The 72,089-nt window shown below is 47.3% G+C and overlaps 1 protein-coding gene across 1 annotated transcript; it reads left to right on the forward strand.

The window, feature by feature from the left end:
- The first annotated feature begins 611 nt into the window (after positions 1–611).
- LOC146180201 (uncharacterized) lies at positions 612–46,704 on the forward strand. Its single transcript, XM_084579942.1, has 4 exons — positions 612–674; positions 33,251–33,501; positions 39,144–39,186; positions 44,890–46,704. Exons 1-4 carry the CDS (start codon positions 612–614, stop codon positions 46,567–46,569), a joined length of 2,037 nt encoding a protein of 678 aa, XP_084436068.1. The 3' UTR covers positions 46,570–46,704.
- Positions 46,705–72,089: the final 25,385 nt, after the last annotated feature.

Below are 72,089 nucleotides of genomic sequence, written 5' to 3' on the forward strand. Positions count from 1 at the left end.
GTTCAGTAGTTAGGGCGCGCGACTATTGATCCCAAGGACGCGGAATGAAATCTCAGCTGCGGCGGTCACTTTTCGAAGAAGGCGAAAAGCTCCCGAGTGCTGTACGATGTCAGTTAGCGTTAGAGAACTCCAGGTGGTCGAAACGTGCGAAACCCTCCACTATGGCGTCCCTTCTATTCAAAATCTCTTTGGGACGTTGAAACCAATCATCCATAAATCAAACCGATATCTCTGTCACAGATGTATGGCGGGTAGACCATTCCACGCGACAATCGTTCTTGATAGAAAAAGCAAAAAAGAAAAATATGCGCGCCGCTATTCTGTTTGCTTTATTAATATCGAATCCGAATCTCCGTGAAGAAAAGTGTTGGTCGGCGCCGTCTGGTGGCGGCGGCGGCGTCCACCACCGGCCGGCGGCGCAGCATAGCGCGCGCGGCTCGTCGTCTGCGACGGGCCGCAATCGATCGGTGGCAGGCGGGCGCCAGCCAGAATGGCGACGTCTAGGCCCCGCCGCGTAGACTGCCGGCAAGCGACGCGGCGCAGGTAAAAAGTAGCGCCACGCCGGACCAGTGCGGCGCCCGGTCACGGACCCACCCCGGAACGGCCGGACCATGGCGGCCACGCCGACCACCACCAGCTGCTGGGGATGCTTCCGATGGCGCCAGATGCAGCAGGTAAGGAGGCACGCACGCCTGCCTTTTCCCACCTTCCCGAGAAACTGCGCTATCCGTCCCGCGACGGGATGTCTCCCGTCCAACGTGCAACGTCCTCTCTACGACGCGCTCTGCTTTCCTTTCAGGCACCATCCCTCGCGTTCTTCACGGCTTAGCATCTCGCGTGTCTCGTAGTTTCCGTGAATATTGCACCAGCCAATTAAGGTGGCCGCATTCTCAGACAGTAAACTTAGGCTGCTCACCTGAATCCACTTTCGAACAATGTTTGGCGCTCTCTAGCTCGAACTACAGTTTTCAGGTTTAGCATTTGGTTTAGCGCAATGTTCCCTCCCTTCCTGCGAACCAAAATTTTCACTTTTGAATCCGGACAGGGACTGTGTATGTAGGTCACACCAAGGCTAACGAGACGACTCGGCCCTAATGATGTTGTCTTGCTTTCCCGCTGCTCAAACAATAAATTGCAACTGACGTCCCTGAATGTTTTACAACGTGCTCTGTTATTTATTTGTTATTTGGTCGACCGGCTGGCCTGTCCTCCTAATTTATTAATAGCTAATCAGCAGAAACTAATAGCTCTGCCAGTGTGCACGATGTTGGAGCTTTGAACCCCCCCCCCCCCCCCCCTTTTTACACAAATTCGAGCATTTGTTTTTCTTTTGAAGTTGCGTCACGTCAGCCGTGTAGGACCAGTAAAATAATATAGGCAGCACCTTGTTCCTATATTAACCGACGACATCGACAAGGACCTAGCAAGGAAGTGTGCCAGTTGCTTGGTCGTTAACGACCTCGTTTCGACCGGTGCTGTGCGACGATTCGGGGAGAGACCGTAAAACGGGATGACTGGTCGACGAACAGGATTTACTGCGCCGGCCTGCACTGCGTTTGCGGTAGATCGGTGAGGTGAATGCGCCTTTTACTGATCGCGATCCAGCGATACCCCCTAGCATGCGCTTAGTGGTAAGAAGTGTTCGCAGAATAACGCCGGCAAAAGGAGGTAAAACAATACCCAGATACCAGCTACATTTCAGATTAAATAAATAACAGTATACAGCTGTCTTTCTTTGCAGTGAGAAACGCATATACCTACATACACGTAAAACATCACTGCTACGAAGCGTACATGGTGGCAGCTCTCGGCCTGATAGTGTCTTCAGTTCTAAGATTACGCAAACGAAAATAATGAAGGAGTTTATCGTACTCGATTATGTTTTTTCTCGAAAAGGACAGTAAGAGCGAACTTGTTATGCCAACTCTTGATGCCGGTTGCTGTAATTGCTACTACACCAGAACAGTGTCTGGATACTGTCAGGGTGTTGGCCTATGCAGATGTGCATGGCATTTTAGAACAAATACGTTTTTGATATATAAACTTCAAAAACTTAAAAAAAAAAACAACAAACGTAGTATAACTGGCAAGAGTGCAATATTACGTGATGACGAATCGGGAATGGTTTTTCTCCGATACTTTTGGTGAACCGGGAGTGAGGTTTCAGTTGCGTTCATTGCGAAATTTGTGGTACATAGATTTTATGACTGGTGAAGTCATGGCCTTCTGTCCCGGCCCATACGGCTAGAAATCAAGCCAAAAGTTTACGTTAGACCGGCGTTCGAATGCGTACTGTGAAGACTAGAAAAATTTAGTTGTAATGGATAAATGTTTGTTTTTGAAATCGTCTCTCGGTAGGTCGGTATCAAAGGTTGAAGGACGAGTACCTTTAGCACAAATCGCTTGTAAGTTTTTCCGCATGACACCCCCCCCCTCCCCGCTAGCGCGCGCGCGCGCGCGCGCACACACACACACACACACACACACACACACACACACACACACAAACACACACACACACACACACACACACACACACACACACACACACACACACACACACACACACACACACACACACACACACACACACACACACACACACACACACACACACACACACACACACACACACACACACACACACACACACACACACACACACACACACACACACACACACACACACACACACACACACACACAACACACACACACACACACACACACACACACACACACACACACACACACACACACACACACACACACACACACACACACACACACACACACACACACACACACACACACACACACACACACACACACACACGCACGCACACGCACACACACACACGCACACACGGATGTTTTGTTTCCTGGAGCAAGTGCCCCCTGGTTAAGGTCATTTATCCTTAGCTATTTTTCGACCGCCTTCTACCACCGCTATATTGGAGGTTGTGATTAAAGAGTAATCTATGAAAATAAGGATAATAACAAAAAGCAATGAGATAACAATGGATAGGTGTGCTCTTCGATGACTATTGAATGAGCGAGTGACGTGTACTTCATTTTTACCTCTGAACTTTGGATATAGAGCTGTGTAAGCATGACAAACATGACACCCTGCTTTTTCGATACTTGCCGCTTCTGTCGGACGATGTTATAAAATTCGAGGGATGTATGCGCATGGTTGAAACGAATAAGATCATTATTATCATATTGGCCGGAAGTCGCCAATAAACGATATTCGGGACCTTGATAGGATTGAGTTTCATTCTGTAATTTACTCTACATGAGCGCGCTGAGCTACAAATGTTAGTAGATAGGGACGTTTCCGAGCGATAGAAAAAAGAGCTATAAAAAATGTGTCCTGGTCCAGAGAGCTCGGGCAGCGGCGGCGGCCAATGGCGTCCCGGAATAGGGTCTGCCACTCAGCTCCACAACAAAACGCTCTTCCCTTCCCAAATCATATCCTCGTAAATAAATGTTTTCTCCTCCTCCTCCTCCATCACGCACAGCCGACGTCAGAGATGCTATATAAGTAACACCGTGGCATCTAATGCCGAGCTCGCGTGGAGCATTAACGATTCCTCGCAAAGGTCAAGTACGGAAATGTGCGACCTTTCGGTATGCGTGGCGAAGAGACCTGCTAAGTGGCTAGTCGTTCTTTGGCGCTTTTTCAGTTATACTGTGACACTGAATCGGAGACAGTGACGAAGATTTGTAGCTGAGGGACAAAAGTTGTCGCTAGCCGCTTTGTACTTTGTTTCCCCATATAGCGTGAAGGCTGACTCGCCAACCTAGCTGAAAAGCTATGAAATTCTTATGACAAGAACTGGGTCACGGGTTCGATTTTACCCTATTGACGACGGAGGCGAAATGTGAAAGGACGGCCATGTGCCGAATACTGCTGCTCGGCGGAAACACCAGGTGCTCAAAACCAGTCCGGAGTCTTTTCCCCTACACAGGGTTTTCCCCAGCAGATAGTACTGCTTCAGCCCCGCCGAGGTGATGCAGTGGTAAGACGCCCGACTACTGTGCCGGAGTACCCGGGTTCGAACCCGACTTCGGCGGTTGCGTTTCGATGGAGGCGAAACGAAGAGGCGTCCGTGTGCTGTGCGATGTCAGCGCACGTTAAAGATCCCCGGGTGGTCGAAATTACTCCGTAGCCCTCCACTGCCGACTCCTCGTTCTCTCTTTCCACTTTCACTCCCACCTTCCTCTCTTCCATTACGGCGTGGTCAGGTGTCCACAGAGAAAGTGTGACAGATGCTGCGTCTTTCCCTTCCTGTGAGCCAATTATTATTATTATTATTAAGTACAGTATAAGTACATCTATAAGTACATGAACTGTGACTAGCTTTGGAATTGATCGGAATAACGTAATGCCTGCTGTTCGAACTGTACCGAAACTGGAGAGAAGGTAAAAGCAACTTGAAATGCTGAAAATTTGAGGCATCCCTCATGTACGACCTTTATAGGAACATGAACATCACATGTTTTACTGACGTGTTACAATGTCTGAGAACGCTTGAATACATTTGATGATCACCTTAACGTAATGCGCTCGTCATGAAACAGCGCAACAAAAACTAGGCCAAATTTTCGCATGATTTCGCTGACACTTGTAGTTATTGCTGGAAACTAGCGAAGAGAGGCGATACTTGTGCGGGTAAACGAAATGCCGACAAAATGTAGGACGATTTAAAATTCCTAATATGGCGGTCGATGGTGTTTTGTTTCTGTTGATTTGAGCCGTGGCAACAGTCGTGAATGTGATTGATATCATCGTCAATCACCATCATCGCTACCACCAGCATCAGGTCAACCATGCCCGTAGGTGGACAAAGGGCCCTCTCGTGTCTATTCAATCAACCCTCTCCTGTATCAGCGGAGGTTACTTTCAATGCGATCAACGCAAGGACGAACCATGTATGCACACTGTACGTTGTCAGATAGAGGACAAACCGGAAAAATAAAAAAAAGGGGCTTAGCATGGGTGACTAAGTGGCCATAACAGACGTGTAAATGCATAAAAAAACACGTGACAGAAGGGGATCATCACAGCCGGGAACTGACACTCGGGTTGCGTAAGAAACGAAGGAAAGCCTAACTGCAAAATGAGATTTCTCAGCCTGCCTCCACTGTAATGTCTTCTGAGAACATCTTGCTTGGAAAACGTTCCGCAGAAGCGGGCGACCAGCATTTCGCGCACATGGGGCTAACCACGCTTGCGCGAAGCACTGTCACTGACGCTTCATAGGAATCCTAGTTGGAGAGTACGCATGCGCAATTTTATAAAAGAAGATGCTTTTGCGTGAATTTCACGTTCAGTTTTACTTTATCTACTCTATGTTGTCTGTGCTGAAACTATATACGTATGCCTCAAGAAACAACTGCATTTCTTTCGACATCATGCCTTAAATTAGTCTTAATGCTGCCTGACCGAGCAGGTCAAATTTCGAGAATTCCAATGCGGAGAGGACTGAAACTTTGTTTTAAATACACGGAATTCAACTTTTTTCAATTTACGTGGAGTTTGAATTACGGGTGGCAATTATGGGTTTCTCCCAATGGCCGAGTTTCTGATTTGAAAGTTTGAACTAAGTGAACTAAGCGAGTTACAGTAAAGAGTATGCTGCTGCGTAGGAAGCTTCGTGGGTTGCCTAACTTGTGCTGAGCATCTTTACAGCAGTCTGCGTCGGTGCGTGAAAAAAAATCTCATTATGATGGCACAGGCCACAGCTTAACAGTAGCAAGCGATGCTGCTACTTCACCACGATGAAGGCTTAGTTTGGAACGTCTCAGTAGACTCTGTGAGCTTTGTTCGTTCATTTTTACATGAAACACATGAGGCGCATCTTTGTTCACGTTGCAGACAGGCTACTGTGTGCTCATTGATATTGTGACCAAAGAGAAACACTGCCTGCTCAAGGTGGTCAGAGAAGCGCTCTTGAAGCTCCGGCTTCATGAGCAAACTAAAATTGCAATTATTCCTATGGGTGAAAGAAGGTGGAAGTTGAAAAGAAAGAATCTAGAAAGAAAGTACGATAGGATTGAAATATAATAGAAGTTAGAAAGACGGTATAAGACAGACAAAATAAAAATAAAACATAAAAATAACACGCCAAACGGCGAGGCGAATAACCGCGCATGAGCCCCCGTTGACTACATGTTTGGTAAGATTCACCTGGCGACAGAACACTAGCTTTTCGCATCTGTCCTCACGCCGCGTCTCTTGAACATGTGCCAGGTTCAATGCCGGCAAGACCGGGCTGAAGGCCTACCCAAGAAGCCGCCTGCTTGAGTTGCAGTCAGGTGCAAGCGTGGCATATGGAGCTTGTGTTTCTCAACAGTCTGTTCTTTCGCATCGTTGCCGCGAGGAACAGATTGAGCTCTCGGTCTGTGGTTAAGAGCGATCCCCCCGAGCGTTTTATTTCTCGTCTTTCCTTTTAGAAAGGCTGGCATGGGATGACGAAACTCTCGCCGAAACAAAATGGACGAGTGGTCTCATTGCGATTCTTGTGGCTGCCAACGGGAATTCGCTAGACGTCGTCAGATGGGACGCGCCTGCTGACTTTTCTCGGCTGCGCAACAGCGGGGCACAGAGATCGCAGAAAATTGTGGTTTAGAAAGAACACGACAGGTCGTGGAAGTGGTAAGCTCTCCTTCCTGGCGTGTTCGGAGGCATTGCATCAGCACTGCTCCCTGTTTCCCTTCGGGTCATGATTCCTCATCAACTTGCGAAACGCAGCCAGTTGCTTTTAGCTTCGCTTCGTGCTGCAATCTTTGCGTGAATTCGTTCTTCCTCTCCTCCTTTCATACTCTCGCGTGATGCGTTCGAACTTCTCTTGTCACGTCGCGGAGGTTTCATGGCTTGGTCTACGCATACGCGGGGTTCCGTTCGCGCTGTTTACTAGCAGCAAGGCACGCGGAGAGCGCCGCCTGTTGCTCAAGTAAATAGCATGAAGCCACTCGAATTTCGTGCCCTTAAAGTTAAACAAAACTTGTATGCTTATTTTTATACACTGAGGTATTATCAGATTGAGAAATAGTTTGGCGAGGAAAGGCAAGTGTCAATCAATCAATCAATCAATCAATCAATCAATCAATCAATCAATCAATCAATCAATCAATCAATCAATCAATCAATCAATCAATCAATCAATCATCACTAACAACGTATAATCAATGCTGCACTCAATCGGGGGAAAGCACTAAGTCAGTGAATAAACGAATGAATAAATCAAGAGCCACTCAATGTGTGAATGGATTGAAAAATGATTGAATTAAACAATGCAAACTAGAAATTGTAACTTCGTAATGGAGGCTTTGCCGTCGCACACTCTCCTCAATGGCAAAGCACGCTTTGCAGGCTTCGCTTCTTTTTCTTCTTCCGCCCTTTGCCAGACCGGGACCGAATGGACGGGAACGAAGAGAACCCGGTTACGGAATGGAAAGGAGCAAAAAGGAAACAAACAAGCACGCATAAAGCGAGCGACACAGCGCCGGAAATAGCAGGGATCAATAGGGCGTGTAGGGAAAGAGGGACGACAGCGTGCGCCTGGCTGCCCAAACGTATTTATGTACCGCGACGAAATATGATCGTCGATTTCGAGAGGAACACGACGGCACGAGGCGAGATGAGGGGAGCATAGTGGGGAAAAGCAGCTTCCAAGAAAGAACAGAATGCGGGGATTCAGGGAAGCGAGGAGTAGTGGGAGTCTCTTCGCGAAAAATTTGACGTTGGAAGCAACTTGTCGTTTCTTTCATCTTGTGAGCACAACGGCGTTTGCAGACTAAGTGACAGATTACACACTTTTATTGTTCCGTCACTTCTCAGCACTGCGGAGGTAAAAAAAAAAACAAATCCATTTTCTTTCCTCATTTTGCACGGCGCAGACACGTAGTGCATTTCGTAAATTCATGTGATGCAGTAAAGTCCTTAAATTAGCAAAAAGTAAAAATAATAACCGAATATTACTAGCGAGGTTAACCAAGGATGCATTGCTGACGACGTGTTCCTACAACTGATGTCAATGAGATCACTTGTGTTATTAATGGTGAATGGCATATTAAACCATATTGTTTCCACTCAAAAGGAACAGGACTTGTTAAGTCCTTTAAAGTGGAAACACGGGGAGACAAGTGTTGCCACTTTTCTCTATGAGTTCTTTTAGTGTGTAGCGCTAAATGCGCCACTTGAAAAAAAAGCCGTTATGTCCGGGTGATGCCTCGGAGTCGCAGGTGCGGTGTAGTGGGTGAGGAGGGTGGGGGACAACGTCTGTACACTAGCTGCAGCCAATGGGAGAAAAGTGGGTCACGTCAGCTGCAACCAATGGGAGCGCGAAGCGCACAGCCAGTTGCAGCCGGTGTAGAGAGGATGTATGGCATAAGCTGCAACGGGTACATGTTTATCCGAGCTGTGGCTGGCTTGAAACCAATACAAACAAAGCCAAACAAGAGCAACGTTCGTAAGCTCAAGTCTCATTTAGTTTAGCCAGCAAAATCAGGAGCAACTGTTTTCATTTCGTGCCTTTCTAGCTTTTCTAGGCTGCATGCATTTCTTGAATCATCTTTATTTGGAAGTGCATGCAGTGTATGAACGAACGAACGAATAACAAACAAATAAATAAACAAACAAAGAAAACGTAATGCCAATAAGAAAATAAATTTATGCTGAAACATAAAATGGTGCAGGTTAAGAATACCGAAGGGCACTTTATTGCCCGTTAATGGAAGTGGAGGCCAGAAATGCTACCGAGACTGGGCTTTTTGAAGGTCGCCGACAACTATACGCACTTTCGCATTTTGTTTTCCTCGCATAGCGTGCTGCCGGGAATGGAAATCCAATCTGTTACGGACATCCCTTTCAGGCGGTGCTAATCACCAGTGCGGAGTGATTAGGGGTTCTCCGAAGTCACGGTGTTTCATTTTGGTAGTTCGACCAGCTAGCGAGCTGCTGTCGATATCAGCTACGACATGCGTAACGGAATCAATTTTTCCACATAATGAACGGATCAAGGAATCGCTTAATCGGTCAACAATACATCAATATGCAATTTATTGATCATCCAGTAAATGAAAGAACCGGGTAAGACCAAGCATTTGTAAAATCATCTCAGGTCGCCCGTAGGTCAGGTAACTGAGTTACGGAATGCGGAGATAGATAAAACAGAAGTACGAAGACAAGCAGGTACGTTTCGTGCTGGCCAGGATAAGTTCTCTCTAAATATAAAACACTCGTGAGATGGCCGAGTGTGTCATCAAAGGAGGGCAGGGAAGTCCGAGCGGGGCAGGCTATTAATGAGATCTTTTTGGATATTCGTTATGAGCCTCCGCCCCTCACCAGCGGTCCGAGTTGCTTCCGCGTGGAGGCATACAATCTCCCCGAGCTGAGCGCCGTTTGTTTTGATGACCTCGCATTAGAGATGCTTTAGGCGTGGTCGGGCTTCAATGTTCGGGGGCTGCCTTCGATGAAGCTTCACTTATGTGTGCGTAGCGTATGACCAGTCGTCTGTTTTCAAGTGCCTTAAGGCTTTTCCAGGACCATCTTTGTTTGCACTCGGGTTTTTATGTTTGATTGGACGGCGCAACGCCCATCGTCCTCAGAGTAATTCTGCGTATATGTGCTCGGGTTTCGCGGGCTTTATAGAATTGGAATCCTAAATTAGAAAGCGTGGCACGGGCGCTCAAAAACAGAAGCGGTGAGGAGTTCTTCATTCCGCGAGTTCTGCGGCGTTCTGTATTGAAAGTGCATATTAAAAGTGGTGGCCAATAGGGATAATGTGCGTGCGATCGGTGCGAGATGCCCTGTGATCAAAGCGCGAATCCATAGGTGCGTTTTAGTGCTTAATTTAAAAACTGACAGTGCTAAGCATGAACTTCAAGCACCCTTTTTGATAAATTCAAGTCGGGACGTGGTTCTGGAAATAGGGAATTCGCACGGGAGTCAGTCTGGAGAAAGTTTCAGCAGCCTTGATGTCAATGCATTGCTAGTTATTTTCTACTTTCTAAGAGCTCCACTGATAACTAATGGACTTGTGTATGGTAAAATTAAACGAATGCGAACGCTTCATGTCACGTTTTCTACTACACCATTATTTTACTTTTATCTGATGTGCCAAATCGAATGCCAGTAGGTTTAAATAGAGAAATTAAAGAGACCGTAGTAGAATATGTGCATTTTTGGCTATTTGGTACTTATAATATAAAATAATTTACCCCAGAGGACAGCAGTGAGACACATGGACATAGGGACACTTACGAGAGATCAGCTCAGTGACTTTGTATTAAAAATGGCAGGTGGTGTTATTTATTTTCTGCTTGCCTACATATCTTGCATTGAAGCAACCAAGTCTAGTTCGAGTCCATTGTTTTAAGTCATGTCTAGATTTAAGGGACATAGAGTTCGAGGAATGCAGTTGGTAAGCCTTGTTTTGCTGGCATTTCATTGTATACCGTACCGAGTTTATGACTGTATGGCGTAATGTTCCGGCAAAATGCGTTGCGAATCGTGTTTTTGAAGGCCCATGCATGAACAGAGATTTGAGCATTAGCTACGTGGGCTTCTTATCAACAATTTAGTAACACTAGCACCTCGGCGCAACAGTAGGCAACGCGGCCGTTTTTATCACAGTAATTAATGGGTGCATTTTAGACAACTAAAGTGTAATTAGGCGAAAACCTTGGCATTCGAGGAAACACCAAATGAAATGGGCAGCACGGACGCCTTGATCAAACGCACGGTGGGATCAGCTTCAAATATGCATGAATGGTGAAGTCATCGGTCATGACCGGATGTGACGTCCTGATGGCATCACACCCGGTCATGACGTTATGTCCAGTCATGAGTGCTGACACCACTATCGCTATCATCATCAATTGATGACGAACGTCATCAGGAACTATCACTGTGATCATCACTATGGTCATCATCATCACTGCCACTATCACTGACTACTAGTAATAATCATTATCGGTCACTATCTACTACTAACTAAATTTCTCCACTGACAGTTTTAAAGGTAAACAGAACCCAAGGAATATCGCGAAGTGTGACACTTCTAGCGGATGCACGCGCTCATGAGCGTATAAACGTCTTAACAAAACACACACACTGCTGTGCGGGATGAGCTTCAGGTCCCTCTTTAGAACAATCTTCTACAACAGGCCTTTAATTTCATGCTACTTTATTGATATGAGGTGAAACACAGCTTGCTATTATTTTACCGTCTAGTGTGAACAAGGTACGAGACAAAGAATGGTTGGGAACGTTGACCGGTAGCAATATCCTAACCGTGCCACGAACAGATTCGTTGAGCTGACTCGCCAAACCATACCAGGTTCCATCAGACTCGTTTCTAGGCAATCTAAATTACCGGGCGAAACGAAAATCGCTGCCTGCGTCAGTTTCATACCGAGCCATGTCGAAATGGAGTGCTCGACTGGTGCGCTTTGCCGTAAATCCAAGCTGCGTCGGGGATATATTGGAAGTAGAAAGCGTTAGAAGTTTTGCAAGCGTCTTTGCTCGAAACGTTCATCCAGCATTTCCACAGAGAAAGTAAATCCTGACAACGGTCAGAAGGGCTTAGCGAGAGAGAGGTCAAGGCCCTCAGACAATGAGAGTTTGCCTAACATAACCGAATTGTTCGTTTGCGAAATAAATGCCGACTTACAGTCACCGGAATTCAAACTGCCAGGGGGTGCCTTGCAATATGGGCTGACGAAATCACCAGCAGCTGCCGAGAAAGAGGACTCATAACTTACATTTAGTCTCGTAGAAACGCTTTTTGAAGTTGCGAGTGTTGCTAAGTTTTTACACAGTGAATTGGAGGGCTTCTGTCGTTGACGTACATATGCTGAAAGAACCACAAGGAACAAAAGAAAAAAGAGTAAATAAGCCTGCCATCCCGCCCCATCCCTCTCTTCCGTTTTCAGTCTTCCTAAGGTGGAAATATGGCAGTTTTTTAAAGCTCGGAGGAGGAGTTCGAATACGAATCTACAAGAGTTTGATTTCCTCCAAAGAACCGAGGATATCACGTCCAGCACCACTACTGCCATCGCTATCACCTTGATCACCAGCAGCGTATGACTGAAATGAAGTTAAAGTCGTACCATTCTTGCACGACTACAAACTTGCATCTAATGACAAATGCGAAATCCTCTGCACTCGCACTGAGTGCAACAGTTTGAAATTCTTTTGTGCTAGTTGCTCGATGTCTATCGTCAACGAAGACATTTAGCGTAGCGGACATGTACGAGACGTGCAATCGCACTCAATACGAATTGCGACGACCAGCAGCGTGGTCACAGTGCTTTTCGGAAGCATGGTGATGCCAACAGGCGGAGCACTTTAAAATGAAAGAGAAAAGGCTTTCTGCTGCAGCAGTCAGCATTTTCTCCATTACGTGTTCTTGGCAGTGCGAAAGCGCACCACGAAGGCCAAACTTCATCGCATTGCAGGCGCCTGCGTGACGATATGCCTGTGTGAAAATGCGCGATGCATGACGCTGCTGATCTTGTTTACTCCCATGGGCGGCATAGAAGCGTGTGTTACATGCGGCGTGGTTTGGAAGGCAAAGAAGCGCCCCACGCTTTACGCTTTCAGGGCGTGAGCAGACGACGCGGGACGCGCAGCAGACAGCAGCAGTAGGCGCGGGCGGCCACCGCAAGTACCGCGCACCATTAGGAAGTGTTTTGAAAGTGAGAAGTGAAGCAACTCGATGGGATATTGTGCAAAGAAGCTTTGCGGCAGCACCGGCTACTAAGGATTGTGTGAGTTCTACAGTTCCTGTCTACCAGATGAAGTTTTCGCACTTCATCTAAAACGTTAGCTGCGTTAGCGAAACCGTTACAACCGATAGCGACACTGTTAGCTATCTTAGGCCGGCGACAGTTGCTACTTCAAGCCGTTACGACAGAACATTCAGGAATGTCTTATTGTGCTGTCGTTAGGCGAGGGTTTTTTGTACGATTCTTTAATGAATTTGTTAACACGGTTGCAGTGAAAATGCGGTCGTGCTGCCAGTTTCGTCAGGTCAGGCTTCTTGTCCATGCACATAAGTTTAGCCACTGCCGCCATAATACTCACGCCCAAACGCGTCATTTTTGTACGTGCTATGTCGAGACTGATGTTTTATTTGAATAAAGTATGCACTTCATGTCGAGTATTTTGTGTTGCTGCCTGGCTAGCGCGCGGCCGCTTCCACAGCTGCGGCGCTGCTACATTTTACTAACTCGCCGAAGGGGCTACAAGAGAAGAACCAATACACACGAGATGTAGGTGCTCAACAAAATATGCGGAAGCGCTGGATGAGAGCAGCACGCGACAAAACGTATCAAAAAACGAGCAGCAGCTGTACAACTACGGTAGGCACTCCCAACGCGCCCGCTACGCCCGCTGTCATAACGGATTAGATTGGCTTGTTGCGGCAAGAGGGGCTTGCGCAATTTCGAAGGGAACAGTAATGCGTTCCAATTGCGGGTAAAATTTGAGATTCTTACCGGTCATAAACATCGGTAATACCTTTTTCAGTGCTAATAATGGCAAGATATAACAATCAAACACATTATATAACTTGTTCTACTCTTATGGACGCAATTTGTGTTTGCTACCGAAAAAACAGGAGCCGCTTGTGTCACCAGCGATTTTCCGCCCCATTGCTTCTATCGGAGTGTCACCCCACTGCAGCAGAGCATAGCCAGAGCAGCGGAATCCTTTCGTTTCTATTTCGTTTTTAGGCTAGCCACTTGTCGACACCACCGTGCTTCTGAAAAGCGCTGCATGCGGCTGCACGCTCGTCCTTTGTAAGTCGTAGCGAGTACGATGGCGCACCGGTGTTTACATGGCGGCTTCTGCTCAAGCGCATTGGGTGATGTGGTCACGGTGCGTGCGCAGGAGGCGCCCGGTAAACGTTTGCGCTAGTACGTCTCTGCCCCGCTAAATGACTCCAACGTGTGGCGTACAATGCAGAAGGACACGGAAGAACGGACGACCTGGAAATCGGGAGAAGGAACGAGCATGCGCAAGATAGCTTCTTGTTACATTTTCCTGTTCGGCTTCATGATAAGTGTTATCACACCCCCCTTCCCCATTTCGTGAAGCGTTATCACTGAGTTCTGGGGTCGTATTTCGAGTTTGCGTCGTTATCGAAAGTGTCGCTATCTCACGTGACCTCGAGTCATCTGATTGGTGGAAACGCCGGAACATAATGTTGCCACCTCATCCGGTTCCGGCGTTTCCACCAATCAGATGACTCGAGGTCACGTGAGATAGCGACACTTCGATAACGACGCAAAGTTATGGTTAAGTGACTAGTCCATTGTAACAAATATACTCCACCTTGGGGGATTCCCCTAAACACTAAACCAACACTGTTCCCCACTTCGCGTTTTTGGTCAACTAGCTCTCGCAGTACCCCCCCGATCTTCTATCGTTTATGGTTAGCTTACATGATAGAGCGCCTGCTCTGAACAGGCGGTAAACACCGAAAACGTTTTCCAGGATATTTTTCCCACGCGCAGTTGTGGACTGGAATAGCCTTCCGTACGAAGTCGCCGTCCTCACAAGGCCACCTTCATTACTTGAAGCCGTCAAAATTCATTTTCAAGGACAATGACCTGTGTTTGAATATTTTAATATATATATCTGTAAACCCACCCCTTATGTAATTTAGCAACCTTCAGAGATAGGTTGCTAAATAAATAAAGCAAAGTGAAGTAATCCAGGGTTCAAACCCTGGACCAGAATGAATGTTTTCCAACTAAGTTTCCGAGAGAGTCGGTTTCGCTATGTCGTCTTATCTTCGAACTCAGGTGGGCACTAAAGAATAACCATTCCCTTACAACTGAAATAATGCGCCGATACCAAGGCTTTCTCGTAAGTAACAATTGTTCAGCGATGTCTTGGGCATGCGTGGCTGTTTAATGAGATATGTGTTCTTTTCGTTATCAGTCAGCCGTATACTATATTCGGTTGTTAAAAGCAATTAGTCGTAGCGTCTCGCGTATCCAATGCATAACAGCCGATGATTGCAGGGATGGCTTCGCATTGATTAGAAATGCTTAGCTGGTGGTGGAACTTTCGGCAGCAGGAATAGTGGGTACGCCATTGCCCCAGAAATATTTGCCCCTCTTTGTGTCCAGCGCAGGAGCATCGCGTAGCTGACGCTCGTGCGGCATTATTAAAAATACTGAAGGTTGTAAACCAAAATGATTTATGCCGAAGGGCAGATTTGCGCAATAGAAAAAAAAAAAAAAAGATTCCGGCCCCGGTTACCAGCGCTCTTAGCGTCCATGATTATTGAATAGAGATCTTTTTAACGCCACAGCGTTAAAAAAGATCTCTACTAAATAATCATCGACGCTAAGACCGCCCCCGTTCTGGTATTCTGGCATCGGCATTGTGCGCAAAAAGCTATTACAGGAATGCTTTTAAAAACTGACATGACGAAGTCCACTTCACGGGGCCGTTTTCACTGACAGCATTTTCATTGTAATCCCTGCTATCATCATCATCACTACTATCATAATTATCAACCAAATGCGCCGTCATTGTCATCGCTATTAACATCCTCAAGCTAGACAAGGAGAATTATGTGTTACTCGCGAGCCCGGCATGGTGTAGTGGTTTGCGCTCGGCTGGCGTGCGGAGAGAAAGTGGTTCGGTTCACGGTGGGAACAGATTTTGAAGGCGAAAACCTTTATTGGCTCATAATGGGGTTAGGGTTTGTGCGTCCGCGGAGGATGTCACGCCGTCATTGTCTACAAATGATGTGATTGATGAGAAAAAGAATGGTTGTATGAGGTTCAGTTCAGTTCAGTTCAGTCGTGTCCGACTCTTCTTGACCCTATGGACCATATCACGCCACGCTTTCCGGTCTCTCACTATCTCCCTAACATCACATAACTTCATCTGCAACGCCTCGAGGATGCCATCTAACCATCGCGTTCGCTGCCTACCCCTGCTCCGGTGACCCTCAACCTTTCCCAACATCAAATATTTCTTCAGCGACTCCTCTCTTCTCATCAGATGACCAAAGTAGCTGAGCTTAATTAACTTTAGAATTTGACCCTCCAATGAGCAGTCAGGGTTTATGGTCGACAATATCGACTGATTTGATCTTCTGGCAGTCCAAGGAACTCTCAAGAGCCTCCGCAAGCACCACAATTCAAACGCGTCAATTCTTCGGCGGTCAGCCTTTTTCACAGTCCAACTATCGCATCCATACATCCGAACTGGAAAGACCATAGCACGTGTTGTACGGATCTTGGTTGGCGGTTTGATGTCTCTGCTCTTAACTAGGCGGTCAATGCTAGCCATGGCTCTCTTTCCCAAAAGCAGGCGTCTTCTAATTTCATGGCTGCAGTCACCTTCCGGGGTAATCTTGGAGCCCAAGAAGAGAAAATCTGTCACAGCTTCCACTTCTTGTCCCTTGATGCTTCAGTACTTGATAGGGCAAGACGCCATGATCTTTGTCTTTTTAATGTTCAGTTTAAGCCCAAACTTGTCACTCTCTTCATGTACAATGTATGAGGTAGAGGGCAAAAAAATGTGTCTTTGCGCAAATTTTGTTGCCGCGGAATAATTAGTTAATTCATAGGCAAGAAAAGTCAGTTCAGCGTCAAAATAGCCAGGGACCATCATATAGTGTGCAGACATCAAAACAGCTACGGGCGTCAAAATCGCTTAAAAAACGTACAAGAGCATTGCAAAACTTTAATGCCAGGTCTTATCATTGAGTAAAAAAGCAAAAAAGAAAAAAAAAAGAGAATAAGAGGTAGAAAGATAAAAGAAGCAAATGAGTGAAAAAGCTGCCAATGAGTGCAAATAGTCGCAGGAAAGGCTTTCGCCAATCGCACTAAACAGAGATCTGAGTGTCTTTAACGTTTTTTTTTTTTTTTTTAGTCGGGGTGGACATTTCCTGCGGGCATTTCCACAGCCCATGAGCTGTGGGACATATGTGATGGAAAAACAGCTCAAAAGACAAGCACCAAAGCAAGGAAACACAAGACGAGAGCTGATATATATTTTTTTTAAGGGGGTGAGGACAAATAATTGCTGTGGTGCTTGTTTTTTGCGCTGTTTTTCCATCAAATATGTTCCACCAACTCGTCCGTTTGGCTATAGTGTTGAATAGGGGCATGCCTCTGGTAGGTGGCAGTTGGCAGGTTAAATGGCCGAGCACTGATGGATCGTCAGGTTGTGTGACGTCACGTGACCCTACGACGTCGCCAGTTGGTAGAAGGTGGCAACACGACCAGCTCCTCTGAGGCTGGATTGTGGTACGAATAGTGGATAGGGATATGGATAGTGATCTGAATCGAACCTTCGGAGACTCTTGCATCACGAGTTAGGCGCACTACCTTTAGACGACGCAGGAACGTTCGCATGACTTGGGCGTTTATCTATGGCCTGGTTGTCTTGCACATAGTGTGGTAGCTTATGACTCTGTGATAATAAGTATGAGTGAGATAAAATAGGCCAGTTAAGTTTTATTGCCCTGAAGACCCCAGTGAGCAACACATGAGGGGTGGTATTTCATTTGAATAAAGAAACAACGATGATATAACCTTGAAGACAACTTGTAACATGTTTTTGAAAGCTGGGTAATGAAGCGATGTTGACGATGTCATTGGGAAGGCCGTTGCAGCCCACTGCTGCGCGAAAAAAGAAGGAAGCCGAAAGTAGTATAGTGTGCGATAGTGGCCGGGCAACTTCAAACAGATTCTGAGATTAGTGATTAAGTCAGTAGTACAGGACACATCGGTATATGGTGAATGCATGCGAGCACAGATCCTCAAAATGAACCACCAGCGAGATTCTATGAACGCTGTGACGTCATACCTTAAAGGCGGAGCTTAAGTGTTCTGCCTATTTCTGTGCCAAGACATCATCACGCCCGTAATTAACGATCGGACAACACTGGCATGGAGACAGCACTGAACGCAATTCGTTGAGCGCGCTTCGTGCGTCAACCGAAGTCGGTTAATCGCAGGTGGCTGTGCAGAGCCCTGGGGCCTCCACTGACATGAAAAGGGAGGGCTTTCGCCTGGTGCGGTGCCTCGCAGCTGAATATCTCCAGTTTTCCCTATCGCTGCTGATCGAATTTCTCTAGGCGGCCCGAGACGACGGCTTTCTCGGAGCGCGGGGCAGTGATTACTTTCCGTTCACCTTTAGGTTTAATTAGAGATCCGGCGGATCGACGATGCTCTTACTCGTGTACGTTTGCTTAGCTCCTGCGATCGCGATCGACCTGTTGCCCTCCCACTTCCTCAAATTACGATGAAACCTCTCTCACCTTCCCTGGTCGTACTTCGGTGAGCGGCCCAGGTGGAATCACAAGTAAGGCACTTAAACGTACCTAGGAATGCCCACGAAAGTCAGAACCGCTTTCTTGGCTACTTTGCTGCGCAAATGGAATGAGCGCCGAGCCTGGTAGGCCTCTAAAGGCAAATAAAGCAAAGCACCGATTCCTTTTAACTTTAGGCACGAGGCGCTGGCGGTGCACACTTAGAACGATCTGACTTGTGCCTTATATTATTGCTAAATATAGATTGGATACTTCAATCAATCAATCAATCAATCAATCAATCAATCAATCAATCAATCAATCAATCAATCAATCAATCAATCAATCAATCAATCAATCAATCAATCAATCAATCAATCAAACAATCAATCAATCAATCAATCAATCAATCAATCAATCAATTATTAAATAACTATTTATTCAATAATCAATAAATTAATAAAAATCGATGCGTAAATAGATCATCACCTTAACCTGCACGATTTCTGAAAACTGCCCCTTCATAACCTTGCCTATCAGACCAGGGTGAGCACGATCACGAAACGTGCGTATATTGGCTATACTACGCGGGTTTAGCACATTAGCGTTAAAGGCCGAGCTCTGAGAAACATCCGGCGCTTTCGGCGTTGTGAGCGAAAAAACACGAGGATGGCTCTGACAGGCGGTACTCGGCAGGTGGCATGGCCGGAACCTATAGGTCAGATGGATGTGTGACGTGACCAGATACCGTGACTAGGCAGGCACTTCTTGGCTTTCTTATTTCAGATGGCAAACAACGAGGATCAATTTAAATGGAGAGGGGAGCTATTTGGTATAGGATCCTTGGTGACTAATAAGGCGCGCTGCTCCTATAGGCCACGCAGGCACGTCCGTATACTGCTTGCTTAAAGCACAGATTTACAGTTAATAACGACTAATTGAAATCGTAGGAATACGCTGGACAGAGGTAGGCCCTGTGTGGTCGCCTGCTTCTATCCAGTCTCTCCTTGCGATTTCAATTCTTCATTAAGTCTCACTAAGTGAGTTGAAACTACGCACTCCTAAACTTTATAGGCGTCTATATCGGATGGTTTTTCAGGTAATTGGACAGCTGACGACTGTATCTGAACGAATATGTGCGAGATAACAGAGGCGAACAGCAAAGTGCGTGTATACGGATGATGAACCGCGAGAGGCGCTGAAGGCGAGGGCTATTAGACACATTTAGACTTTAACGCACAGTGTAATGTGTTTGCGTAACCGTTACCGATGTACCATGAGCCCTCCCGCCACCAATGCCGTACACGCTGATTGGTCCTGAAGCACGGTGAATCGCCGCGAAGGCGCAAGATGGCGGCAGGCGCCCGTCCACTCCGCACCCGCCCGTCATGTTGGCGCCAATCGGCGGTGGGAGGGTTAGCGGTACTCCGGTAACGGTTACGCAAACACGGTATACGGCACGCTAAAGGTGTCTATTAACGCTATCGCTTCCTACCATTAAACAGGGATTTCCCCTATTTGTTCTGATTTCCTTATAACCTAATTCTGCTGCCATGCACCGAGCTTCTGCCTTGCTCCATATTTGCTGTAATGAAGAAAAAAAAGAACAAGATGGTTACCGTTCTGTAATGCGAGATTAAGTGGAAAGTGTTTGTGACGATGAATGTAATGGTACATTCAGTGTTAGAGAGAAAGATCGATAACTATTTAGTGTAAAGCAGATAATTGCCGGCGTTTAGGATACCGGTAAACAGCGCTAGCAGACGAAGGACAAGAAAAAGGAGGATACATCACTGCGCTGTTGTGCTTCCTCCTTTTTCTTGTCCTTTGTCTGCTAGCGCTGTCTTCCGTTATGCTCTACCAACTCGCCCAGCAACATACATTGCTCAAGTTCGGGATATACTTTCATGTGTCCAGAGGGGCGTTGAAAATAAAAAAAAAAGATAGCAGTAGGATGTGACAGAATGTGACAAATTAATTCGTAATAAGGTGCATCGTCAAGTAGCGCTAAACAATGTAGTCCACAGTGTGGAAATATGCGTGGGACCTGCGAGGCACAAAGTTCATAGCGGGAAAAATGCGTGAGGGTGACATGCAACGTGAAACTATAGCTTGTCAGGAAGTCCAATGTCTATTAAATATACAAACAGGAAGTTCATTGCTTCTCTCTGTTGCCTAGGGCAGGCTATGAGACCTAAAATACTTTCCAATGTTAGAGGCTTGAGGAGAGCTTCTTCACGCAATGTTCATAATATAAGCACGCTCGTCAGTATATGCAGGACACTGAAGCGAGATATGCTCTATAGTTTCGATCGTGCCGCATTTGTCACACTGCCGACTGCTCGTCTGAATGAAACGGTATCGCAAGCAGCTTGTAAATGCAGAGTTCAAGCCAAGTCGGTGATATAGAGTTTCCAGATAGCGGGGAAATCTGGGAGAGGAAGTCTTGATCGTAGATATGGGCCTATTGAGTTAAGGAATTGGTAGTGATGTGTTGACAAGTTCCAGAGCCGATACGTTTCTTCAGAAGCAAATATTCTAGCCTGTTGGAATGCATCAAATTTCGTGAAGACGGTCCGAATATACCTCTGACGTTGATGACGTTTACGAGCAGCTTCATCTGTTTTTTAACTGGCTAGAAGGCCACTGTGTGCTGGCATCCACTGCAATGTTATGTAGTGGTCTGCGAAAACAACTAAATCACGTGGTTATCTCACGTCATGGGAAATAGGTTGATGATTAGGTTTCTTGAACAGGTTGGGGAGAATTTGCAACGATGCTTTAGAGTCGATAGAGATAACCCATCGGCCAGGGGCTCGACGTAGGATATAGGAAACAGCTTCTTTAATACTGGGAAGTTCGGCTGTTTTAAATGATGTCTTCCTCTGCAACCGGTAAGAAATGACATGACTTGTTGAGGGCACATAACAGCCGCACGAAGGAGTTACTTTAGCAGTTGAGTCGTCTGTAACTATGTGGATGTGCTGCATATATTTCTCGGACAAGTTTGCGACGGTAGCGTGCAGATGCACTGCCTGTGGCATGCGGCTCTTTGTATGTACACCTGGAATAAACCCCCTCACTTTTAGAGGCGATTGTGTCCACAGGAGGAATGTCAAAGACAATAGTTTGGTTGATTAATAGTAGAGAGGGACAGAAGCTGCACAGCGTCTGTCTCTCTGCTCAGAGATGAGCCAACTAGACACGACTTTAGAGGAGCTTCTTCTCTTAAAGGACATGTCAAAGACGCAAACAGTTTCCTGCGTGGCAGTAACATCCAGACGGAGACACCCTGCTCCTGTTAATGTTCCTTATGCAGAGGCACCTTTTAAGAGTCCATGGCACATCCGCAAACAGTTGTTCCGCACGGCCTCAAGAATCGTCTTGCTTGTTAGATGTCTTTGAAGAACCGTTAGATAGTAGCGCAGGGTTCCTTCAACATACGCTTTTTCAAGCAGAACCATTAATCGGCAGCTGCTTCCCTACCGTGTTTCCGCCCTAAATCTGAAAACTTGTGACGCTGCTGTGATGCTCCTATGGAGGGTTTTAATCTGAGGTGACCAAGAGAGATTAATATCAATCATAACCCCCAGGAATCGCTTACAACGTACATAAGTTAATGACCGTCGACCTATTAAGAGCTGATACCAAGCCATTGCTTTTCTCGTGAAAGCCGCGGGTACATTCTTTTCTGGTGAAAGACGAAGATTTCGTGGAGCCAGGTACATCCAGATGTCGGTAAGGCTCCCTGAATACGTTGCCGGGTAATATAGCGCAAACATCCCGCGCTTCAGATGCAGATATCATCTGCGTAAATCGTTATCACTTCAAGAGTACTTTTATGCATCCCGGCAGCCGTTTTGTTGACATCAAGGCTGCTTTTGACTGTGCTTTTCATCATTCAATTCTCGCAGCTTTGGCAAGTTAGCCTCGGGGGAATACTGCACAAGTGGATTCGACACTATCTAAACGAGCGGAAAATTTTTCTGAGCAACGGACCAACTATTTTTCATGTAGTGGAGAGGGGCGTACATCAGGGAGATGTGCTCAGCCCTCTTCTGTTCAAATATTTTCCTCATACGCATAACAAAAACCTTCCCCAAGGAGTTCATTCACTGTTAGTCGCCATCTTGTCACGGTAATGTGATCGTGCCCATAAAGGCACGGGGGGGGGGGGGGGGGATATTTCTAGCGCAACACATATGCCGTCAAGCACTTCAAGGAAATTCAGCTCTATCTTACAGAAGGTGACAAAGAAGGAGGATTTGTTAGCGCCTGTCTGGTCCCCCTTATGTGTAGCCCTAGAAATATTCCCCATTGAAATCATGAACCAACTAGCCCGGAAACAAACTTTGACATGCCATGCATTTGGTTTTGTGTATCTCCGTGGCCAACACCGACACCGGTGGTGCAAGAAACGTCGCCTTTGTACTGTAAGAACAATAGTCTTAAAAATGATATTAGGGAGGTCCTGCGCATTGTACGGTAAAAAAACAAACAACTATTCTTTCGTCAGAAAAAGTATGAACATCTTACAGCTGCCTTATCTTTCTTGCTAATCTCTAAATCGACCAGGCTACTGAAAATTAACATGCACTGCTGATAAGAAGAGTGAGACGAACAAGATGTGCTTTCATGCTTCTCGCCAAAACTGTGCCATTTGAGGCCACAACATTAAAAATAAGTGAAAATGCGAACTGTCCAAGGAGGATATTAGCGTTGTTCGGTTCAAAGTTAAGGGCCAAGCAAAATTCCCTGTGCCAAATGGCATGCATTCTGAAGGGGGCTTTAAAGGCTGGTTCACATGCAAGCGATCGATAGATAGATAGATGGATTTATTGAAAGGAAATGCAGAGAGGTCGGCCGGAATAATTCAAATCTGGCCTGCTACTCTGCACTGGGGAAGGGGAAGGGGAGAAGAAAGAAGATCATGATGAGTGACGATGTGGGAGAAGGCATATGGAATGTATATACAGGCACAGTAGCTTGCCTCATAAGTGCGAATCAAGCCCGCTGGCGCACAAAAAACGGCAAATAGCACGCGCTGCCTGGACACCCTTCCCCTTTTCCTGCCAAGCGCCCAGCAGTAGTTCCTCCGACAAAGGCCTCTTGTCCAAACGCCTCAAGGAAGCGGCTAGCACACTTCTTTCGCCCGCATACACTGGGAACACCAATAATATATGATCGACAGTCTCTAGGATGCCACAAGTTGAACATTCCGGCGAGTCCACCTGTCCAATCAAATGCAAGTACTTGCGCGTGAAAGCCACGTTTAAACGAAGTCTATGTAGCAAACATGCCTGATGACGCGGAATATCACGCTGCAAGCGATTGAGCGAAATGAGCTGCGAACGGCAGCGGCAAGAGAAAAATTTCCAACGAGTTGGAACTACGTCGTTCACGTCGCAAGAGCTCACAACAGGTTTTTGCGACTACGTCGTTCACGTCGCAACAGCTCACAACAGGTTTTTGCAACTACGTCGTTCACGTCGCAACAGCTCACAACAGGTTTTTGCGCCGCCGCGGCAGATATCGGTAGCGTTTTCGCTTGCATGTGAAACAGGCTTTAGGAGTAACACGCACAAAATTGCGCCATGTTCAACAAAACATAGGGCAGTCTGTGCAAGGTGTAACATCCAAATGGTCGAGTTCCTCGTGAGAAGAAAAAAGAAAAAAATAGCATCATGCGCAAGTTTCGGAGTGTCATGTTCCCGTCTGGGCCTTTCCGGCGACCATTGGCGTCTGATAGACTGACCAACACTGCCACAGAAATCCCATGAGGCAACGAGAGGCGTTCGGCTGGAGCAAAAGGAACAGCACCACAAGGCCAGATGACACTGGCCGAGCTTCCATTGCACCCTAACGCCTTCTCCCCACTTGCCTGCACCAGCAATCAAACAAAGGGAACAACCGGCTCGGTGAGCTCGTAGACGGGAAAACAATAGACGAACCGGAACTGAAGACGTCTTGGGTGAGACACTCAAGAGCAAAGACAAAAAGGGGGCCGAAGGAAACAAAAAGGAAAACAAAGGAAGCGTGGCGAGAGCTTTTGCATCGTGGTGCTTAAAAAAGCCATCCGGTGCGATGCGTAAGAAAAAAAGGGGAAGGCGCTTCCCGAAACGGGGTGGCAACGGTCATCGCTCAAAGGACCGGGAACGCACGACGGCGGTGATTAATTTCAGGACGCCGCAATTGGGCGCTCGCTCGCCCACTGAATGGGTTGCAGGGAAATAAAGACGCGGTAAGAAAACGAAAAGGGGCGGATTAATGGGGAATAGTGAAAGACAGAGAGAAAGCAGTGTGTAGGACTAATACTGTCAGGGAGGAAAACCGGGAAGAAGGGGAGCTGAATGACGGGGCAGAGAGGAGAAAAGGGGGAAATGAAACAGATTTGCGAATTAACTCTGAAAGAAAGGAGCAAAACTGCGACTAAGAGTGAAAAAAGAGAGAAAATAGAGGAGGTGAGAAGTACTGCAGTTGTGGGAATGGACTCCATGAGGAAGGGGAGGTGAAAGAGCTAAAGGAGGATTGGGAATGATGGTAAATGCGCAGTAAAGGACAAAGTAAACCGTTTCGAGAGGAAACTCGGGCAGAGAGGGAAGCTGAGGAAAGCATCTGCAGAGAAATGAGGAGAAGGGAAGGCGAGAACGAAACGGTTTCGGGAGTGAGCACTGGCCTCTGCCGGCCCATCGTTGTCGTCGGCGCCGTTGTCGGGAAAAAAAGGAGTCGAGAACAGGACCAGTGCAAACAAAGAGACTGCAGAGAGCCACGCTCTCATCGATCCTCTCTCAAAAGCAACGGCGCACTCCCATCTCACTGTTTTTTTGGGGGCACTCACTACCACCCACTGCCTTCATTGCACGTGCTTTTCTTTTTTCTTCCCTCTGTACCGTGTCTATCGCCGTCCTCGGCATCCTTGTCTCTTTTTTTTTTGCGTCCTTTCCCGTGCACACTTCGAACTCTTTGGAGCAGCACATTCTTCGACAATGGTGAGAACGGTCGGATGTTGTTTTTAATTTATTACCGTTCCGGTTGAAACCTGGCGGTCATTGTGACGCAGGATTCGTTTGTGCGGGTGGCGGCATTTCCAAGGCAACGCAACTGCAAGACAGTTGGACGCATTTTGGTGCATTTCTCGTTTAAAACGTGTAAAATGTGCAAGCAGAATGGCTGCCCGTACCTTTGTCTTCTTGCATGCGACGTTTACGCTTAAGACCTTATATGTACGCACAAGCGATTTAAAAGATAGAATAATATAACAAAAAGAGATATATAAATACATTAGATAGATAGATAGATAGATAAATAGATAGATAGATAGATACATATATTAGTACCGATAGATAGATAGATTAGTACTGATAGATAGATAGATAGATAGATAGATAGATAGATAGATAGATAGATAGATAGATAGATAGATAGATAGATAGATGGATAGATGGATAGATAGGGAGATAGATAGATAGATAGATAGATAGATAGATAGATAGATAGATGGATAGATAGATAGATAGATAGATAGATAGATAGATAGATAGATAGATAGATAGATAGATAGATAGATAGATAGATAGATAGATAGATAGATAGATAGATAGATAGATAGATAGATAGATAGATAGATAGATAGATAGATAGATAGATAGATAGATAGATAGATAGATAGATAGATAGATAGATAGATAGATAGATAGATAGATAGATAGATAGATAGATAGATAGATAGATAGATAGATAGATAGATAGATAGATAGATAGATAGATATATATATATATATTAGGTTTACATTTCAAGCTGTGTATTTCTCCGGTGTCGTAAAGTGTGAACTAAAAAGTCCTAGCTGTGATTAACTGTGCGTAGTTTGCTTAATTCATGTAGATATTCGTGCGTTGGTCTTTTCGCATATATTTACGAAAGTTTTAACACACAGATTATTCTGTCATGTCACTCGCATTAGAACGGATCGTTCAGGTTGCTTGCGTTGATTGAATGAAAGGTCCAAGTTTCAGTTTTGCATTCTTGAAAAAGAAAGCTTGGGTAATACGGAAGCCTGCGCAGTCCGTATATAAGAGGCTTTTTTACTGGCAACAACACCGATAGCATAATTCTGAGATGCTAAAAAATGACTTAAAACCGGTCGCGCATCATGAGAAACCTTTAAAACTCTCTGTTGTCGTAAACGCTATCTTTAATATTATTTTCACGTACGTGATAAAATCTTTAGTTAGAGCATGACGTGGTTCGATGAAATTATGTACAAAAACAACGACACTGTTATAAAAAAGAACTGTGTAGAATGCAAAACAAAAGCATAAAAATATTATGCAAAAAAATGAAATACTTGTTCTTTTCTTTTATTTTGGAAACCTGAACAGAAAGGACTAAAATAAAAGTGCCTGATGTTCACACTGAGAGGGTGAAATTCCGCTCAAGGCAGGTAGACAGGCCACGGAAAAGAAGCTTTAATGAGGGGGAAGAAGACTGGTCTAGGAAAAATCTCGGGGCTATTAGTTTTCATTAAGGACTGGCGCTTGTCAGCGCTTGTCGTAATTTCGTGCCCTGTATTCCATGTACATGAACCAGGCAGCTGAACAAAAAGTGTTGCTGAGTCTCAGTTCCATATTACATCACTAAGTAGAGCAGTGTTTTACCTTTTAATCTCGTTTTGCGTTAATTGAAACGCATTGCTTCAAGTCGGGGACAATAAAACGTGGCTCAGTGAGACAACTGTTCGTGATTAACCGCCAGCTACTTTCTGCTCGTGGCGTTTACGCCCTGAAACCACATTAGAGCAAGTCTACCAAACAGGATTAGATGATGAGAGGAGCATAATACATCGCCTTCTCAGGCAGAGCTGTGCAGCTTTTGATATAGGCATCATATTCTTGATGCATTTATCTAGTAACTGAAAGAGATCGCACTTACACTTACATATATTGCAGCGCCAGAAGAAGTGCGATCGCTTCGACGAAGATGACGCTGCTGCTGTGACTCGCACGCGTGCTGGTTCCGCTGTTGTTGTGCTGCCCTGTGCCGTTGACCTGTTTACCCGAGGTCTTTGCTGCCGTTCCTGTGCTTCAGGACGTGACAATATCTAATACATTTGCCATACGTATTCTCACTTTAAGGCTGCGGCTCTCGCATCTCTGGCACCCTCCGTTATTCTTTCTGTCTCTCTCCTTTTGAAGAGGCGCACACAAAATATTACCGAAATCAAGAAGCTACTAGAATGTCATGAGAACTTACACCCCGAAAACAATGGCAGCATTATTTCTAAAGAAATTAGGATGCTCATAAAACTGCATGCGAGGAAGCTGCGATGGCGGTGGGATTTTCTCTCGATAACTATTTTGATTGCTTTTTTCATATTAAGGGTTCTACTAAGTGACAGTTCAAGGTGAGGGGGCGAGGGTTTTATTGAGGACAGCTGGCTTACAGAGTGCGTTTACCGATGGGGACGACGCCGCATTTTCTGGGTAACGAGGCCTTTAACGCTGCCGCGTTATTAGAACGCAAAAATCGTGAGATGAGTTCGCTATACTCCGGAATTCGAGCTTTCTTTTAGAAAGCGTGCTTCATTCGAGGTGCCGCCGAAAAAGAGGCTCCCGCATGCCTGCTACCAGCGACAAACCAATCCGCCTCACAACCCTTGACGGCACGATAACTCAAAACATCCTAACATACAGTAGCGAAAAAAAAAAAAAAAGACGAAGGCAGAGCGCAGGTGCGCTGTGCAGAAGGAGTGAAGTACATGCGAGGGGCCCTGAAGCTCGTACATTGCGCTTCTAGAAAGAGCGCGCGCCGAAAACGACGCCGCAACTTCTCCTGCTGACATCAGAGACAAATTTCGCAATAACGGCAGACGTCCACGTGAAAGGACAGACAGCTTTTGTGGCTATGACGAATTTATCAGGATCGGCCAGGCAGAGACGAGTCAGTGGGCCCGGCACATCGCCCGAGAACCACCTCACCAAATGTGTGAAAGCTGAATAGCTGCAAATTACCACGTTGGGACAGACATGGCTCTCGGCGGTGTTTGTATAAATCCATGCAACGCCGGAACGAGCGAGGAGAAGCTCGTGGCTCTCGATCCCTACTTGGAGACTGCTGCTTGGCTGGGCAGCATGATGTTACAGCATGACGCTGTAGCACCGGCCCTCGGGCCTGTGAGGAAATCCGCGTGCTTGAGGGGACTCAGTCGCTCTGGCTTCCTAGGACGAGGATGCCTGGATTGAAGTGACCGTTGTTGAGGAATGGTCGCGATGGAGACCCAAGAGAAGTCTGTGGAGGAAGCATCGGAGATGATCGTGGAGGAACTGGCGGACGATTTGGCTGTAGAATGGTACGGCTCGACCAAGCTCATTGAGTCAGAGGGTGAAACTAGGCACCTCATCTGAAACAGACACTATTGGGACCGAATGGGACATAGATTCCTACCTCTGCCTCGACGATGACGATCTGCGGGCACCGAAGCAGAGTGATCCTTCTAGAGCAGTTTCAGCGATGGCTCCGCCGGGGTGGGTGGAGCATCCCTCGCATGCTGGAGCAAAATGAACCAAGTCCCGTTCGCATTGCGTCGCCATGCAATATGCTGCAATGTCAATTTACTGGCGTGACAATACAATGGCTTTTTCTGGCAACCTTTCGGTGAATATTACTGTTACTTCTTTTAAGAGACACAGCTTGAACTCGATAAGCTAGAGCTCTGTACTGTACCGCACCGCCACGTCAGGAACTAACTTTTTGCAAGACTATTCGCACTAATTTTGGTTATTACTTCAATTGATGTTTTGCTTGGTTATATCTTTATTGGATTCATATTCAATTCGGTATTTAAGAACTCTATTCTTGCTCGTCTAGGAAAAACTGCTACTCGCAAGAATGTCCAACCTCCGAACGATAGGTTAATATAGCTTGACTAAGTATTCCTCTTTAATGCATTTGCCATTTAATAAGCACTCAGGTCGAGACTTCCCCTTATTCACAAAGCGCTCCGTTCCCCAGTCACCACATCTGCCGCTTCTTGGCTGCGCCTTTTCTTTCCTTCCTTTCTTCCCACAGAGAGATGAGAAATGCGGGCGCGTGTGTCCCGCGCTGTATGGTTTCGATCGCCCTCGCGATATAAACGGAAATGGAGACCGATTTCTTCTGCTGGTCTGGAATGAAAGAAATAATAATACAAACTGATAAAACTGATATCCATCAACGGTCGCTCAAAAGCACGCCAAGTAGACATTACGCTGCCGGTCACGTTCATGTCTATAGATATCCCCTGGCATGTCCTTCGTCCCTCAGAAAGAAGTGCTTCTTCTTCCGGCAACTCGCTCACCGGCATGACCTAAGAGAAAAAGCCTGGCGCCCTCTGGAGGCTTCCCGCGTATTGGGTTCAGTTTGTTCCCCTGGTGTGGGCGCGATGCATACAAACGGCGTCCGAGAAGGATAGGGTGAGCGTGTAAAAGCTATATCGAAGCGACGTATCTACTCTGCGCATGCGCTATCAGGAAAATGGCGACGATTCAAGTACGTAAAAAAAAAAGAAAGTAGAGCAGTAGGCTAACTGGTGGCAACGGGTTGATACAGCTCTCCCGTCGCGCTCGAGTTTATAATGCGGCTTCTTTTCCGGCGCTTTGGAGCCATTTTGATAGAAGCGCTTAGTTTTAGCTACACAAGAACCCGGTGGCGGTATCCTCTGACACACTTCTGGTCGTGCGTGGACCATTGTTTTGAGGAGCAAAGGATACTCGGAAACTTTGATTTGAATGCGACGCATTTATTATCATTCTATGTAGTAGGTATATATGCTACTCTTAATAACATCATGAATCGATTGAAAGTTTCACAGTTAGCCGGAAGATATTTGAAAACAAACTACTAGCGTTACTAAGGGGACACACCGCATTCCTCATTATGTGTCGTCGTAGCATTCTTGTGCGGACGTGACTGCCGTAACTGTTGCAAGGTGAAGTCAGCGTTTCCTGTGCATACGCTCACGGCCCATGGGGTCAAGGGACGACTCCTGGCACGTTAGCTAAGGAGGGTGTAACAGAAGAAAGAAAAGCAAAGGGAGTAGTCGATCGAATAAAATCGCGCTTCCAGCTGACAACTTAAGAAAAGCAGAGAAGGAGCACGACAAGTACTTATGACGTAATATTACAAGTAACCGCATCATACGGAAGCAGCGGTGACCGTTATGTTCGACTAACTATACCGTTGGGAGTTCAACGTACCTTCGGGAAATCTGGAGAAATCGTTAAATAAGTTTCTCAGGTTTTATGAGCGCATGACTACGTTTGATGGTCGTTAATAGAAATGTTATTACTATCTTAATTTGCACGAGATTCTCTTTGAAACAGTTTTGAAACACTGAATTTAGATCAGTCCTTGGACTATAGATTCTTTGTGTAGATCATACGTTATCCGAGAGTAATGACCCAACGGGTGCACTCCGTATTGTATTGCTATCTCTAGTTCATCTCCCCTCTTCTTTTTCACTTTTTCTTCCTTTTCTAACATGAGTTGTAACTTTCAGCCACTGCTTGGCTATTCTTTTCGCTTTTCCTTTCTTTTGTACTCTTTTCTTTATTCACCCAGGGCTGAGCAAGATACTTCAAAAAAGTATCTTCGATACCGATACTCGATACCTTGAAAAATTGTATTTCCGATACCAATACAAGGTACCGAACCGAAATCGATTTCCGATATAGATCTCTGAAATCCCAATGTGATAAAGGCTGTAATATTATTAGTGATGCTGGGAAAATTTACCATGCTTTCTAGAACTTTCAGTGCGACCTATATCGCAGTTTTTGTTTCTCTGAAAGGGCTTAAACACGTTCGACAGCACGGATTTATTGCAGCTCCGATGTCTGGGCAGCTGGCCTTGTCAGAACTTCACATGGAATTGAAGCCATGGTTACGAGGCTTCCCCAAGCAGCCTAGCGAACAATTTTTTTAAGCTAGTGTTCTTCATACGAACCACCCTGTGAGCACTTGGATACGTGCAAATAAATCTGAAACCTCTTTTGTGGCTTTCCATTTCATATACTACACGTTAATTATCCGATGACCCGTTCAGTTTTCTCTTTGCTATAAGGCCCAGTGCTCCGTGCGCTTGGGGAACTGAGCAATTATTTTAATATTAGTGCGATAGCAGACTTTTGAAGCTTGCATTCTGGGTTAAAAGCTAGAGGATAACAAAAATAAAATGGCTGAAAGTTTTTATCAGTTCTGAAATAGCCCCACGATGTGGGCGTTCTGTAAGCGAGGCAAATAAGAAAAGCCTCTCTATATAGTTAGTCAAGCACGCCGCACTGTTAGATTTGATGAAGGGGCCCATTACCAGAAGATAAGAGTGAAGCGTAGCCGCGTCGACTCGAGGATCTTGAAGGTAGTTAACAAAGTCTAGATTCACTAGCGTCTCTTGATAACTTAGTCTGGTTTAGATGGACAAATGAAAGAATTGTTCTTTTTAAGAGCGAGTGGCTAATATGACGTTAATTCGCGCATTTCAAAAACATTTGAACAGTTTATTGCTTCATGGAACAAGGATATCTTCACTTGTTTTTTTTTCACGTTTCGCTGAAATGTTTTTGGCAAACAAATTCTTTGACCATGGATTTGTGATTCAAATTTATGTGCTGCAAAAGTGCAGTTACATAACTTTTACGTCGTGTATTTCTTAATATTTTAGACTCAATAGCTTTTACAGAAAAAGCCTAATGGAAGAAAGATGTTTCGAATCAAACGCTGTAAACGACAAGAATGGCGACTGCATCGGGCCCAACTGAGGCCTTAGACGCTCATGTTCTTGCCGCCAAGCAAAGCCGTCATGCGAAGCTCGGGAGTATGGAGAGTTAGGGTCGTGCATAAGTTACTGAGTTCGTCAGCACACTGAGCATGCTGCTTGAAAAGAATCACATGCCTCAGAGACGGACAAGCAGGCGGATTTCAAAGGGTGGGGAGCAGCTAGGGATGAAGTGTGCATTGGTCCCTACTCCTTGTTTGGCTTCTTTCGTGTTTCTTTGTCGATTTTGTTCTTTGTTTCTGCGTGTCTGTTAACGGCTTAGCTGTTTCGTGGTACGTACTCGGTGCTCACAAGTAAACAACCTCATGAGCGCATACTTACAATTAGCTCCTCCAGTTTTAAAGAAAGGAAATATGGATAGATGGAGGCTAAGGAGACGGGGCGTTTGAAGGAGACTTCGATCAGGGGGGAAATCAGGATACACTGCAAGCAAAGATGCCTCCCGGCTTGTACTAGCGACTGAGTGAGCGCCGTCAACTAAATGTCTGACACACAATGGCTGCAATATTTTGCGGAGTATCAAGTATGGTTAAAATACACGATAGAACAAAAATGTATTTCAATACCGATAACCCGATACTTTCATTTTCAGCACTCCATACTTGATACCGATACACAAAATATATTTACATATAGTATCGAAGATACATGTATCTTCAATACTGCTTATGACTGTATTCATCAAACATATACTCACAGCACAGTTTCTTTCGTGGCTCTCCACCGTCGAACAAGTCGGTGTCTGCACCCATATTATTCGCTGCTTTACCAATACGTATGACCAAGGTTATCACGGGTTGGTAATTTATGTTTGACTGAGCGCATCTTTATTCACTGTACGTTGGTGCAGTGGTAAGGGCGCTCGACTACTGTCCCCAAGGATACGGGATCGAGTCCCGGTCACGGCTGCCGCTTTTCGATGGAGGCGAAAAGCTAGGCGCTTCTGTGCTTTGCGGTTTTAGTGCACGTTAAAGAATCTCAAATGGTCGAAATTTCTGGAGCCCTCCACTACGGCATCTCTCATAGTATGAGTCACTTTTAGAGGTTAAACCCCATAAACAAAACCATTTAATTGTACGCAGGTGCTTTTAAAACGTTCCTTAGCTCTCATGACGTCAATGCCACCTTCCGTGTGACACGCAGGAGAGGAGTTCTCGTGAGTCCACTCTGAGCTTCCGTCCCAGTCACGGCGGCCTCTCGTATAACCAGCAGCCGGGCCATCTGCTGCCGCAGCACGGCGGTGGGGGGATGCAGCCGGGACACCCGTTTGCGCCGGAGCGCCCCCAGTTGGAGCAGCCCACGAGCCATACGCCGGGCCCCAGCCAGCCAGGGTCGGTGCACAGGCTCTCTTTCCCACCCAGTGGCATCGAGAGGCACCTGGCGAGACTGCACAGGTGAGAGGGCCTCAACAGTATAGGTTAACCGAAGGGCAAAGGGGGTGTGAAAGGCAAACAAATAACGATGATGCAGGGCAGGGGTCTCGAACATGTGGTACGCGGAACTATGCGATACAGTTCGCCGGCTCCAAAAATTTCAGCCTTTATTTCAAAAGCATGCAATAGCTTCACGAGACTGCTTCACCACCAAACTCGTTCACCAACAAAGATAAATTCAAAGGCCTCGTTCCCAGATGGTACACGTTTAATGCGGAAATTAAAACAGGCCCTGTTCTCTTAATCTGCACGAATTTCGGACGGACGCCACGTACCGTCAGATACAAGGCATCGGGCATCTTCCTTTTTCATCTCAAAGTGTGTATCTTTAGGATAATAGATTGCGTTTTATTTATTAACTGCTTTACCTTTCTGTAGCTTTCCCTGAGCAACCATGAGGTGGCGACCGCACAGAGATTTAGACAGAATCGGCTGTTGCCTCATGGAGTTTCTAAATATACCAGCAGGGAAAGCTAGCTCCATCATGTGTGCGAGTTTCTTAAGAGGGCACATTATCCACCGTCGGACTACCGGGAACAGAAGTCCTGGAGAAATATAATCATATTGTGAGACAAATATTGCGAGAAAACATTGTATTTCAATCAAAATGTGCCTTTAAGCAGAACTTACCTACTGTACGTTGCAATAAATGACCAGTAAAGGAAATAGGAGTAAACTAGCACATAACTTTCCCATGGCGATGAGAGGGCTTTCTTCTCATGTCGCCAAATATAGCCAACCATTTTTTTTTGTGTGTTTAACAGGTAAACTTTGTAGATAAATTTTCTTTCAATATTTGTTAAAAATGTCTTACCACGTAAAACAGAATAGGTTAGAGCGTCTGTTTTGTTACTATAAGAAAACAGGAAGGTTTCATTTGCTATTCGGGTTCACGGCGCATGACCCAGCTTTTCGACCTTTAGGTCAAAATGAGCCACGTAGGTGGCCCTTTACAAGACTGGACTTCTGCTAGTCATCCAGAGCAGCTAGTAAGTTCGCTCTCTATCGGAATGGTGTGTCGGTGCACAGACGCAGTAAGATATAGCGGAGTGGCAAAGTCTTTCTTTAATTGTTGTTTGCCGCCTCGACCGATATACAAAACACGTGTACGCGACTTAACGAGAAGTAATCGACGCTCTTCACACCGAAAGCAGGTATCATCTGTGGATTCTACCACACAGAAGCGCAGTCAGTGTGCGTGCACATTGTTTCCATTGACCACACCTGTTGCAGTGCCGTCATTGCAGCCTTCGTATCTCAAGTGAACTGTTTGCGTTGTTGGATAACTATGCGACGTTAAATCGCGCTAGGCATCGATGAAAACGAAACTGAAGAATCTAAAAATGCAGTTCGTAGAACAGGGAGCAAAGACGCCACATTCGAAGCCTACTCTTTCCGGCATGCCTCGGGCGTCCATGGCGGGTGACGTGCAGGCCGCCAGCTTTCCCTCTAGTTGTAGTTTGAAACTCTGTGAGCTGTCCGTTTTCCTTTCTATTAAAAACGAGAGGATGAAAGGAAGAGCGCCGAATTGGCCGCTTTTTATTTATTTCTGATATGCATTGTCTTTATGTGAATATTTTTTTTATTTACTTTAAAAAATATTTACCGACTCCAAGCCCGCGATGAACGACCTTTTCTCAATGCTGCCTGCATAAAGATATCCAAATCCAAATCCACTTTATTTCCAACCTACAAGTTGGGGGTCCCCAGGGAAAAAGCTGTCACAGACAGCTTGACTGGGCCCTGGGGGCCTACAGGCAGCATCTCGCAGAGGATTTCACAACACAGTCAAAACATGGATATATACATGAGATAAAAATCGAAAGAATTATACACACATCAGATATCAGAAATGAATATGAACATCGCAGTATTTATTCATTGCCTCATCATAAAATTTGTTAATTTGTGTCTAAATGTGTTAAGCGGGGCAGTAAAGTCAATGTGGGCTTTAAGTTTATTATAAAGTGATGGTGTGCGGTAGTCAAGAGTGGCCCGGCCATAATTTGTTCGTGTATGCGGCACTGGCGTTAGTTCCCTGCGTAAGCTGTAAGCATGCAAGGGACGGTGCGTATCATTGGGAAGGTTACGTTTATGCATATAGAGAGACAGTTTGTAATCATATAATTTAGTTGCTATAAGCATACTATGTTTAGTAAACAAGGGATCAGTAGATAGCTGGCTAGGGTTTCCATAAAAGTTTTCAAGAATTTGTAGCACCTTTTTTTTGTAGCCGCTCGAGTTTATTATAATTATGGATGGTTGTAACTCCCCAAACTAAAATGCAATATGAAAGACGAGAGTAGAAATTAGCAAAATATATTGCTTTTTTGAGCCTCACTGGAAGTAATTCTCTCAGCTTATAGAGACAAATTAAACAACTTAAGCCGCGCATCTACGTGGGGGGGGGGGGGGGGGGGGGGAGACTTAGGGGAGAGAGGGGCTTAGTGACACAGCGCTCACACATTAAACATATGCAACTTGATATGGCCAATGATGGAGCACGTAGATGTCGCGCTGTCCACATTTCTTTTTGCCGCTCCTGTACGTATCTTTACAACGCGGGCACACACATGCACAAGTGCATGTTTGCTAAATGACTGGTCAATTAAACAACTTAAGCCGCGCATCTACGTGGGGGGGGGGGGGGGAGAGACCGTTTTGCTTAATTCTATCGCCAGCTTGCTAACATGTGTGTTCCACGATATGGTTTCTTCAAACCAGACGCCTAAAAATTTTTCTGAAGTTGCACGCTGCAACGCTGTACCTTGAAAGTTTAGGACTAGCTCAGTGTCACAGGCTTTGTTATAAGGCTTGAAAATAATATATTTAGTCTTTTTAACGTTCAAGGTTAATCTGTTTTTATGCAACCACTCTTCAAGTTTGATCAAATAACTTTTTATGACAGTGCTCAATTGGGTTACGGTTTGTGCGGAGAAAAAAATATTTGTGTCATCAGCGTACATGACCAGTTTCGGTGAAAGAGGCAAACTGCACATATCATTAATATACAAAATGAACAACAAAGGTCCCATGATCGATCCCTGAGGTACGCCATGTCTTACTGTTGTAATCGAAGAAGTCAGGTCATTAACTTTTACACACTGTTTTCTGTCTGAGAGGTAACTTGTGATAAGATCAAGAGCAACACCACGTATGCCATAATCTTGCAACTTTGAGAGTAATATATTATGACTTACACAGTCAAATGCTTTTTTGAGGTCAATGAATAAACCTACAGTGAATTTTTTGCTATCCATATTTTTAAGTATTTCATCTTTGATTTGTAATAAGGCCATTTCAACTGATTTTCTTTTCTGGAAGCCGTACTGCGATTCACTGATAGCATGATATTTAGTAAGAAAATTTGTAAGTTGAGCATTAATAACATTCTTAAAAACCTTAGCAAATATGGGCAAAACGGATATTGGGCGATAGTTTGATATATCACTAACACTTCCACCTTTGTGGACCGGGGTTATACGCGCTTGTTTAAGGTCAGAAGGAAAAATACCAGTTTCAATCATTTGATTGATTATAAATGCGAGTGGTTTGGCTATAATAGGTGCTACATGTTTAATAGGGACACTGCTCAGGCCATCTAGTCCAGCCGCGACATTCTTTCGAATTCTGGCCATGAAGCTGATGACTTCTTGGGAAGTAACTGGGGAGAGCATAACTGAATTCTCAAGCCTTGGGCGAAGTCTCGAAAACGAATTAGTACAGTCTCTGTTTGGGGAAACGTATTCGCCAACATTAACAAAAAACTTATTCATTGCGTCCAACGCCTCTATATCAGTCTTCCCATCAGCAAAAGCTACAATATTAAGAGGACACTTAGCTTTAAGGTTATTGGTCAAATTACTGACTTCCTGCCATAGCTTTCTTGGGTTGTTGTATATCTCAGCAAACAGACACTGATAGTAGTACGTTTTTGCAGTCCTTAAATCAGCATTTAATTTATTACGGAATGTCTTGTTTTGTTTTAGTAGGATCGGAGGAAAGAATGGTACATTTTGTTTTTTACTTTTATCCTCTTATGCAGGGTGGTCGTAATCCAAGGCTTGCGTATTTTTTTTCTTCGGTTAGACTTGTCCCCTGAGAGACTCCTGATGTAGGGGATCCTAAGAGTGAATTGGAGCGAAGTGTGGGATACATCGAAAGGGTAAACTGGATCTGGAAGCTGCAGGGAATTCTAATGGTACAGCGAATGGAAATGTGCAGGCCATCTCATGCGTGTAGGAGACTTTGTACGTACATGAATGGTACAGGTGATCTAAAAACTACGCTGTTTTCTTTAATAGAAAAAAGAGTGCGATGCGAGTCCCTCTTGCAATCTCCTTTTTTTCATTCTGTGAGTGTCTGCCTCGAAAGATTTCACGTGCCAGCGCGGAACCTGCCAGAACTTTTGGGGCACTAACAGCGACAAAAAAAAAAAAAAAAAAAAAACGAAGCTGAACAGGACGCGGCGCCATGTCCCGTCCAGTTCGTTTCTTAGTACCGGTCTGTTTGCGCTAAACTTCTGGCAATGTAACAACTAGCCAGCAAAATGTTCTGCAAAAGATACAAGAATTCGCAAAGAACATTGAGTGAATAATGACCCCTGAAATGTGTTGATAAACGCCTTGAAGCTCGCCTGTTCATTAGCCGTGTAGCCATGCAGCATAATATATAGTTGTTCCTTAATACTCATTCTTAATCTACATGTAGACATTCTGTGCCTTTCAGTCATTATCTAGGGCGAATAATAAATATTGAGAATGCGGCCACACTTCTGGCTTGTTGTTGGTGAACCCGAAGTGTGAAAATTAGAAGGACAAGCTTTATCTTCTGAATAGTGAAGTCTGTCTGTTACATGAATAATTTCCTTTGCATTCCCTTTTACACAATTTTGACCATCTTTGACTTCGGCTGTCAATATGCAATGTATCTAAGGCGATTTTAAATTTAATTGTTCTTTACCTAATGTCATTTCTGTAGCTATTCCCATAAGTGAAATAAATAAATAAGAAACAAATGTCCTTCCTTCGCCTTTGGGATTTTGATACAATAGCTTGTTCACGAAAGACTCTTTTCCGGGCGCCGCTCATCCGCTTGCCTTCCCCACACATGGCGGATGAGACGCGCTTTTACAAGACCCCAACGCAACATTCTACACAACTTCTTCGCTCACTACACAGATAAGCTCCTGCAGAATACACAGCTTTCCACCTCGCAGATTATTTGACAGGCATACAACGTAACAAGATCGTCGCAACAGCCAAACTATCCTCATACCATTTTCGCTCCGACCCCACCAACTTAAATCAATTCGGTTCCAAGCGAACGGCTGAACGCCTCCTATAGCTTATCTAACATCAGTTTATTTACCACACAACCTCAGCCCCTTCTTCGCAGTGGCGTGCGTTGATGGCTTTGAAAGATCACGTCGGCCACTGGAGGAGAGTGAATATTAGGTCTTATTGCACCTAATAATTTATATATTACAGTAATGTAATGTCATTCACAGGGCACTCATCTGTTTAATATTCAACCACACGCACATTGCTGTGAGTGTGGGCTGGTGGTTAACCGTTCGTCTGTTTTCCTTTCTTCCTTTGCAGTACCACAAGTACAGACAACAGGAAGTCGTTCCCGCCTTGTCAGGTGAGTAGGAAAGAGTTTGAGGTTCATCTAAATGATGCGAAACTGCAACACGTCTTTTGCTGTTTAGTAGAGTGTAGCCGAAATAAGTGCTGAGTTAGACGTGACAATCAGCCGTGAAAAGCATGCCATGCCGTCCTTCTGCACTGGCGCGACATAGTGCTCGAATTCTTTGATATTGATGTTTTTTTTCTTTTTTTTTTTTTTGCAAAACAAGAAGAGTGTAGCCATTTTTCCCCTTTCTGCTGACATCACTGAAAGAAAAAGAAGTTCTGGGTTTAACGTGGCTAAACGTAGCTAGTAAAACGTGTCAAGGAACTAGTTTGGCGTAGTTGATCTCAGTAGACGTAGATGACGTGGTCGCTGTTTTCTCGTCAGTTGTTCATGCCGCTTGGCGGCGCGTGTCTCAGCCTCCGACACCTCTGACAACTGCCGCTAAGGACTAGTTTCGTTATCTATTTCGAAGCAGAGTGAATTAATCCAGCTCATGATGCGAGTTTATACGTTTACCGACGGGATATAAATAAATAAATAAATAAATAAATATATATATATATATATATATATATATATATATATATATATATATATATATATATATATATATATATATATATATATATATATATATATATACACACGGCACTGCTGACGTCACAAACACGTTTAGTATAAGCAAACAGTAACTTTAGGATTGATGCATCCTCATATAAAACGTCGATCGATCCTTACTAGGTCAGGTCACTTGGCACTAGCAGCTGCCAGCGGCACGTTTGTAACAGTGATGCTGCATAAGCTGCCATTTGGGACATAGATATTAAGCACCGCTTTAAGCAAGCCGTACGTACGTGCCTGCGTGGCCTAGGGGAAGTGTGTCCAATCGGAAGGCACCCTGAACTCACCCTAGTTAAACCTCAAGGGCCGAAATCGCAGCTTCTCGGCATAGGCGTCACACACAGCTGCCGGCCAAATCCGTCCTTCTAGCATAGTAACGCTGTCACACTAAAACAAAAGAAACGAACGACTCCAAACATTTATTATAAACGAGCGCAAAAAGACGAACAAAGCAGATGCGGCATCGTGTTTTGTTTTCTTTGTATCTTCCCTCTCTTGTCTCCTTAATGCAGTGTTTCCGAATAAATCATTTAGTTGCGAGTGAGCGCTTCCGTCGTGCTGTGTTGGTCTCTTTGTTTCTCGTTTGCCATGAATATTTACCAACTTGCACAAATTCTCACGTTGATTCCAAGCATCCAACATGGAAACGCGTTTCATCACTTTCGCGGAGTTCACACGTTTCCAATTATGACTCAGGGGGTCGCAGCATTTAGATTCTCAGGACGATGTGCCGGAACAGTTCTCGGCTAACACTTCGGTAGAGGCGAAATGAGCTAACCCTGAACTCAGATGGCAATCAATCAATCAATCAATCAATCAATCAATCAATCAATCAATCAATCAATCAATCAATCAATCAATCAATCAATCAATAAATCAATAAATCAATCAATCAGTCAATCAATCAATCAATTAATAATCTTTAGTTAATCAACTAAGAAGTTATTAAACGACTACATGTTTAAGATGAAAACATAACTAGGAGGTTACTCCTTGGGACTATTTACCACTCTTGGGACAAACCAATCAATGAATGCGAACCTACGTGGTCTGACACACCTGTTCTCCAAGTTAAACATTGACCCAGAGCACTATATTAGGGAAGTGCATTACTCTTCGATTTACAGGAGCGGACAGCGATAACATTTGAAAAAAAAAAAAAGCACGTTGTCCAGACCTCCTCGCCCCAAAATGACTGCGTGCTACTCATGAAGGAAAGCGTTCGCTTACTAATAATGCGAAAGCACTTCTTTGCTCGTGAATGTCGTCGGCAGAGCCTGTCATAAGAGCATGTCCATACCAACTCGCCATAAATGAGCTTTCAACGGACAGAACGACTTCCTTGGCCCAGGCACGGGGCATTATACTATCGCCGCAGTCGACAACACCTCGTGTAAAACTGAAAAACACTCTCATGCTGTGCAGTCAACATCGTCGTCTTCATGAATTTCTATCTGCACCGCTCCCTCATTTAACCTAGGTAAATGCGCTATACACATAGGCCACCTGGCCCGAGTACGGGCAAGGTCCGGGCAAAACTACCAGGAGGCGTGACAGAACTCGTAATGCTTTCGCAGTACTGCACTTAAACAGAATTGAGTTCACTCCTGGAAGTTTTCTTGGCGTCAACGCCCGTAAGCTGTTCCGCACATATCATCATCATCATCATCATCATCATCATCATCATCATCAGCAGCAGCAGACTGACTATACCTACTGCACGGCGAAGGCCTCTCCCTTATTTCTCCATTTAACCCGGTTCTGTGCTAGCTGCATCCACTTGACCCCTGCGAACTTCTTAACCTCATCCGCCCACCTAGCTTCCTGCCGCCCCCTGGCACGCTTTCCTTTCCTTGGAATCCAGTTTGTTACCCTAAGCGACCATCGGTTATCCTCTCTTCGCACTAATGTCCCGCCCATGCCCATTTCTTCTTCTTGATTTCCACTAGAATGTCAGTAACTTGAGTTATTTCTCTGACCCACTCTGCACGCTTCCTATCTCTTAACGTTAACCCTCCCATTTTTCGTTCCAAAGCACTGTGCGTTGTCCTCATTTTAAGTAGAACCCTTTTAGTTAGCCTTCACGTTTAACCCCATAGGTGAGTACACTTAAGATGCAACTATACTCAACTCACATACTCAACCGCACATATAATCAAAGACAAAGAACTCAGCTCGATTAAATTATTAAATCAAAAGGGATGAACAAGTTGAACGAACACAAATTGCGACCATTACCAAAACACTGTTAAATATTGACGATCCTCAGTTGTCTGCAAAATGCTTTACGCTGTACAGCTATTTAAGTAAGCTCCAAAAGCTTATAATGTAAATAGCAAGTGTAAACAAACATAGTGCAACTCGCTTCTCTTCACTACCGACCTAAGAAACAATAAAAAACAACTGAATATTTTTTGCTATTTTTATTAAGCATCCTCTGAACAATGCATAGAAAAAATTTAGTCAAGAAATTTGGTTTATTTTAGCTGAAACAAGTATGTACACAAACGTGGACATAGGTTGTGTAAACAATGGACGGGTCGAACACAAATGAGGGAATCAGTGCCCAGCGTTGTGAAATTCAGCGAAGCAGTTTTGCTTCTGAAGGCACAAAAATATACTGCATTTCATGAACCTCACCCTTGTCCTTCCCTTACAGTTCTTTTTCCTGCACCGCATTGCATTTTCAAGCTGGCAATATTCCGGAAAGTGATCAAAGTGGTCGCTACGGGTGTCATTATTGGGGAGTTGCACAGGCCTCTTTTGGTTGATTGTGGGCTCGTTGCTTGCTCTTTCAGTCCTGCTGTTCTTTGTTAAATTGGCCTTGATCATGGTTTCTGCTATATCTTGCTTGAACTGAAGCAAGCGCAGGACTTCTTTTTTTGGAATGCCCAATTCTTGGGCGTCCCGCCGGTACTCAATCCACGCATTGGACACGGCCAGGTCAAGGAAGTGTTTGAAGAATCGAATCGTCCATTTTCTTGTTTTTATCTTAATTCTGTAGTATGACACATACCTGTCAGCCAAGTCCACACCGCCCATGCACTTGTTGTAGAGTGCAACAATAGCTGGCTGAGGAACAGGTATCTTCTTTTTGTCTTCCTTTGACCACCGCTTGCACATACCAAGTGGGTCACACCCAACCGCGCTCGACAAGAAAAGAACTCCTTTGTTGCCTTTCCATTTCACAAGACAGACTTTTCCGTCCTCGCGCACGAGGCAAGCATTTTCTCCACGTTTCATTGACCTGTCACTCGGCAAATTCCCGACTGCCCCTTGCGTGCGGTTAGCGTTCACAGTGCCAGTCAAATACATTTGCTTTTCAGTGAGGTAGTCTATAACTGAGTGCCCCGTGAAAAATCTGTCAGTGAACAGATGCGCCTTCTAGTCACTTACGGTTGTCGAAATATGCTTCACGACTGCGCCACCAAGGCCATATAATTTCATGTCTTCAGGAGTCACTGTATTTTTGCCAGTATAAACCAGGAAGTCTAAAACAAGGCCATCTGGGGAAGCCAAGACAAAATTCTTTAAACCAAGTGGATTGGGCTTAGAAGGAAGATATTGCCTAAATGCACACCTTCCCGAAAAAGGAATCATTTGCTCATCTATTGAGCATTCCTTTCTGCGCGGCAATGAGCGGCAAGCACTTTGAAAGCTGTTAACTATTGGCCGCACAAGGCGTAACCTGTCTTCTTTCTGCTGTGCTGTAACCACGGAGAGGTCCACAAAGTGCAGGTTATTACGCAGCTCGTAGAATCTGTTCCGGGTCATGTGGTCAGCAACAAAAGGGGTTCGTGTTGCTCGTGACCAGTACAGCTGGACTTGAGGAAGGCTCATAATTCCCATGAGTAGATGTATGCCAGCGAGCTTCCTCACCTCAAGTACGTCTGTTCTCACTGATCGGTGATTCCGTTTTTGAACGGAATACAAATTCGTTTGTTCAGCGAGTTCCCTCCAAAAATCCATTGGAAAATATTTGGCGAAATACTGATGTGGGGACAGAAGCTCCCGAAAACCGACGTCTGCTTGACTGTGACTGTCTGTCGTGTCAGGGTTTGTGAATCTGGAAAACGAAATGTTATCTAGGTTAAGCGCACATCAAACTAGAAATATTTTAACAGAAAAGTGCTGTGAGTAGACGCGCGAGAAAATTTAGCGCCACAAAGAGCAAGAACTTACGTTCCTGGCTTCCAGCAGCTTTTTTTTTTTTTTTGCTTTTTGCGCAGGTTGACGATGTCCGGTTCATTTTCATCGTCATCTTCGGATGTGTCATGACCACTTGCCGAAGGCGGCGAAGCACGATCATCCTCATTATCAGACTGAAAGGTCCGCGTCGCTCTCTTCCAGCATGGCAGCGATCTCTTCAGCGGTCAAGAATCTGGCTGTTGAGGACAAGCCAGAGAGAGCAGTGCCCATGTTCACAACTTTTGTACACAAATGTGACACATTGTAAAAAGATGCGGTTGAAATCAATCGCCGTGTTTTTTGGCCTAGAAATATTTTATGGCGCCTTCGGATGTTATAAACTTCATTACCAAATGACTCTTTTCGCAAGGAAGAAGAAAAAAAAGGAAAGAATAGGTCAAAACTTACCTCTCGGTCGCTGTCCGACTCTGGAGCTGGATGCCGCCATTTCAACTTTTCCTGACGGCGCTTTGACTCGACTGGTGGTGCCGCCTCTTGGGCGTAGTGGCAACTACAAGCACCTCTTCTAAACGCGCTGAATTTGAATTCCGCCAAACATATTTTTTTGAAGTAGGGTGCATAAATGTGGATGTCCACGAACGTGTACACTGGTAATGTACATTTCCGCCACTAAAATTTATTTTCTTTGATCTAACGACAAGCGTCAATCGTTGTGGCCACTTCTATTTAACGCTAACAAAATATGAAGACAGATACTGACATGATGAGGGTTCTGTCTACGCGTCCAGTATAAGTATCGATGTTTCGTGTTACTTATCGGCCGATCTCGAAGAGCAATCAGTTTAGAATAACGAGTGTACCTACTTTTTCAGTGAATGACAACCAAGCCTTATTCCACCAAAGGTGTGAGCACTTATTTAACATTTCTGATGGATTGTGCAGGTTTCGGACACGGACTCCGGCCTGGGCCGCACCATCACCGCCGAGACCAGCGAGGAGAGCTTTGCCGGAGCCGTTGCTGCTCCCCAGGCTCCCCCTCCGCACCGTCTGTGCGGCGGCTCCGTCTGCAACGGCCTCTACCGAGGCAACGGCGCCGTGGCAAATCAGCCCGGCGCTGCTGCCTTAGGCGGCGGTCCGGACAACGTCCTCGACGATGGTCTCGCCCACGAGATGGCCTTGCTGCGCGTGGAGCTCGAGATTGTACGGTGGGAGTGCGAAAGCATCATCCGCCAGAAAAGGCGTCGTGACCAAGATCTGCTGGGTTCGTGGTCCAGGCGGCGCCGAGTTCTAGACTGGATGCAGAGGCATGACAGCAGTGACACGTCCTACGACCCTTCCACGCTGTCTTCGAACTCTGAAGACCGTCGCGAAGCCAGCCCGAGCCCGACGTCGTCCGTCGAAGCCCTGTGTAGTCGAACTCCGCCACCATCTTGCTTAGGTGCGGCTGACTCTACGGCCATGGAACACATTTACGAGACCGTGGCCAGGAGCCCCTCTCCGTTCTCTGGAGCACTGGGAATGTCTTCGCCTCACGTCCGCTCGCAAAGCATGACACTGAACAACAATCCACCAACGAGTGGCCCCCCTGGTCGGGTTCTGTCTCCAGAGCACAAAAGGTGCTCGTCCGCAAGCCCCGTGCGACGGAAACTCCAGAATGCCGCATTACCGGCCGTGCTCAGTCCCGTGAGGACATACCGGTTCTCGTGTACTATCAATGAGACTCCGCCAGGGGCAGCTAGGAGCACGCGTTCGCCGAGCTGCTCTCCTGTCAGACACAGCGCGGCATCCTTCAGGCCCCGATGCAGTTCCAACCCGGTTCCCCACTCCGTTACACCGGCCGCAGTACCTATAGCCACATCGCGTACAGCGGGGCAAATCAGCGACCTGTACAGGCGTCAGGACCACATCACTTCCTGTTTTCCCACGCAGAGCATCCCGGAGAGCCCATTGGCTCTTCATAGTACCAGCTCCAGCCCCATACCCGTCACCTACGACCGTTCGCCTGCGTCGCCAGTCAGATTCCATGATGGAGGTGCCGTTTCCTCCCCATCTGGACTTCGCCACCCAAGACCTGCCAACGAGGACAAGCCTCGGCGGTGGTTCGACGGCATCCTTCAGGATTCCTCCACTTCGTACCAGCACGAACCTTCTCAGCTCTGCTCCTTCTACAGTCCTCAGAGACAGAACCCCAAAGCTGGAAGACTGCAGCCGGTTTTCGAGGCCGAGTGCTACGGAGGTCCTCGAGGCGGCATCCTCGATCTCGACCTCGAGTTCGTCACAAAAGAGTACGAGATATTCCCGGCTGACGACAGTGCGACATGTCGAGATGATGGCAACGCCGCCACTGGCGGTGGAGCAGCGCAGAGATCGAAGAAGACACGCCGCCAGATGAGGAAGGAGCGCGCCATGCAAATCGCCCGCACCAGGGCGGACACGACCACGTCGACCGACTCTGACGCCACGCTCAAGCATCACCACAGCGGATGCCACGCATGTGCCCGCAGCCGCAAAAAGGGTGCGTCGCAGGCGCACAGGTCGCCGTCCAAGCAGGACGCCACGGCTGCGCAAGGCCGAAAGCCGACGCACCGTGATGGTCCTCTAGCCACTGACTACATGCTCTGAGTCATGGTCGTTACTCTGGACATATATGAACCTTGCCTTGCATATTCCGTGCACTAAAGTGGAATTGGGAGTGATCGTGCAATGTCGAGCCAGCTGCTATGTCTGGCAGAGTAATCCTATCTTACTGAAAAAGTGGCAACCTGGGCTGCTGGTTCAACATATCTAATGGAGGTCAACAGTGCGAAAAAAAACAAGGATGAAAGAAAATTACAAATGGCAAACGCTGGTCGAGTGCAGTACTTTTGTCTTGTCGTCCTTGTCGTTTTCGCATTCTCTATCGCCATCAGCTTACTGAGAACCTAAGGCTGCTTGCAGGCAACTACAGTTTACGAGTTAGCGTTCTGCCACTACTTCTGGTTGCGAGAGAAATGAGGCAAGAAGACAAGAAGTATGTTCAATAACGTTTCTTTGCGGTGACTTAGGTTCGTTTTGAGGTTGGGCTTCGTATTCTGCGCTGCCTGAAGTGATGGGCTCCACGGCTGTGTCGAGCAGGGAGTATTCATTTTGGCTCGCTGGTACAAACGCGGAATTCATAGAAGTCGTCACGTCTTACTGAGGGCTAAGTGGGCTGCACACTGAGCATGCGTTAACAAATCGAATACATGTATCAGGGATGGCTTTCTCACAAATTTACCGAATTTCTTCATGGCCAGAGGTAATAAGACCAAAGAACATCGATGTGCCTGTAAAAATGCGGTAGTAGGCAATTGAAAGCTACTACCGGTGACGAAATGAGAAAATCACCCCCCCCCCCCCCTCCCCCTTAAACACAACCCACAGCCTACACAAATTGCAGCCTTAATTGTGACGACGACAGCGAGTTTTCACCATACGAAGCCCGTGAAATGAAGACTTGAGACAAGGCGCTTTTTTGTGGTTGTAAAGGACGTTGGGTGCGACACGGAAACTAATATTTCTGTGATAAACGAATTTAGTTCGACGTCACGCATCTCGCACTCTGTGTTTGGCGGGGGGCAGCCGGAGCTTCTACAACTGCGCACGGAATTTACGAGGCGGAGCTCATTAATACTCCACTAGTCTTATATAGGGACCACCATTTAACGAAGTTATCTCCTGGCAGCCGGACTGCGATATAATACGGTATTCGTCTTGCTGTTCACAATGTCAAGGGAACCTCGGTCAAGGACTCGTGTCTATATTGAAAATAGAGAGAGGTTAGCACATTTCTCAGTTTATCGAATCCAGTGACCAGCTTTTAGCACACGAATGTGTAATGTACTTGCCAATCTGTGCATGCACTTATGAGGCATTACATTCGTTTTACAGGCAGAGAAACTTGCTTGACGGCTCAAAATGCATTAACAGGCCGCGTGAAGAAAAGCTTCATTTCGACTTCAAATGAAATACCCTTGTAGGATTGAAACACATGCATTGAAACTTCCGCTTTAAAGGAAAGTGTTTCGCATTCAACAAATTCTGAAGTAAGGTTTGTCGTAGACACGCTTGAATTTGGCTTAAACACAAAGGTACCATCTTTGCTGGTGGACCTTTTCCTCACTTTGCTGTACCGAAGACACCTCCAGTCCAACCAAAGCGGCAGAATGTGATCAGAAAGAGGACTCGAAGTACGCGAGCTCAAAGTCCAACCTTTTCTCAGGTCCCTTAGATCCAACAGGCGTGCTCGCTTATTTGATGCTTCATTGAAGCTGTGGCAGCTTGATCGGAGATTTGTTAAATCTAATCGACACTTCCATATACCAGCTTCAGTTCGATCCTAACTCGCTCAGTGCTGTCACGAACGCCCATGTGTCGACATCGAAAGCTTGCACGTGGCGTCGCGTTTCGTGTCTGAGCTTACTCTAATTTGGACTCAGTAATCATGAACCCGTGAGTGCATTGTGAAGCTAGAGTATTTAGTCATTCGCGAAGATGAAAGTACATGCCGCAAGCATTGGCGTTATCAAATGGTCGCGGTAAATGTACGCTGAGGACAATTAAACGGTGGGTTGTACTGATAATTGCCAATATACTACTAAAAGAAAGTTACAGATAGATACCCGATAAATTGCTGCCCCCGAAAAGCAAGTTTTTTTTTAACGCTAAAGGGCTGAAAGCTGGTTACAGATATTGTTACTACCGGTAGTCATCGCAAGCAAAATTCGATGATGTCAGTACAGTTCCATTTTCGCGAATCTTTGAGGGCATGGTAGACCACCATTCACTTCTTTGCAGGTATCACGGAGTCTTCTCCGGTCTTGACATCGCAAGTTTTGCAGCGGGCGGCGAGGAAAAACTTTGTTCAGCTTGATAGTTCCAGTTTCCTCAGCAATAATGTTTCTTGCTCAGGAAAACGAGTAAAAAAAGCCACGAAGAGTCATTAAACCAAATTTTGCCAAGAAAAACATTAATCTAGTTTTCAGCAGTGCGTGGCTTTGACTGACTACCGGATAATGCGGAAGATCGTCTTCATAGGGTAGGGAAAGGATGCGAGAGGTTTCTTTAGAAGCAGCCTACAACGATTTCTAAAGCAATCAACATTTACCTCACTGCCGTCTGTTATGCTTTGGATATCGGGGAGAAATTCATGGGACATCAAATGCTATTGCGGTGTTACGGAGAATCGCTGCGTGTACCTCAGAAAAAGCAGTGCCTTCCAAAGGGCTGCGAACGTACTGTTAGAAAGAACTCGGCGGCAGTTAGCCGAAAGACGGCGTTCGCGGTACGTTTACAGTACAAAAGAAGAAGCCTTTCATGCCGTTCTTTCATTGACAGTTGATCGGCGTCCAAACGTAAAGCAAGAGCAAGTTACACCGGTGAGAATTGCGTCTTTTTAAGGCGCTTCAATGATGTTATCACAAAGTTATAGATCGACGTGCTCATTACCATTGCCGTTAAGTCGATGCGCCGAGAAGTAAGCGTGAAGTACCAGAAGTAGTTGCGACTCTTGTGAAATAGTATTGAGTTGGCAACATTGGAATCAAGCCATAAGAGATGCACTATTCTGATGTTAAGGAGTAAACACTGCGGCTGTCAAAAGTTTATTGGTGGTGATCATCTCGCCATAAGATATGAGTTTATCGCATAGAAGTTGTTAATGTTCTTATTAACTGTCATCGCGACTGACCATAAACTACATCATTTAATACAGTAAGATTAGTACGTGTGCTCCAAACTGGAACTTTATCCTTGTCTTTTGCGCTACACACGCTAGATGGAAATCATGCGAGGCGTTGAGACAAAAGAAACCAATGGGAGCCTCCTGGATCGCTTTAGATCTTTGTTTGCATTCAATACCTCACTGCTGGGGATTTGATAAGCTTCGATGCAACACGAGGTTAGGGAGATATGAGAAACCCTTGCGTGCGCAGTGGTATCCAGCGACTAATCACAGCCGTCAGTAACTTGTACCGACCGGTGGTGCAACCAATCCGTCTTGTCCCGAACAAGGTGCTGACCATTTAGCCTCCTCCCACACCATCAATCGCACTTTTAGCCGCATAGCTACACCCTGGATGTAGAAAGCGGAGAAAGTGCCTACGATCATCTACCCTCACTCTAAGCCAGAGTACACAAACAGATGTTTTTCTCTTCCAACATTTCAGTGTTACTTTAATACAGTGAATGCCAGGACGTCTACTCTGCCGCAGAATTTGTTGCATGAATGGAGAGCCACCTCACGTGACAACGTGTTTCTTTGTCGTCGAATGCTGCTGAGTGCTTTTTCTGCAATCTGCGTCTTCGTTCTTTTTTATTTCATCACGCTGCTGCCTATATAACAACTCATTGCTCTGCTGTTGCTTGGCTGTTTGTATACATTCATTGCAGGCGGTTTTTTCCGACTCCTGCCGGTTTGCATGCGTTAATCCTTTCATTGTTGTGTATAACAAGTGGGACACTGTGAACGACGACACCCGAGTCGGTGGTTCTGTTTTCAGCCCATTTGTTTTGTGTCGCGTTCGTAGCATCTGGTGTTACGTGCCTTATTAGTGGCACACCCGTAGAGAGAGCGTGTTTTGGGGAATGGTGGGCTGTCTATGCCGTGAAGCGAATAATCAGCCAGTCGCCAGCTACGAAAGAAGGTGGTTTCAAAAGATAGGTGCCCTAATGTGGAATGTTTATTCCCTTCAAGGAAAATCTGGACGATCCCTGTTTGTGAGAGAGGCGTATCGAGGCTGCGCATGACACACAGCGTCTAGCTCATGTTAGGTCAACTTCGATTCTAGCCGGTAGTGATGTGTGTGCGTGTGTTTTATTGCTTCGAACAATCGGTGCTCAGGGACATGCCATGTTGTGCGAAGCGCCTGGTTCCGTGGTTTCGGTTGCAGCATTGCTGGCACTGGGACCATCGTATTGGGACAAATGCATTGACTGTTTCACCGCTGGAACAGATACGAGAAAAAGGTGACGGTGTCAGGTACAGGATCAAAATCTTGTCATTACTTTAATGTCTGCAGTGTTTTCAGCCCTAGGGCGGTTTAGAGAAAGCTGAAAAGGGTTGCCGATACAGTGTTGTGTCACCAGAATTACACGTGATATAGTTATTTTCACGGTGATTCTTACCAGATACACCATAATGCGGTATACTACGCGCTGATGTTCTTGCACGACGCTCTTTCGCAATGTTGTCGAAGGTTTCAATATATTTGCTATTAAAATCACACTGAATTGCAATTGCCAGCAGGTTAAAAAAAGGTTTGCGCGCTATGAGTAATACCCTCCACATTTGGTATTGAGGTATGTTTCCTGTCACTATCAGCAAGCATACGCTATTCTAAGAAAGCATAACAATTCTCTAGGTTTTTACAACATTTGAGATTTATCGGAAATGATTGGTGCAATAATCTTTGCAGTTCGAAAATAGTGCCAGCGTTCGTGTTTCGAGGCTTGTGTTGTTTGATTACGGCGGCGCTCGGCTTTTTTTGGGCATGTTTCAGAAGAATAGTGTGAACAGCTTTACTCGCTTTTTAGAGACTACTGAAGAGAAACGTGTACATTAAAAAAAAAAACGATCATCTGTCACACACACACACTTAGCAATAAGCATGCCATTCACTCGGACTTCGCCTTAAATTGTACAGATGGTGCAAGAAGCGATGGGCAACCATCCTCTAGTGGTTTTTGTCCGGCTGAACTGGAAATGTTTAGCTAATCAGGTATAAAAATTGTATTATTTCTGTTTTGTGCCCACATAATTCATGCAAAACTCGATGTCTGCGATGACAGAGAACCAGTTGTGACACCCCTGCGTAAGCGTGCACGTTTCATTTTTTGCAGCCAAATGGTTTCGGGCTCCCGTAGTTTAAAAATCATCTCCGAAACAAAATGCTAAGTGGGAGTGCTGCAGATACGCTAGTAATTCAAGGTTGTGCATGAAAGGTCAGAGGGTATAGTAAGGTCAGCAAGGTGTTAGGGGAGGCACTAGATAGTGGTCGCAAATGTAACTTGACCTTTTCCTGTGGTAATCAATATAGTACTTGAGCAGCATTTAAGGTGCTGAGGTCCTGCCAAGTAGCTGTACATTGAGCCTAGTTTTACACACTAAGCCACTTCAACAACAGCTTGTTTTCGCGTTTTCATTTCTTTTGATTACTCAAAGGGTGATTTTAAACAAGGTTGATATGATACTGCGGCCTCAACTGATTTTAGCTAATATTTAAAAGTGAAACGACTATGTAACTTCCGGGGTACTTCTTTCGTGTTCCCGCTTTGTTTACATGTATTCAGTGTGCAGGCAGCGAGTGTTTAACGTAGCCGAAGAAAGCCAAAGATGAGCGGATGCATGTCCAGGCTTCCCAACTGCTTTTGAATGTTTCGGTGAGTGAGGTGTGATGGTTGCTTGGGAGCACAGCTTGTCTGGATAAGCCAGCATGAGTGGACCTGTATCAACGCAAAGTAATAAAACAAAGCATTTTGACGTTTTCATTTTATTACTTTGTGTATCGTGCATTGACTCGCGTGTAAGGAGCACAGCTGCAAAAACGAATGTATAAGCAGCGACTCGGGAGGTCAATTCTGAGTGGGGAGGATATGGCGGACTGAAGCAGCACCATTCGAAGGTAGCAGACGTTTTCACATTCTCTGTTGTCAGGGCTGAGGTGAGAAGGGTGGACCCCATCCTTCCCCCTATTTTCTCTCCCACTTTCTCTTTTTGGAGTACTCATAAAGGAGGACCAAGTTCCTTTTTTTCGCGAAGAAAAATGGCGATCAAATCTTAAAAGCCCCTTTAAACAGACTCATCGGCAGTGCAGATGATCTATACCGTTTTCTCAGCTGTTTATAGGTTATTTTTTTAGACTCTGGGAGAAATATGCCAGTGAGGTGTGAGCAGGTGTATTGTAAAGTAATAAGCTTTATATTTAGCAAATATTTATCTAAAATGAGCTAATGAGCACTTCTTTATAAACAAAAATTAAAATAAGAGCCGACAGCAAGAAAGTAACCTCCGTATTCACAAACCGGCCAAACCTTTACCTTCCTGCAACTGCAAAGGCGACCTTCATAAAGGTAACGGAAAGGGGATGGTAACACAAAGGCCAAGCCGCGTTTCAAAGACCCACCTTAGGGCAGCCTTCCGGAAGGGGCGCCTTAGCGCGGTTGTAAGCGATATGGTAGCGAGGCTAAACAAATAATAATGTTTCAATCAGCAGCATATGTTCGCGTCGCTTGTTTTTGTCCTAGAAATTGCAGTTAAATATATGCAAGAGCTGCCATGTGCTTCGTGCTGCATTGTGTGAGCGTTCGTTCGTTCGTTCTTTTTTTTTTTTGTGGTGTCTCAAAATGGGAACCAAAAAAAAAAGATGCTCATTTACGGAGAATGAGCGTGGAGTTCTAGTAGACCTTGTCAATAGTACTACAAGACAGTGTGCGCGTCGTCTGCTAGCCGGAAAGCGTAGTACAAGTGGTGATCGTGGTCATCATTGCGCGAACGCAAACCTGTCTTTTTTAAAGAAGAATGTAAGATCAAGCTCCGCGAGTATCGTTTTTATTTTATTGTCTGCATATCCCTTGAGAATAAGTCGACAGGGGCATGCAGACGGCAAACCACGCAGCGAGGTCACCAGTACGCAGATGGTACGGCATACAGCACGGGATCACCTGTCGCAACTTGAAATGTCCCTGCATATATATAGAAGCACAGGGCGATCAGCAGTCACAGGAGCAGACGGGCAGGGTTAACCGCGGTTACGCGAAACCATGCTATGGCGGACCAAACCGTGGTTCCGCGGTAATCGCAAACCGAGCTTGGCAACCTCGGTTTGCGTCGTTAACTGCGAGACGTCTGTTGACGGAGGCTACTCGATCGTCGGCGCCCGAGTGCGCGAAGCGTACGAGCGGGTCTGCCTCACAATGTTATTCATTTTCCAACTTCATCAAGTTTAAAGATCGATGCATAAAACAGGCGGTGTCTACTCTACCGCCCGACGTCTTCAGTTACGGCCGACAGCGCAGCGACTGCGTACTGAAGCCCCGTCCTGCCTGCAGTATCATTTGAACGGCTTGTTGCTGAACGGAACGTCAAAAAATATGTGGCCTTAGCTCTATCATGAAAGTACACGAGTTTGCAACGCTTTCAGCACGGGATGCAGCGAGCAGGCTGAGCTACGTTACACTTACCGAGAGCGCGGCGCACGGCGCACGACGGCGCCGTGCGTGACCGTCCCTAGTCGTCGCTAGGCCTAAATTGTTTCGCTCCGAAGCCGCGGCGGTCGGCGCTTTGGAACTGATCAACGCTATCGTAAATAGTCTACTTATGAAACTGCCTTGTTTTTAACCTGTTCTGCCATAGTAAAAGATGATAGGATTATGTCTGGCGACGCATTAATCGCAGAGCTAGTACAAGCAGATCGAATGAACCGCAATGCACCGGCGGCAGCTGGCTTGAGCAGAAACTTGCTTGTATCGCGGCTATCGCTCATACCAACAATTTGCTGCTGGTCAGCGATCCTCACGAGTGCTTCATTCTTGATATTCGGCTCAGTATTCCCGACGCCAACAAATTTATCACGCTTTATTTCGGACATCGGCGCTAGCAATCCGCCGTGTCGTTCGCGCACGATTTGCGGGAGGAGGGGCTACCACGCCGGTGTTTACGGCGGTCGAGGAGGTGCTGCCATCGTGGGGTGTTTGACAGCGCTGTTGACGCCTCGTCGGACGGCACTCCGTATACTCCTGAAACCACGTTATAAATTATGATATTTGTAAATGCAGCTTCGCTCCACCGATCACCGAAGCGGTACCGTGGTATAAAGGAGCTGCTGAAGGTAGGTCAGACGCTACCTTATCGAACGCTCCCTTTCCGAGGCCGAAAGGCCGACTAAAGGTGTAGTTTAAAGGGAAGGCTGGTTTCTGAAACGCGATAAGGAGCCGCAAAGGTGAGAACCTCGAAAGGGAAGGTAAAGGTTTGTTCTCTTAAATTACCATTACCAAAAATAGAGTTCAAAGTATTTAATGTCAACACTGCGAATTTTTAAGCTTGTAAAAGTGGCTTTCCGCAATGAAACTTTTTAAAGTGATATCCCTTTGTCTATTTCATGCCCTAGAAGCAGTGAGCATTATTTCTGCGACAATGCCATGCTCACAGACGCTGTTTTAGAAATGTTCGTTGAGGAAAGCCAACTTTCAAGCCAAAATGCGTATTTTTGACGTTAGATACATCTAACTGCTATGCCGACAAAGGAAATTTAAAACCTGGACACAGCTTTTATGTTCACAGCCTTCATTTTCTTTCTATACTGTGGGCACCTAGGGTAAAAAATAAATACGCTCATTCGTCAATTTTTGTTAACACGTTATTTACTGAATTCCACTACGTGCATTATATCCGCCTTGTTGTACAATCTACTACATCGACCGCAACATCGCCGTATGTCTAAAGGGTTTAAAATGACCACCTGCAAACAGTTAAAAAACATCAACAACAAAAAAACACCCGGTATAATATCTGCTAGGAGGCAATAATAAAAATAAACTATCGGCTTTATTGCTTTACGAATATATAATTTGCTATGTGCCGTTGCACAACACACGGACGCTGTGCGATGTCAGTGCACGTTGAAGAAACCCAGGTAGTCGAAATTTCATGAGTCCTCCACTGCGGCGTCTTTCATAGCCCGAATCGCTTTGGGACGTTAAACCCCACAAACGAAAACAAACTAATTGTGCCGTTGCAGGTATTTCGGAGTTTCATTAAAGATGTTACCCCGCCGCGGTGGTGCAGTGATAAGACGCCCGACTAATGTACCGGAGTGCCCGGGTTCGATCCCGACCGCCGGCGGCTGCGTTTTGATAGAGGCGAAACGAAGGGGCGTCCGTGTGCTGTTGTTGTTGCGACTGAAGGAAGAAGCAAAAGAGAATGCACAGGCCTGCTACTGGCTCTATAGCTGAGCCACCTTGCTGCCTCGTGTGGGCAGAAGAGCAAATAGAGAAGAACGAAAAAGAAAAGGGGGATAAAGACGCGCGTCGCTACAGCCGTCGTCCACCACCGAAACGGCAGCGGGTGCAATGACGGCCTACAGCAGATAAAGATAAGGTGGCAGGCTAGCCCTCGCCGCAAGCGGCAGTGACCTACCAGTCCCAGCCCCGCACCACCCTCCTCGTCCAGCCACCCTCCTCGTCCGTGCGCTGTGCGAAGGGTGGCTGTTCCTGGCCCTACTGGGCTAGGACGGTAGGTCAACGCCGCTTGCGGCGGGGGCTGGCCAGCCACCGAGTTTTATCTGTTGTAGGCCGTCAGTGCGCTCGCCAACTCTTGGCTGGTGGATGACGGCAGTTGCGGCGCGCGTCTTTCGCTCCCTCTTCTTTTTCTTTCTTCTCTACTTTCTCTCTTCTGTACGCACGAGGCAGCGGAGGTGGCTCATCAACAGAGCCAGTAGCAGGCCCATGCATTTTATTTTTCTTACATGATTTTATTTTATAGAAGGGAAAGGAGCGGTAACTGTCTCACTTGTTTTCTGTGGACACCGCAACCGCGCCGTAAGGGAAGGGAGGAAGATGGGAGTGAAAGTGGAAAGAGAGAAAGAGGAGCCATAGTGGAGGGCTTCGGAATAATTTCGACCACCTGGGGATCCTTAACGTGCGCTGACATCGCACAGCACACGGACGCCTCTTCGTTTCGCCTCCATCGAAACGCAGCCGCCGAGGTCGGGTTCGAACTCGGGTACTCCGGCACAGTAGTTGGGCGTCTTACCACTGCACCACCCCGGCCTTCTTTACACAGCCACAACAACAACTGTGCGATGTCAGCGCACATTAAGATCCCCTGGTGGTCTAAATTACTCTGGAGCCCTTCACTACGACACCGTTTTCTCTCTTTCCACTTTCTCTCCCAACCTCCTCCCTTCCCTTATACCCCGGCGGGGTGGCGCAGTGGTTACGGCGCTCGACTACTGTTCCCAAGTAGGCGGGAGCGAATCCCGGCCTCGGTGGCCGCTTTTCGATGGAGGCGAAAAGCAAGGCGCCCGTGTGCTGTGCGATGTCAGAACACGTTAAAGAACCCCAGGTGGTTGAAATTTTCGGAGTCCTCCTCTACGGAGTCTCTCATAGCAAACCAAACCAACCAAACCATTCCCTTACGACGCGGTTCAGGTGTCCATAGAACAAGTGTGACAGATAGTGCGCCTTTCCTTTCCCGTGAACCAATTAATATTACTAATAATAAGGATTCAATACCTTTTCATGTTCGCTCCGCCGGGCTGGCGCAGCGGTTAAGGCGCTCGACTACTGTGCCTAAGGACGCGGGATCAAATCCCGGCCTCGGCGGCTGCTTTTCGATGGAGGCGAAACGGAGTGGCGTCTGTGTGCTGTGCGATATCAGTGCACGTCAAAGAACCCCAGGTCTGGGTGGTCGAAATTTCCGGAGTCCTCCACTACGGCGTCTCTCATAGCCATAGTCGCTTTGGGACGTTAAACCCCACAAACCAACCAACCAACGTTTTCATGTTCATCTATTTCTATTAGTTGCGCCTTATACCGTTAAAGTTTACGAGGCACGCCAAACCTGCTTTCGAGCGTTCGCCTTCGAGCTGCTCGAAGCGATAGGACGTGCTTGGCCGGCGCTCCCGAGCCACGCGAATCAGCTCGTGCCGCCGTTCGACCGGCGCTTGCCCGCAGCCTATTTCCAGGCTGCGAGGCTTAACATTTTTCCAGGCCAGTCTGCTTCTACCCTGCCTGCGGCGCTTCTCGGGCCTTCCTGCTGCGGTCGCGGACGGCGCCGCGACTTCCGCTTGCGGGCCTGCGGACCCGCGGGCGGTATTTTTGCCCGCTTTTTGCGGCACTGGACTTTGTTTCTCGGCTGCGGCGGTGGCCTTGTCTCGGCCGCCCATACATCGCGGACACCTGCCGGCCTGCCATATACCCGGTAGGCTCGTCGTTTCCATCGCGCGGCGCAAGATCTCCGACCTCGCCCGGCGCAAGATCTCCGACCTCGCCCGCGACTTTGCGCGGGTTGGCTTTGTCCCTTCGCCCGCTTTTTGCGGGCTCGGGACTTGCGCTTGCCTGGCCTCGCTGGGCCTAGCGAGGCTTAGGCCTCGACACAGCCCTGCCCTTGTGGTGGCCGGGTAGGCGGTCCCCCGCGGCCGCTCCCATGCCGACCACGAGGTCATCACGACCTGAGTCGCCCTGCGGGGCGCCACTCCAACCTGCGGCCACAACATCGCGGCCTGGTACTTCGATTTCGCCGGACGACAGCCTCTGGCACTGGTGCCGCCGGGGCTCACCCGCTGTCGCCAGATTCCGGCTCCGGCCGCTGTTCGCCCGTGCCCGTTGCCCGAACGCCGCTGTCGCCATTCTCGGATGGCGGCGATGCGGTTATTGCGGCTCTGCACGAGCCCCAGTTGCGGTCGGCCAGCGATTCCTCGCCGCAGGTCTCTATCGCGGCAGATCAACCTCCCGGTCGGCCCGCTCAGCCCGGAGCTTCCCTGGTCGACGCCCCGGGATTTTGGAATCGGACGCGGATGTGCCCGGCCTGCCGGCACGGGTTTCCGAGGCGACGCCCACTCCGAGCGACCCTCTGCCAGTCAACCTCGACTTTTCTGCGATGCCGTCCATCGAGGAAATCACCCGGGAGCAGGAACGCCTGCTCGAGTTCATCAGTTCGCCGGAAAATAAGATCGGCCTCAGTGCGCGCCTCACCATCGCGCAACTCTTCAAGACCATGGTGAGCAAGTATGCCGAACTCCACTCTCTGGCATCGGACGCGCGGGGCCGCTGTGCGGTCTTGGGCACCATGTGGTTTCACGAAAAGAAGGAGGCGACTGAGGCCCGGGACCGAGCGACTACCGCGGAGACGCGCCTGCTGGCGACACCTCCGGCTGCGTCTTCGCTACCTGAGGCGCCTTCGACGCCAACCTTCGCTCAGGTCCTGGTGACAAATCTACCGACTCAGACCTCTACCGGAGCCCCCGCTGCGCCATCAGTAAACCGGCAAGTGCCTGCCCATCTGGCATTTCTATCACCCGCGTGAGACGCCACTACACCGGCACAAGTAGTACAGACAGTCAAGTCGGACATTAATCCAGACGACGCGGGAATAGGGCCGGTCCAGATTAGAACCAGCTCGAATGACGTAACCATTGTAGCCAGGGATAGGCGAACGATAGAAAACCCTAAAACCGCGGTTCAGACCAACCCGGTAACATCAAACGTTATCAATGTTAGAATCGAGGAACGGCGAAGGCCCCACGTCAAGATCTGGGCCGTAAATCCCGACGTCGCCAACGACGCGTTGATAGCCAATATCAATCTCAAAAATCCTGATATTAACTTAGATCCGGAGACAACATCGCGCCGCTATACCTTTAAGGCACGGGACGGTTCAAAAACGCACGTGCTGTCCATGTCGCCCGACGCGTTCCGCCGCGTTATAAGTAAGGGACGCATTAACATCGGATGGTTCTCGGCGCAGGTGGCTGAGGACCTCCACGTTCCCATGTGCACATTCTGTGCACAATATGGACACTCGCGGCGGAATTGTCGGGCGGCTTCGGACGAGTCGCGTGCGTACTGCACAAAGTGTGCAGGTAGCCACACGGCGGCGGCATGCACTCTGACCGCATCAGACGCTGCGGTCGCGTGCGCGGTTTTTCGCCGCGCGGGAAGAAACTGTCAGCCACACAGGGCAGGCGATAAATCCTGCCCTATACTGCAGGAGCGAGTGGCAAGGATGCGCCACAGAACGGACTATACCGATCCGTAACGCACTTGGTTTGAATAAGGGCGAGAGGAAGGCCGAGTTTCCTTATTTTCTCTCCTTTCATCGCCGTTGTTGCAACATCCAACGGTAAAGCCATATTACCTTTTCTTTACCCTGTCCCCGTTTCCTAGATGATAGCTGGTTTACACTAACCACTCTATCTCTCTCGAATTACTTCACACCTAGTTTCCTTCTCGCTTTGGGCAAAGGAGTGCCCTCCAACTTACATTTCTCTTTCATTCCTTTCTTAACAACAATTATAGCTCTCTCCGCAACCCTGCATTGCACTCGGCCTTCCCTCTCACCCCAAAACCACCTTAACGCACAGAGATGGCGCCTTGATTCAAAATTCCAAAACGCACTATTTTCATTTTTTAGTTTCCTTTTCCCGATTGGATACACGGCTTGTCCTCCGAATTGTGTAGTTTCCCTTGTTTTCTCTTGCCTCTTTTACAATTGGCATTTTTTATCAACCAATAATTAACACCATTTTCAAATTCTTATTCGGTTTCAAAATTTTAAAATGAATTCACAAATTTCTTTCAGCTATTCAGGTTAACTTAGACCACTGCAAAAATGCTACACCTGTTTAATAGATAGGCTAAAAGAGGCCGACATAGATTTTGCATTAATTTCAGATCCGTATACGAGGGGAGGCGACATACCGGGGATTCCATCACATTGGCTAATTTTCAAGGCGCCGTCCAACCCAAGAACAGCTATAATAGTTACCACCACTCGCTACGACATCTTCCCATTGTTCACGTCATCTAATGTTACATCAATCAAATGCTCACAAACAACGGCATCATTTACACTAACATCAGCATATGCACCACCACACAACCCTATGACTGCTACACTCGACTATATACGACACACACTCATCTCAATGGAGGGGATCCCGGCGGTATTGGCGGGCGATTTCAACGCCAAGCGTACCGCCTGGGGTCCGGAGCTGTGCGATGCTAGAGGAGGGGAGTTTCTCGGTTTCGCAATGAGCTCCGGCCTGGTCATTTTGAACGACCCTCAATCCCCTCCAACATACTCAACAAGTTATACTGACAGTTGGATAGATATAACATTAGCTTCACCCACACTCGTCAGGGCAGGATACACGTGGACAGTAACAGACTCCAGAACACTATCTGAACACAAACACATTGAAATTCGCTTTGGACAACCAACACACGCTAAACAACGCAGATTAACATATAGAGGCACAACACGATTACTAAATGCACTTTCTACATCCCACTTCATGGATGCCGTTGTTGGAGCTAATTTGAATTCTCAGGTGGCATTGGATTTAATATTTACTAAATTTCAATTCCTATTCGATCATTTTAGGAAAAGAAATTTCACAACTCGTCCGAATTCTCGATTTCAGATTAACAATTCGAATGAATGGTGGACGACCGATCTGACTATCGAGCGTTCTAGGGTGCGCGCCATGAGAAGGCGCTATCAAAGATCATCGGAAATTCAAATTCGCAAATTTTACGATGAAATTTATTACAACGAATTGGCAAAGTTTCGTTCCCAGGTATCGGAAGCCCGTAACTCGTGCCTAAGAGAATTGGCTAGGCAATCAATCAAATCAGGCATATTCGGGCGACCGTATAAAATTGCTTTCAAAAAAACAACCAGCACCCATCGTTTTGCCTTCTATTGAGAAACCGGACGGCTCAGTGACATCGTCTGTCCTGGAAACAGCACAGACGCTGTTAGTCAGGATGCGTCGGATTTATTCCAAAATGATAGCGACGCTCACAGGGCGATGCGTGTCAAGGCTGCTTGGCCGTCCCTAGGTGGACCGGACGACGTCCCATTCACACCTGGCGAGGTTGACATGGCAGTGTCCCGAGTCAGGTTGGGAACGGCGTCTGGGTTGGACGGCATAACACCGCGCGTTGTACGCGAACTCTGGCGACGTCATCCAAATTTCTACCTCTTCATTTTTAATTCGTCTCTGAAACTGGGTCATTTTCCAATGGCCTGGCGAAAGGGACGCATTATCTTTTTGCCAAAGCTAGGTCGGCCTCCGGAGATCACTACTTCTTATAGGCCAATTGTAATGAATTCGGCACTCGGCAAAGTGCTCGAGCGTTTATTATACGGCCGTCTCTATCACTTTCTATCGCGAACAAATTTGCTACATCCTCACCAATTCGGCTTTACGCGACAGCGCGGAGCTGTTCAGGCTCTACACGCGCTCGTAACGAAATTAAGAGACATGCGGAATAGCGGCCTACACGCACTGCTTATCTCCATTGATTTCCGCGGAGCGTTCGACAGCGTGTGGCACCCTTTGGTCCTGAGTTCTCTCAGTGACTGGGGGTGCCCGAGAAATCTCTGCGCGCTGTTTCGGTCATTTCTATCCGACCGAGAGGTGGTTTTCCGCTCCCATGCGGGAGACGCGGTTGCGCGTCCCACCTTAGGCAGCCCACAGGGCTCTCCGTTGTCGCCGCTGCTTTGGAACATAGTGGTGCGCGGTCTACTCGATTTGCCGATGCCAGAGGGTGTGTCGGTGCAGGCGTATGCGGATGACGTCGTCATCCTTGTGCCTGCATCTGGCCGAAAGGCACTGACGGAATTGGCAGAGAGCGCACTCGGTAGAGTGGCAACATGGGCGGAGAAGGCGAGAGTGAATATTTCAAGGGAGAAGACGGTGTGCGTCCTTATTTCTCCCCCAAGGGGTGGAATGGGGCGCACATTACCTGTGGTACGCCTTGGCGGGGTGCGCTTGTAGTTCAAGCCCTCCGTCAGGATACTAGGTGTCGTCTTCGACTGGACTCTCTCATTCATAACCCATGGTGACCTTCTCAAGGAGAAATCCGAGCTGCTTGCTGCGCGCCTCAGTGTCTTCATGCGCCTTAGCTGCACTCGCATTCGGGAGGTACCGGGTTCGATCCCTGGTGCCGCCGGTTACCCACCGGTTTTTAAATGGGTACAAGCTTTCCCCCGGCCTGGTGCTCGGCTCTTCTGGGGTGAAGTGCTTGGGAAAAGGGGTCACGGCCCAAATAGCTGCGCCGATGTGGCAGTGATTCGTTCCGCCATCGGACAACAATAAGTCCGCCTTGCGCGGCAACAGCCCATTATGTGGCCCTTTTTTTACTGCTCACAGAGTTGGGCTTAGAAGGCGCGGGCTCCTTTTCCAAGTCACGAGCCCTGGTAAGCCGAGCACCAGGCCGGGCCGTGGTTTGTGCCCATTTGAGAAAACCGGTGGGTGTCCGGCCGGCAGTGGGAGTCGAACCCACTACCTCCCGTAGCCGAGGCGGGTACTCGACCCCGGGGCCACGGCTTATACCCGGAGCATTATACCGACAGGTCGTTCTTCCGTCACTCGCATATGCGTCCCCTGTCTGGTGGAGTGACACTCCCCATTCAGGTTTACGTGCTCGGCTGCTCTCTGTGCAGCGTGCTCCGTTATTGACGTTAACGGGAGCATATTCAACAACGAGCACTAGGGCGCTCCAAATAATAATGCATGCGCCGCCGCTCGCATTGGATATTGACAGGTTCAATGCAGAGTTCGCGCTGTTCATGCAGAGATTGGACGTCAATTTTGGACGACCTCATCGCGCATCGGAAGTGGAGGCGCCTTTTGATGATTCGCTAGTGCACCCGGCAGAGGTTATTTCGTTTGCGCATGTTCGTCTGAACAGGGACGGCGCGGAGACCGAGGCGCGGTCACCCGTCTACCATATCTACACGGACGGCGCATACACCTCTGTCTCAGCCGGAGCGGCCTACGTCATTTTGTCACCAGCGGGCCGAGTAACATCTGCGGGCCGCTTCAGAGTTGAAGGAGCAACTGGTGCATATGGCGTAGAGCAAATAGCGTTTGAGGAAGCCCTCCGCTATGTACAGGGTTTGCAGGGATCGACGGCTGTGCATATATACACCGACTCTCTGTCGATCCTTGCAGCTCTAGCCGCACCTAAAACTTCAAACACCAAAATTCCCGAAATTAAACAGTTGCTTAAATCAATTATCACACGAAGGCCGATTAGACTATTTCATGTCCCTGCACATGCAGGAGTGCTTGGCAATGAACTCGCGAATATAGTTGCGTCGCGAGCACACAGATCGGGCCGGACCAGATTGGCTCTAGCTTCTAAAACAGTGGTCCGGGCAGAATTCCGTCGAGTTGTTGCCGCGAGATGGGCCACTTGGTGGAGAGATAACAACGAAGGCACGGGAATTTTCAATTTCATTCCCAATGCAAATAACCTCCCCATCTCGTTTCCACCTGCGAAATCAATTACACAACTCCTCACAGGTCATGGCCGATTCCCCCATTATCTTCATCGTTTCGGTCTATCATCTTCATCACACTGTCCTTATGGTACCCAAGAGGGTACAGTCATTCATTACCTCACCACATGTCCTTTAACATTACAATACAGACAGCATCTCATCCCACCTGCACCACCAGAACATAATCCCACAATATGGAGAATTTGGCCTAATAGTAATAAAAACTGTGCGTGGTTAATTGAATTGGTTAATTTTATAAGTTCAAAACTTCCAAATTACACACGATAATATTTCACAAAAACTACACTAAATCAACACAATCATTTTACAGCATTCTGATTTTGCTGAGGGCTCGTCGAGCAAAATGAGGTGGGCACGACATGTGCTCGCCCTCATGCCATTTTTAGATGATGTAAATTCTTTATTTTTATTTCACTCTACGCATTATTTTTATTTTATATTCATTTTATTTTTTTTGGCTTGTACAAATTGTAAATAGTGTAGATAGTGTACATATTGTATATAGTGTAAATACCGCTATTTTGCATAGCCATTTTTTTCCCATGTTATTTTAATACTTGTAAGTTCTCCTAAATTTCCTCTACTTTATATTATATTCCGTTCACTTTATTCCATTGCCTTTTCTCTGTGCTCGTTTCCTGCCTTTGTTCTGCTCCTCTCTTTTCTTGCCTTCAAGACTTCCAGTCAATTTCTCCTCTGGACGACCTTCAAGTTATTCGGTTCTGCCTTGTCATATTAAAATATTATTATCCTTTTTTTTGTGTGTGTGTTTTCTTGTTAGTGTTATGTTGCTATGTGTATGTATGTGTCCCTGGGCACATTTATTGTTTATTATCCTAAAAAAATAAAATAAAACAGCTCTGCGAAGGTTGCCCACCCTTTGTGCTCGTTGAGCCCTTAGGATGCATATGTGTTACCGTGCCCACTTTTTATTTTTCCTATTGGCTTTTTCCACTAAATCAAACACTTTGGCCAACTGGTCCCTTTTCATTTATTTTTGATTGGTTTAAGCCTGATATAGCTTAGCTGGTGCAGGCTTTTTCTCATTCCGCTTTATTTTTAAATTTATTTTCAACATTGTCAGGAATGAGACTTTGGATTGGGGCGGTACATCTGGTGTGCTCGGAGGACCATTCACTCTGGCAGCGGTATAGGCAGCGAAAGGACGTGGCCTAACGTCTACGCTACGTTTTGCATTTTTGCAGTCTTTTGCGGTGGGCTGACTGGATCTCTTTCGAAGCAGCTTCGAAAGAGGTCGGACGTGCTTGGCCGGTGCTCCCGAGCCACGCGAAGCAGCTCGTGCCGCCGTTCTATCGGCGCTTGTCCGCAGCCTATTTCCAGGCTGCGAGGCCTACCTTTTTTTTTCATTCTATTGCAGACAAAAGCTACCTGCCCGGTCTTCTGCCGCGCTTCCAGTCCCGGCGGCAGTTGCCGCCGGCGCTCCGCAGGGTCGCCCGGCGGTTTCTTGGCCGCTATTGCCAACATCCGGACTTTGACTGCGCTGGCTCTCGCTGGCACTTAGCCGCGAGAGGGCATAGCTGCCAGACACCATCGCCGGTCGGTCGCGCATCCAGTGCGACTGACTGGTACATTTTCCAGTTGAGGCGGCGACCTTCGCCTGCGGCCCTCACGGTCCGCTGGTGGAATTTTCGCCGCATCGATCGACGATTTCACTTGTGCTGCGCCGGCTGCCGCTAGGCCTTTTCGGGCTCAGCCGTGCGCAGCCTCTGGTCCTACTTCACTCTCGCGACGGCGATGCCAGCGAAGAAGCCTACCACGTCTGCTTCGCAACCATCTGCAGAGGCGGAGGCGATGCATCCCGTATCGCCTTCAAATTCTCCCTCATCGCGGGGGCCCGCTTCGCCTGACCGGAGTGCGGGCTCGGCGTTCTCGGACGGCGGCGATGCAGTCATCGCCGCAGTCGCGGAGCACCAGCCGCACGCTTCACCGCGGCGCGGCGCCGAGACCCGCGATCCAGGTGAGCGGCCCGATGTCGCGTCGGAGACTGTGGCAGAGCAGTCGCCCATCCGGACTGCCGCTTCGCACGAGCCGCCTCCTCAAGCTGAGGCGCCCACTAACCAAACACCTGCGGACGAGCCGCCGCTCACTGACCGGCTCGAACTCGGGTGTGCGGCAATGCCCGCATTTGACGATGTAGCCAAATTCCAGGACGAGCTAACGCGCCTGGTCAACGCGCCGGAGAGCTCGTCCATCACGAGACTCTTCGGCGGCGTCGTCGCACGCTGCGCCGAATACCAGCCGCTGGCGTCTGATGCCCGCGGGCGCGCCGAGGTGCTCCGCGAGATGTGGGCGGCTGAAAGGAGGCAGTCGTCCGTTCTCCACGACCGCCTCTCCAGGGTGGAGGAGCGCCTTCGCGCCGCTGCGGCGTCCACATCGCCTCCGCCGCCAACTTTTGCGGAGGTCCTGAGAGCGTCGCCCGGACGGCTTCCGGAGTCGTTGTCGGTCGTGCAGCCATCTGCGACCGACCAGCGCTCTCGGGATGTCGAGCGGCAAGTACAAAACCACGTCGCGTTTCTCACGCCAACGTCGCCGACGATAACCGCGGCCCAAGTAATCCAAACATTAAAAAGTAACATTCAGCCAGAGGAAGAGGGAATAGGGCCCGTCACCCTTAGGCCTACGAGTGCGGGAGTGACGGTCCTCGCGAACGACCGAACCACAATAGATAACTTGAAAACGGCGGTTGACAGAAATGAGACGACTCGAACGGTCATCGCGATAAGAGTAGCCGAGCGCCGTCGGCCACATATCAGGGTCTGGGGTGTGGACCCTGACGTGGCCGACGACGATCTGATCTCCAATACAGTTTCAAAAAAAGAGATCTGAACCTGGACGGAGAACAAATTACTCGAAAGTACACTTTCAGGGCGAGGAACGGAACGGAAACGCACGTCCTAACCGTAGACGCTAGCGCCTATAACAAGATAATGGAGAAAGGAAAACTGAACATCGGCTGGTCGTCTACACGGGTGGCGGAAGACTTGCACGTGCCGATGTGTACGTTTTGCGCCACTTACGGGCATTCGCGTCGCAACTGCCGCGCAGCTACAGACACAAACAGGGCAACCTGTACGCGCTGCGCGGGGCCGCACGCGGCGACCGACTGCGCCGTCGCTGAGGGCGGCGCCTCGGTTGCGTGCGCTGTGTGCCGCCGCGCTGGTCGCGAGGGTCCGCCACACAGCGCCGGCTCGAACGAATGCCCGATACTGGCCACACGGTTGGCGCGATTGCGCCAGAGAACTGATTATGGCACGCGATGAGAAAGGTCCGCCGCGATCGAAGGAGCAGAGAGCCGCGCTTCTTTTTGTTCTATCTGTAATTATAAACGGCCCCAAGTGGCCCACATTCATTCTTCTTCTTTCAAACAACCTTATTCGACGAGCGAGTAAAAACAATTCTAACATTCATATTCTTCCTCCAAGAATCAATGCGAGCGCTCTATCACATCTTATACTTTCTTCTACAAAATTCAAAACTCGCTCTACTATTCGCATTTTCCGACACGGTTCTCTGCTTCCTTCGACGTGCATTTTCCATCTACAGGCCTAGCGCTATCGTGGCAATGGAGAGCCATGTTTCTCTTAGTCTTTAAAAAATTCGAAACAAGTACCACAAACATGTGCCACACAGTTACTCTTCTTCTTTTCATACCTCCTATTACAGAAGCGAGCACCTCTAAATTTTCCCATCTTCTTCTTTCTTTTGAACTAAAACGTGTAAACGCTCCTCAGCATCATCTTTCACATCCATTCGTTTTCGACACATATTTTCTAAGTTCTTCCTCTCTTTCTTTTATTTTAACAATAAAATTTCATCACGCGCACCCTGCGGGTCTTCCTATAAATCTCAAGTTCTTTCTTTACTTGTTATTTATTAAAATTTATTCTGAAAATTTTCTTTCCAACTACTTCTATTTTCAAAAGTCTTTCGACGACCGCTCAAGGGGCGCTTTTTCACCTCCTTTTCTTCTTTCTTCCAAGAAATTTCATGCTCGCTTCTTAATCGGAAATTTCACAGCATGGCTCTCCATAAACTTTCAGCCGCAGCGCTTTCCAAGCCATGTATTCGGTTTGCGGCGGTTGCGACGGACCTTACCGCAATCGCTTCCCAAAGAGCGCCGTCCGCAATTCATTTATTTATTCTCCAAAAATAAGGCTCTTCAAATTCGAAAGCCACTTTTATTTAAGATTGGGACTTTTCTTTTTGGTTATTCGCCAATTGGTATCTTTTCTTTTTTTTGCGGACGGCGCTCCATGTTCCACCAAAGTATTTTTTTTTTTACTGTCCAGAGGTGGTCCAAAAGGTTTGTCTCGGGTCAGTGATCCAAAAAATTGGTTACGTTCATTTCATTTTCTTTTTTTCCTCTTCCTTTCAAAAATTTTAAATTACAGTGACAATTAGTCTGTCATTTAAATTCATACAAGCTAATTTGGACCACTGCAGGGCGGCCAGACCTGTTTTGGTGGACCACATGAGTTCGGGAAATTTCGATTTCGCTCTGGTGTGCGACCCGTACACCAGGGCGGATGCGATTCCGGGAGTCCCTCCCGATTGGGTGGTCTTCCGAGCGCCGTCGCAGCAGCGCTGCGCAATATTTGCGCGAACAAAAAATTTTGATTACTTCCCTGTAAAATTATCGCAGCGTGTAATCTCCGTTCTTTGCGCGTCTACCACACAATCTTTCCTTCTGGTGGCGGCCTACGCGCCGCCCAATTTCCCTACGTCACCCACCCTGGGCGACATCACTAATTCGCTTGTTTTACCAGAGGGGACGCCCGCGGTTGTAGCGGGCGATTTCAACGCCAAGCACACCGCGTGGGGACCGCTGACTTGTGACGCGAGGGGAGGTGAGTTCCTTAGCTTAGCGATGTCCTCCGGACTCCTTATTTTAAACGATCCGGCGTCCCCTCCTACTTATTCGACACCATATACAGATAGCTGGATCGACATCACCCTCGCTTCTCCGTCATTGGTGCGGGCGGGGCTTGCGTGGGGGGTGTTGGACACCAGCACATTTTCCGAACATAAGCATACAACAGTAAAAATTGGTGTCCAGGGTGGACGCAAAGAAAAGCTATTGACATATAAGGATACAGGTAGAATATTGGCGGATTTATCTACCTGTACTTTCTTTCATTCTGTGGTCGGCGCGCAATTGGTGTCGGCGGGCGGACTTGAATTAATACTATCCAAATTCTACGAAATTTATGATGCATTAAGAAAAAAGTACTCGTCCTCGCGTCGGGATGCAAACGCACCACGATTCGATTCCACACCATGGTGGACAGATCAATTGGCACTCCAACGCAGAAAAGTCCCCGCAATGCGCAGACGCTACCAACAAACAAAGGATTATTTATTGCGTAAAGAATTCGGCATCCAATATTACACAGCTCTGGCCTCGTTCCGCGCCGAGGTTTCTTCGGCGCGTGATTCTCATATTAGAGAAATGACCAGAGCTGCTATTAAAACGTCCATCTATGGAAAAACTTTCAAAATTGCATTCAACCGAACGTGAGGACCCATAATTCGGCCACCAATAAAAAATTCGGACGATTCGATGACTAAATCAACCTTAGAAACAGCCCAGTTGCTTCTAAATTCACAGGTAGCGTGTGACAGCGAGGCGGACAACCAACCGTGCCATACCGAAATCCGCGCACTTGCAGCGGACAATAATTTAGGGGGTCCGGACGACGTGCCATTCTGTTTTGGCGAGATTGACATGGCGGTCAATCGAGTCAAGAATGGCACGGCGTCTGGCCTCGACGGTTTGACTCCGAGGGTCGTCCGCGGGCTGTGGCGCGATCATCCAAAATTCTTTGTATTTATTTTCTCTGCGGCTCTGAAACTGGGCCATTTTCCGATGGTCTGGCGCAAGGGCCGCATAATCTTCCTACCCAAACCGGGTCGCCCGCCGGAGGTGGCCGCGTCTTATAGGCCAATCGTAATGAATTCAACGCTAGGTAAAGTGTTGGAGCGACTGCTCTACGGCCGCATATACCACTTTCTGGCAAAACACAAATTACTACACCAGAATCAATTCGGCTTCACAAGACAGCCTGGCGCAGTGCACGCTCTGCATGCCCTGGTAACTAAAATTCGAGAATTGCGGGCAGCCGGCCTCCACGCACTACTAATATCAATAGATTTCAGAGGCGCCTTTGACAGCGTCTGGCACCCGCTGGTTCTCGGCTCCCTCCGGGACTGGGGATGCCCGAGAAATCTCTGCGTGCTGCTGCGGTAATTTTTATCAGACCGCGAGGTGGTTTACCGCTGCAAAGCGGGAGACGCGGTTGCGCGTCCCACCTTGGACAGCCCGCAGGGTTCTCCGCTGTCACCGCTCCTTTGGAATATTGTGGTGCGTGGATTGCTTGACCAGCCGATGCCAGAGGGCGTATCGCTCCAGGCCTATGCGGACGATGTCATCGTCCTTGTGCCTGGCCCCAAGAGAGGGGAGCTGCAGAGCTTGGCGGAGGATGCTCTCAGCCGAGTGGCGACGTGGGCGAGGCAAGCGAGAGTTACCATCAACGCGGAGAAAACGGTGTGCGTCCTGATCTCTCCTGTTCGGGGAGGTATGGGTCGCACACCTCCGACCGTTCGCCTTGACGGTGTGCGCTTGCAATTCAAGCCTTCCGTCAGGGTCCTCGGCGTTTTTTTCGACCGCACTCTCTCGTTCATAGCCCACGGCGACCATCTCAAGGAGCGCGCTGAGTTGCTTTCCACACGCCTTAGCACTTTTTTGAGGCTAAGCGGTACTCCGGCACCTAAGCAGGTCAGAGCACTTTACAACCAGGTTTTACTGCCCGCAATTACATATGCGTCCCCCGTTTGGTGGACTGAGCGTCCCCATTCGGGACTCCGTGCTAGGCTGACAACTGTGCAGAGGGCTCCGTTATTGGCGTTGACGGGAGCCTACTGCACAACTAGCACGAGGGCGCTTCAAATTTTACTCCGCGCACTGCCTACCCAGTTCGAGCTGGATCGGCTAACCGCCGAGTTTGCATTATTTGCACTTAAATTGGACACATCATTCGGCACACATTCGTTCAGGGCTTCAGAGGTGGAGCGGCCGTATGACGACAGTCTCCAGCATCCTGCAGAAGTTTATTCTTTCGGGCACGTTCGTCTAGATGTGGCGACCGCGGTGGCTTTGGCGTCGTCACCTGTGTCGCACGTCTACACCGACGGTTCGTATACTTCTGCATTTGCCGGCGCAGCGTACGTCATCTTTTCGCCCCGCGGCCGCATAACATCGGTCGGCCGCTTCCGTGTTGAGGGCGCATCAGGTGCGTACAGCACAGAATTAATTGCATTCGAGGAGGCGGTCAGGAGTGTGGAGAGAGCACGGGAGTCGCATCCGGTGTATTTCTATACGGATTCGCTTTCGCTCCTCACTGCGCTCTCCGTTTATACCACGACTGACCCCAGAATTGCCTTGATAAAGCAAATTTTAGCGGCGGTCTCCTGCCCTAGGCGATTTCGGTTATTTCATATTCCCGCTCACCAGGGAATATTGGGCAACGACTTGGCAGATATAGTTGTCTCTAGAGCCAGCCGATCGCCGCGTGTGAGAGCCTCGGTGCAGTCAAAGATTGCAGTTCGAGCTCTTATGCGCAGTGTGGTTCTTGGCAACTGGGCTGTTTGGTGGCAAAACAACAACGAAGGCACTGGAATTTATTCCTGGATACCCAGTGTACTACAAATTCCTAATCATTTCCCTCCGCCGAAGCCACTGGTCACGTTGTTGACCGATCACGGCAGATTCCATGCATACTTTCAAAGATTTGGCCTAAGTAATACATCTTCGTGCCCATGTGGACATCTTGAAGGCAACGTTACACATTACTTGACCACGTGTCCATTAACAAAATCTGTCGTTGATAAATTGCCTAAATTGGGAGGTAATCAAAATTTAAACTACATACATTGGCTTGGAAATAAAAAATCGTGTGCTTTACTATTAGAAATTGTTTCCATTGTAAGTAACAATTTACCAAATTATGGCAGAAATTAGCTTTACTCATTTACACCGAACACAACCCCTGCCATTCACCTGGACTTCGAG

This window comes from Amblyomma maculatum, chromosome 9 (genome assembly GCF_055883805.1).
Source record: "Amblyomma maculatum isolate TAMU_Amacu chromosome 9, ASM5588380v1, whole genome shotgun sequence".
In the NCBI taxonomy this organism is placed as follows: Eukaryota; Metazoa; Arthropoda; class Arachnida; order Ixodida; family Ixodidae; genus Amblyomma; species Amblyomma maculatum.

Coding starts and splice junctions, on each gene's coding strand:
- LOC146180201 (XM_084579942.1), top strand. CDS start 612: ATGGCGGCCACGCCGACCACCACCAGCTGCTGGGGATGCTTCCGATGG. Junction 33,502..39,143: donor CACCTGGCGAGACTGCACAG/GTGAGAGGGCCT, acceptor CTTCCTTTGCAG/TACCACAAGTACAGACAACA. Junction 39,187..44,889: donor AGTCGTTCCCGCCTTGTCAG/GTGAGTAGGAAA, acceptor TGGATTGTGCAG/GTTTCGGACACGGACTCCGG.